Below are 71,730 nucleotides of genomic sequence, written 5' to 3'. Positions count from 1 at the left end.
TAAGCCTTATTTGTGTAGGTGTGAGAAATCGACAAGATCGGTACCAATTGTGCTATTTCCTTGTTACATCATTGAGTGATCATTGATCCATCTTCAACATCGGTCAAGGTACATTTGATATAGTTCTTCTATTTCTCCCACTCATATTTTCTCAAGTCTTGTGATGGATAGGCAAGGCATTTCATCTTCGGTCTACAACAACAACGACGAGTTTGATGCCACGAACAAATCCGCCGACGCCAAGATGCAAGCTCAAATGGAGGAGATCAAAGCCCTCATCAAGTCCTACAAGCGATCTTCCTCATCTCCGAGAAGACGCTCAAGAGCACATATCTCCGAGCTACCATCTCCAACAAAATCACATTGGCATAGACACCGTCACCAACAAAGACGTGAAGGTCAAGAGGTCAACACCAACAACCGCTCAACGACTTCACCATATCCCTTGGCATCTTCGCCTACGGACATACGACATCTTCGCCCACAAGCACCTCAAGAGAAGCTCCCCAAGCTCAAGTCTGTGACTTCCACGAGCTACTACGACCTCGACACCAACCATGATATTCCTTTCTATGGGACTCTAGAACCCGAGGAGCATCTCGAGTGGGAGCGTTTGGTGGACGACTACCTCAAGCTACATCAAGTTCCTCCCGAAGATCAAGTGAAGCGCGCCACAAGGAACTTCCATGACTACGTGTCCACATGGTGGCTTCACGCACCTTCGGAGACCTACAACATGAGTTTGCCCAAGACGAAGAGAGCTATGTGGCGAGATTTCGTGCATCCAACCTACACGGAACAACGTCTACGCCAATTAGAGAACACCATCCAAGGATCGAAGTCCATCAACGAGTACTTCAAGGAGATGAAGAAAGCCTTGCGACGAGCCAGCGTGGACGACCCCATTCCGATGAAGTTCCACTTCATGATGGGATTTCACAACGACATCTCCAAGACTCTGTTCCTCGAGAACTACAAGTCCCTCGACGACTACTACATTGGTTCTCTCAAGGCAGAACAAGAACTCATGAAGGTCAAGGCTTCTCGACCCCAAGCACACTTCTCTAAGACCAAGCTCCAAGACGGCGAACATGAGGCTAGTACCACCATGATGTCCAAGCCCGACGAGCTCCAATACGATGCTCCCAAGTTCGACTTCACTGCCATCCCTCTTTGTGGCATTGATGATGTCGAGTCTACTTTGACTCTATTCAAGATGGTGCAGCGACGACTACGACTATGGAGACCATCAAGGACCAAGCTTTGGAGGCGAGCGACATGGTGACGAGAAAGGATGATGCTTCCATCTTAGGAGGCGAGAGTGATGATGTGTCATCTTTGGCTTTCATCCACGGCGACGGCGATGAGATGGTTGAGTATTCCACCTCGACCACGACGACGTTTGATGACTTGAGTGACTTGTGCCACCATATTGAGAGTGAGAGTGACTTCACCACTATCCCCATATATGACGAGTTGCCCCAATTCCCATGTGAGGAGAGCCACAACAAGCCACAACCCCCACCACTTGAGTGGGATGAGTGACTCCACCATACGTGAGAATGAGTGCACCTACCTTGAGGGAGTGAGTGAACCATAATATAGAGAGAGTGTGATAGTTGATAGGGCATGTGAGGCCATTTGCATTTCTAACAACTTGACCTCTACCTCTATTGTGTCTTCTCATTTGGTGCTAGGTCCCATATATGATGACGCGCTGATTCGCGACGACTACGTCCTCCCTTTGGACAAGACGATGGTCATGGTGGAATATGATGCACCCCCCACATGGTTCCATCAAGATGATGATGACCACCATTTGGTCTTTGCCACCTCACGTACACCACATGAGTGGAATGACAACGGTAATATAGGTGACGGTGATGCTCTAGTCCCGCTAGTGGACATTCTTGACATTGCTTGCTTGCATGATGTTGATCAACCTATCACCATGCTTCATGCTAGTGCGACTTCCCCATGTGATGATTTACCCATTTATGATGAGTATGATGATTTCCATGTGGAGTCTATTAGTTGCGATGCCATGTTACATAGGATTTCTTGTGCTAATTCTCTTAGTCACATCATGTTTGACAATCCACTTGACTTGTCATATGCTATGCATGAGATAAATCATATGCCATATTTGCAATCTCATCTCAGTGACTATGCATATGCCATTAAAATAAACCCAATTTGCACATATGGCATAGATGTCAAGCCCATGGTTATTGGCATTTATTTTTCTTGTGATGATATTGATATGCTCCCTTTGCATCATTATCTCATATGCCATGCCATGACCACCTAGCTTCGGATATGCATTGCTTTGGATGTTTTCCATTTTCTCCTAATGATGTTTCCAACATTGCTCATGAGGAGACCCCATAGTTTCCTCATACATTTTAGGAGATTTTGATTCATCCCATTCATTGCATGATCCTCATACTTATTTGCACAATATGCTCCTCATGAATAAACATGCTATTGATGTGCCATATACTTGCATTCTCAATTTGTGTCCCCATCGTGTTATACACAACAATTATTCTTTCATGATGGATGACATGTTCTTATACCATGCATCAAATTTATTTGAGCGATGCTTATCTTGTTCTAACTCTCACGTGCACATACATATCATGATGGATGATGTGTACATTTACCACACACACAATCTCTTTCGTTTGTGTAGGTACCCATGAATTCTTGTCAATCTCGCAATCCCATGAGTTGAAAAAACAAGCTCTAGAGAGCAATGATGACTTGGGATCCCATGGATTGTCTTTCTCACCGCTCTCTTCGCACAAAGACTTCGCGCATTTCTTCTACATGGCCCTCACTTGGCTATGGGTTGTTGTCCATTATATATCCTTTGCCCATCTTGCCATGTTCACTTTGCATGATATGCTCATTCCTATGCTTTTGCCATGCATTTGTGACCCATGCTTTGCATTACACATAATGATTGATTCTCATACTTGTATGTGTATTTGCAAGCTTGGTGGAGATATTGCTAGTTATTGCCATGTTTTCTTTGTGTCCCATTCCTATGATGATACTATGATCTTGCTTTGTGTTCGTGCTTGCGATATGTCATGTGCATTGTCTATTCCTATTATTTGCTCACATGACATGATTACCATGATTTACTCTAGTGTGGTGCATTTTCGCTCCACTAGTTTGCACGACTTGATTACTATGATTGCTTGCCTTGTTGCACCACCGATGATTCATACTTGGTCATTTCATGCGGTTGATGACAACCATCTACATGCTTTGCACGACATAATTGTTATTGGTTCTTGTCATATATCTCCATGTGTTGCCTCTCTCATGTTAGACAGTTTGCCATGTATTGAGTGCAACAATGATTCTAATTTTGCTCATGAGATTGCCCCCATAGCATTCTCACATATATTTGGAGATTTTGACATATTTCTTGTGAAGCATGCTTGTCTTGCCTCTTTGCACCATATACCTAGTGCCATGAATATAGCCATTATTGCATCATATTATTCATGCACTTGTGCTACTAATGGTTATGTGCAAGAGCGGAGAACCATCATGATGGATGATGTGTTTATCTACCATGCGCATACGTTCTTTGTTTTGTTGTGTGCATGTGTAGAATACTTGGACTTCGTCTTGACTTCCACTTCCACTTCACGTGAGTTGACCGTTCGAGCTCTTGAGATCGAACCACCTACTACCACGACGATTCTACATCGCACTTGCTTGTGCTTCAGCATTGTGAAGAATGCACAAGGACACGCCTTCAAGGTGACATCTTTCTTGAGCATGGATATTGAGGATCATACTACTTGTGTTCCTTGCACCATGAGACTTATTATTCATCTTGGACCACTTGATTGCACACTTGTTAGAGATCTTGCTTTGACTTGTCATTTTCACCATTCCATGCATCATGATATATATGCCTTGTGTGTTGCATCCAATTCTTGGATTACTTGCTCCTCACATATGTTTGGTTGCAGCAATGTCATCACTTCACATATGCCATGATTCCTAATATATAAGCAGCTTCTCCAAGGTCCTTCATTGAAAAACTTTTATTCAAGTAGGCCTTTATGCTGTCCAAGAGTTCTATATCATTTCCCATCAAAAGTATGTCATCTACATATAATATGAGAAATGCTACAGAGCTCCCACTCACTTTCTTGTAAACGCAGGCTTCTCCATAAGTCTGTGTAAACCCAAACGCTTTGATCATCTCATCAAAGCGAATGTTCCAACTCCGAGATGCTTGCACCAGCCCATAAATCGAGCGTTGGAGCTTGCACACCTTGTTAGCATTCTTAGGATCGACAAAACCTTCCGGCTGCATCATATACAATTCTTCCTTAAGGAAACCATTAAGGAATGCCGTTTTGACGTCCATCTGCCATATTTCATAATCATAAAATGCGGCAATTGCTAACATGATTCGGACGGACTTCAGCTTCGCTACCGGTGAGAAAGTCTCATCGTAGTCAACCCCTTGAACTTGTCGATAACCCTTAGCGACAAGCCGAGCTTTATAGATGGTCACATTACCATCTGCGTCTGTCTTCTTCTTAAAGATCCATTTATTTTCTATGGCTCGCCGCTCAACGGGCAAGTCAGTCAAAGTCCATACTTCGTTTTCATACATGGATCCTATCTCGGATTTCATGGCTTCTAGCCATTTGTCGGAATCCGGGCCCGCCATCGCTTCTTCATAGTTCGAAGGTTCACCGTTGTCTAACAACATGATTTCCAAGACAGGGTTGCCGTACCACTCTGGTGCGGAACGTGTCCTTGTGGACCTTCGAATTTCAGCAGGAGCTTGATCAGAAGTATCTTGATCATCATCATTAACTTCCTCTCTAGTCGGTGCAGGCACCTCAGGAACATTTTCTTGAGTTGTGCCCTTTTCCGGTTCAAGAGGTAATACTTCATCAAGTTCTACTTTCCTCCCACTTACTTCTTTCGAGAGAAACTCTTTCTCTAGAAAGGATCCATTCTTGGCAACAAAGATCTTGCCTTCGGATCTGAGGTAGAAGGTATACCCAATAGTTTCTTTAGGGTATCCTATGAAGACGCATTTTTCCGACTTGGGTTTGAGCTTTTCAGGTTGAAGTTTCTTGACATAAGCATCGCATCCCCAAACTTTTAGAAACGATAGCTTAGGTTTCTTCCCAAACCATAATTCATACGGTGTCGTCTCAACGGATTACGACGGAGCCCTATTTAAAGTGAATGCGGCAGTCTCTAAAGCATAGCCCCAAAAAGATAGTGGTAAATTGGTAAGAGACATCATAGATCGCACCATATCTAATAGAGTGCGATTACGACGTTCGGACACACCATTACGCTGAGGTGTTCCAGGCGGCGTGAGTTGTGAAACTATTCCACATTTTCTTAAGTGTGTGCCAAATTCGTGACTCAAGTATTCTCCTCCACAATCTGATCGCAAAAATTTGATTTTCCTGTCACGTTGATTCTCAACCTCACTCTAAAATTCCTTGAACTTTACAAAGGTCTCAGACTTGTGTTTCATCAAGTAGACATACCCATATCTACTCAAGTCATCAGTGAGGGTGAGAACATAACGATAGCCACCGCGAGCCTCAACACTCATTGGACCGCACACATCTGTATGTATGATTTCCAATAAGTTGGTTGCTCGCTCCATTGTTCCTGAGAACGGAGTCTTGGTCATTTTACCCATGAGGCATGGTCCGCACGTGTCAAATGATTCATAATCAAGAGACTCTAAAAGTCCATCTGCATGGAGCTTCTTCATGCGTTTGACACCTCTGTGACCAAGGCAGCAGTGCCACAAGTATGTGGGACTATCATTATCAACTTTACATCTTTTGGCATTCACACTATGAATATGTGTAGCATTACGCTCGAGATTCATTAAGAATAAACCATTCACCATAGGAGCATGACCATAAAACATATCTCTCATATAAATAGAACAACCATTATTCTCGGATTTAAATGAGTAGCCATCTCGAATTAAACGAGATCCCGATACAATATTCATGCTCAAAGCTGGCACTAAATAACAATTATTAAGGTTTAAAACTAATCCCCAAGGTAAATGTAGAGGTAGCGTGCCGACGGCGATCACATTGACCTTGGAACCATTCCCGACGCACAACATCACCTCGTCCTTTGCCAATCTCCGCTTATTCCGCAGCCCCTGCTTTGAGTTACAAATGTGAGAAACTGCACCGGTATCAAATACCCAGGAGCTACTACGGATACTGGTAAGGTACACATCAATTACATGTATATCACATATACCTTTTGTTTTGCCGGCCTTCTTGTCCGCTAAGTATTTGGGGCAGTTCCGCTTCCAGTGACCACTTCCCTTGCAATAAAAGCACTCAGTCTCGGGCTTGGGTCCATTCTTTGGCTTCTTCCCGGCAGCTTGCTTGCCGGGCGCGACAACTCCCTTGCCGTCCTTCTTGAAGTTCTTTTTACCCTTGCCCTTTTTGAACTTAGTGGTTTTATTGACCATCAACACTTGATGTTCCTTCTTGACTTCTACCTCTGATGATTTCAGCATTGCAAATACCTCAGGAATGGTCTTTTGCATCCCCTGCATATTGAAGTTCATCACAAAGCTCTTGTAGCTTGGTGGAAGCGACTGGAGGATTCTGTCAATGACTGCGTCATCCGGGAGATTAACTCCCAGCTGAGTCAAGCGGTTATGCAACCCAGACATAGTGAGTATGTGCTCACTGACAGAACTGTTTTCCTCCATCTTACAGCTGAAGAACTTGTCGGAGACCTCATATCTCTCGATCCGTGCATGAGCTTGAAAAACCATTTTCAGCTCTTCGAACATCTCATATGCTTCATGTCTCTCAAAACGCTTTTGGAGTCCCGGCTCTAAGCTGTAAAGCATGCCGCACTGAACGAGGGAGTAGTCATCAACACGTGTCTGCCAAGCGTTCATAACGTCTTGGTTTTGTGGGACGGGAGCTTCACCTAGCGGTGCTTGTAGGACATAATCTTTCTTGGCAGCTATGAGGATGATCCTCAGGTTCCGGACCCAGTCCGTGTAGTTGCTGCCATCATCTTTCAGCTTGGTTTTCTCTAGGAGCGCGTTGAAGTTGAGGACTACGTTGGCCATTTGATCTACAAGACATATTGTAAATATTTTAGACTAAGTTCATGATAATTAAGTTCATCTAATCAAATTATTCAATGAACTCCCACTTAGATAGACATCCCTCCAGTCATCTAAGTATAACATGATCCGAGTTGACTAGGCCGTGTCCGATCATCACGTGAGACGGTTTAGTCAACATCGGTGAACATCTTCATGCTGATCGTATCTTCTATACGACTCATGCTCGACCTTTCGGTCTTCTGTGTTCCGAGGCCATGTCTGTACATGCTAGGTTCGTCAAGTCAACCTAAGTGTTTGCATGTGTAAATCTGTCTTACACCCGTTGTATGTGAACGTCTGAATCAAACACCCGATCATCACGTGGTGATTTGAAACAACGAACTGTCGCAACGGTGCACAGTTAGGGAAACACTTTCTTGAAATTATTATGAGGGATCATCTTATTTACTACCGTCGTTCTAAGTAAACAAGATGAAAAACATGATAAACATCACATGCAATCAAATAATAATAGTGACATGATATGGCCAATATCACATAGCTCCTTTGATCTCCATCTTGGGGCTCCATGATCATCTTGTCACCGGCATGACACCATGATCTCCATCATCATGATCTCCATCATTGTGTCTCCATGAAGTTGCTCGCCAACTATTACTTCTACTACTATGGCTAACGCATTTAGCAATAAAGTAAAGTAATTTACATGGCGTTTCTCAATGACACGCAGGTCATACAAAAATAAAGACAACTCCTATGGCTCCTGCCGGTTGTCATACTCATCGACATGCAAGTCGTGATTCCTATTACAATAGCATGAACATCTCATACATTACATATAGATCATTCATCATTCATCACAACTTTGGCCATATCATATCACAAAGCACTTGCTGCAAAAACAAGTTAGACGTCCTCTAATTGTTGTTGCAAGTTTTACGTGGCTGAAGTAGGGTTCTAGCAAGAACGTTTTCTTACCTACGTTAAAGCCACAACGTGATTTGTCAACTTCTATTTACCTTTCATAAGGACCCTTTTCATCGAATCCGCTCCAACTAAAGTGGGAGAGACAGACACCCGCCAGCCACCTTATGCAACTTGTGCATGTTAGTCGGTGGAACCGGTCTCACGTAAGCGTACGTGTAAGGTTGGTCCGGGCCGCTTCATCCCACAATACCGTTGAAGCAAGATAAGACTAGTAGCGGCAAGAAAGTTGACAACATCTACGCCCACAACAAATTGTGTTCTACTCACGCAAGAAGAACTACGCATAGACCTAGCTCTGATACCACTGTTGGGGAACGTTGCAGAAAACAAAAAATTTCCTACGGTTTCACCAAGATCCATCTAGGAGTTCATCTAGCAACGAGTGATTAGATGCATCTACGTACCTCGTAGATCGCGAGCGGAAGCGTTCAAAGAACGGGGATGATGGAGTCGTACTCGACGTGATTCGAATCACCGAAGATCCTAGCACCGAACAGACGGCACCTCCGCGTTCAACACACGTACGGAACAGCCACGTCTCCTCCTTCTTGATCCAGCAAGGGGAAAGGAGAGGTTGAGGGAGATGGCACCAGCAGCAGCACGACGGCGTGGTGTTGATGGAGCTACAGTACTCCGGCAGGGCTTCGCCAAGCACTATGGAGGAGGAGGAGGTGTTGGAGAGGGAGAAGGAGGCAACCAAAGGCGTGGATGAAAAAGCCCTCCTTCCCCCACTATATATAGGGGTGCCAGGGGGCGCCGGCCCTAGGAGATCCAATCTCCTAGGGGGGCGGCGGCCAAGGGAGGTTTCCCTCCCCCCAAGGCACCTAGGGGTGCCTTCCACTTGTGGGACTCTTCCCCTTTGGAAACCCTAGGCGCATGGGCCCCTTGGGGCTGGTGCCCTTGGCCCATGTAGGCCAAGGCGCACCCCCTACAGCCCATGTGGCCCCCCGGGGCAGGTGGACCCACCCGGTGGACCCCCGGGACCCTTCCGGTGGTCCCGGTACAATACCGATAACCCCGAAACTTGTCCCGGTGGCCGAAACAGCACTTCCTATATATAATTCTTTACCTCCGGACCATTCCGGAACTCCTCGTGACGTCCAGGATCTCATCCGGGACTCTGAACAACATTCGGGTTACTGCATATACATATCCCTACAACCCTAGCGTCACCGAACCTTAAGTGTGTAGACCCTACGGGTTCGGGAGATATGTAGACATGACCGAGACGACTCTCCGGTCAATAACCAACAGCGGGATCTGGATACCCATGTTGGCTCCCACATACTCCACGATGATCTCATCGGATGAACCACGATGTCGAGGATTCAAGCAACCCCTTATACAATTCCCTTTGTCAATCGATATGTTACTTGCCCGAGATTCGATCGTCGGTATCCCAATACCTCGTTCAATCTCGTTACCGGCAAGTCACTTTACTCGTACCGTAATGCATGATCCCGTGACCAGACACTTGGTCACTTTGAGCTCATTATGATGATGCATTACCGAGTGGGCCCAGTGATACCTCTCCGTCATACGGAGTGACAAATCCCAGTCTTGATCCATGTCAATCCAACAGACACTTTCGGAGATACCCGTAGTATACCTTTATAGTCACCCAGTTACGTTGTGACGTTTGGTACACCCAAAGCACTCCTACGGTATCCGGGAGTTACACGATCTCATGGTCTAAGGAAAGGATACTTGACATTGAAAAACTCTAGCAAACGAACTATACGATCTTGTGCTATGTTTAGGATTGGGTCTTGTCCATCACATCATTCTCCTAATGATGTGATCTCGTTATCAATGACATCCAATGTCCATAGTCAGGAAACCATGACTATCTGTTGATCAACGAGCTAGTCAACTAGAGGCTTACTAGGGACATGTTGGTTTCTGTTATTCACACATGTATTACGATTTCCGGATAACACAATTATAGCATGAATAAAGACAATTATCATGAACAAGGAAATATAATAATAATACTTTTATTATTGCCTCTAGGGCATATTTCCAAAAGCTTTGACTTGTCATTTTCACCATTCCATGCATCATGATATATATGCCTTGTGTGTTGCATCCAATTCTTGGATTACTTGCTCCTCACATATGTTTGGTTGCAGCAATGTCATCACTTCACATATGCCATGTCCCATTGATTGCTACATGCTTGCCTTGATTGCCTCACACATGATGAACAATTGCTCTTTCTATTGTGTTGAGTGCCACACGATATTCACTACACCTAATGCACATTATGCTTGGATTGTCTTGCAATTGACCCATGTGTTTAGACACTTCATTTTATTTGGTGTTGTGAATGATTCCTATGCCTACCATAGACCTTTCATTGAGCAATTTGTGAATGCTTGCTGTGAACTTGAGGTAGATGCTTCTTCTCTTATCACACATATTTGCATCACTACATCACATTTACATGCTTGTCCCCATGATATATTTGCTTGTGCTCAATTTATGTGCTTACATTATATGCCACTATCCTTTGTCAAACCATATGATTTGCATGACGACGACACTTGTTTGGTGAATCACCTCTTGAATGCTTGGTTTTGCACTAACACTAACCACATTTATTTTTCCAAGTGTTTGTTGTCCTTGCTCATTTTGAAGGAATCACTAGACGGTGCGACATTGGAGAGTGCCCACTTCAAGCTTGAAGATGATGACTACTTGGTGAACGTCCGCTTCTACACGGCGAAGCCATCTCTTTCCCATGGTGATTTGGTTTTCAATTTGAGGTCGGATCTTTCCCAAGGGAGGGGAGATGATGCGGATCATCCTACGGGCATCACCATGTCAAGAGTCCGTTTGGCAAGTGACACGTGCGACATCTACTTCACATACACAAAGGTGAATCATCTCCTTTACACGTGCTCACTTGACCCCTTCGAGGATGGTATACTACTTGACACCCCTCTCGTGTGCATGCATAGGTATTGTGGGAACTTCACAGATGACGAGGAGGAGTGCGAGCGCAAGTGTACAACTACACCAACCGCGAGGGAAGCATGGAAACAAAGACGCAAGAAGAAGAGCTGCCAAAGAAGCTCCAGCGAGCGAATGTCCGGACGACACCGGACGACCGACCCCTCCCAGCAAGCGGACGTCCGGCCCCCACCGGACGACCGACACATCTACACCCGAGCCAAATCAGCGGAAGACCATGACACCGGACGACCGCCAGCTACCGGACGTCCAGTGCCACCTCAACCGAGCCAAAGTGAGCGGAAGTCCGGCAACTACCGGACGTCCGGAAGCCCACGAACCACCGGACGTCCGGTACCTGTCTGCGTACAGAGATCGGGCCCGAGGCCCATGTATCCCTCTCCCGCTTACCCCTTCGTGGACCTAGACTATATATACTCCTCCACCTCCTCCTAGTTAGGGTTAGCGTTGTGTTAGATCATTTGTGAGACAGAGCTTCGCTCATCCATATCGGATCTACTCCTTGAGAGAGACCGCGGCCCCTCTTCGAAGAAGATCCACCTTGGATTCAAGACCCCTTTACGGGAAGATCCCCTTGTGGATTCAAGACCTCCTCACGGAGAAGACCGGTTACCATTTGTATCGTCCCTTGTTGACTTTGGATCTTGTATCTCCTTTCATGTTTCGAGGATCTAGCATATGTGTGACCATATCTTGTTGGTTTTAGTGTTCCTCTCGTGTTTCCCCTCGCGATTCCCCTCGTGTTCTTCGTCTTCTTCGCGGAATCCGCTCCTTTCGTGAAATATCAGCCATCTAGGGTTCCACCCTACATCACAACATGGACAACGACCAATAAGCGCTCGTGATGTAGGCGACCAAGCATTCGCCAAGATGGAGGACGGCCATGCTCTGTAGAATGTCCATGCGATGACGGTTGCCGGACCATTACGGGCAAAGTTGATGGTCGTCCGCTCGAGGACAGACAAGTGCTGACGGTCGAGGGTTCCGACCCCGTCATCGATGACAACGGTGATAACCAAGGACAACCAGTTAGACAACAACATTTTTTAAATATTGTCTCATCCCGAAGCAACGTACAGCATTTAGTTAGTTTTTTAAAAAAAAACTATAAATAATACCACAATCGATCTCTACATGTGTCCAATGTGCTTCCGTTTGCAAAGCTCTCCAATGTGATCGTAATCATACAAAATGTTACTGGTATGAAATGATATTTAACCCAATAGTAGCGCGGGGCAACAGACCCGCACTACAGCTAAGCCCAATACCTATAGCGCGTGTGTACGACCGCGCGCTGCTATTTAGTTGAGCCCAACAGCTGGCCCGTGTGTCCATAGTAGCAACACGGGTCATATAAACCCATAATACTGCTATCAGCCTAGTTATAGCGCGTGACATATACCCAACACTGCTACTGTGGCCTGCCTCGGGAGGTACTATGCGGCCCACTTAGTAGTAGTGCGGTACTACATAAGCCGCGCTGCTATTGTGTTGTACCTGTAGCTCGGTGTCCGTACCCGCACTACTATTAAGTAACAGCAGCGCGGGCCCCCTACCCCGCAGCACTATTAAGGCCTAGTTTGGCTGTGACAACCCAATAGTTAAGCTACAGTAAACCCTTGCTAATCATGCCAGGTCATCATAATTAAACTTTGCTAAACCTTGCTGTTTCAAACTGAGATCAAATTCAAATTCAAATTCAAATAACAAGTCAAATAATAATTTCATAAAACAGTGAATTAAAAAAAGACTATTCTCTAGACATATAATAATGGAAACGATCATGCCCCGGGGGTCTACTCTATATCATATCATGCGAGGCACTTCCAAAAGTAGTAATGAGTAGCACAACGGAACAATAGCAATGTATCTATGCAGTCTGAGCACAATATTTGGAAAATTTAACTGAAATGAAGAACACAAGATATTTTTCCTACCAGATCTACATGAGAAGTTTTTATTTTTTTAGCTGCTGCATGAGAACATGGTATTACATATAGTTCCCGTTTACCTAAGATAAACTTGCATGCTTTCTAACTGCCGGTACCGCTAAAGGAGTTGGAGTTACTTTAATGTCAACATTTCGGTCTCCTATATGTACTACTGAATCCTGCAATAAAACAAATCTAATTCTTTTTAGTATTACTAGTATTTTTTGAAAACATTTTAGTATTACTAGTATATTTCTGTAAAAGCTTGAACTGGCTGTAAATAATCTTTTTAGTAATACTAGTATCTTTCTGCAAAAGATTGAAATGAATGTATAAATGCAGGAGTACTCCCTCTGTAAACTTTTAAAGTAGTGATGTAGACGATCTTAATTATAGAAGTTTACAGGGGGTACATGATAAAAAAAGAGCCTAGGATCACAATGTGAATAGCAGGCAGAAACTAGTGTCCGGTTAAACTGCTAATGCTTTTGTTGTTTTCAGGACAATATTACGAGAAAATCATCAGTATTGCATCAGACATGTAACAGCCAGCATTTGGTAGATCTCAGCAAAGCAATATGCAGCCATGCAGAGGGTCATATTGCGCTAATCTACAACGGTAAAAGAGAAACGAGATGCATTTGATATGACATCTATATGCATGCTACTGAACAATATGCTACTTTGGGCATCAAAGAACCAAGTTTTTACATCTTTGTAGATATTGGTTACAACGAAGCACATAAAAGATAATCATTGCTTCAGAACATCAAGCTACTGCCAGACTTGAATGTAGAAGAACTAGCACATGCACTGTTCATTCTCAAAGTCCATAATTATTTTTTGCGCAGCTCACATTTCTAGGTATTTCATTGTGAAACACACACACACACACACACACTACATCCTTGTACACGTGTATATTATTTTTCAGAATTTCTTAAAATTGAAACATTTGAATTTTAAATTATTATTTCCAAAATTTCTGCCTTCAAAACACCCTACTTGCCATTCTATCACTATAGGCCTTACTTCTTTTTAGAGAGAAATAGGGCTTTTTTGGGAGGACAGTGGATCGGACCGTCTTCAATTCGAGAAGACAATCATGGAGAAGCTAGATTTCTACGCACAGAGATTTGGAGGTCGAATAAGGGGGGATGCATCACTAGCCAAGGTTTGTGTGATGATCCGGACACAAAGTATTTGAATATACAGTCAACCCATTGCATTAGCCTACACAATACTAGTACACACAGTTCACAAGTTGAAATATTACGGCCATAACATTACATCGTCATGCACGGATAATATTGAGTGATCTCAAAACATCCATGGGTTCCATGGAACTAGAGAAAGTTGGAGGCTGAGTCTTCTTCAATTCTGTCAGTTTGTGGTTGTGGAAGTGGTCTGACACCACCTTGTTTGATTATTATTATTATTTTGAAAAAGAGGTTGAAACCTCCGGCCTTTGCATTCAAGACTGCAGAGCTGTCTATATTAAATTATTCAACAGAGACTGGCAGAAATAAATACATGGATAAACCTGAAACCACCTTTCTGAAGATCTTCGTCGCTACACCTACAAGGTTAATGATGTGCTCTGACCTCGCATCAACACACACCATTTAATCCGGTGTCCTCGCCAAGCCGCCTCATGGCGAGCTGAGAGCGTCAACTAGCCTAACAGACCCTCAGTGCGCACCACATGCACACACATCTATCAGTTCATGGTTGTGGAAGTGGTGTGGTACCAACTTGTCTGATATGGATAACTTTCTCTATAAATTTAGTCAAGGTTGTGAACTTTGAATTTCATGATAATCAATGAGCACTATATTACAGAATGGAGGGAGTACTAAATAAACCACTTCGCTTAACATATGGACGTGTGTTTCTAAATCATATAAATGTGAGAAACTTCTACAGAATAGTGGAAATATATTAATCTACTATGTTGAAGAACAAATATCTCGTTTTGAAATATATTAATCTACTATTTTTAAGAACAAATACCTCGTTTTAAGGTTATCACACACTCTAGCTATTTTTTATTTTTATTTTTTGCAAGGGAAAAGGAGTTTTATTCCATATTGAGACAGTTACAGTAGAGAGGTAAACGATCCTCAATACATGGTGGTCCTACATGCATCCACACAACCGTGGTACACTCTATACGACTATAATTTGCCAAACGATCGGCAACTCTGTTTTGATCCTTATTCAACTTCTGAGGAATAAACTCCCTATGTCTCATCAACTCCTTAATTTCAGCCACAAGATGACCATAGGCAGAACGAAGAAGTCAGTTCCCTCATAGACATAACAACGCCTCACTTGTGTCATAATTTCGCACTCTAGCTATTGACTTGCACACATGTAAAATATGGATGGACAAAAACAAGTTATGTGTGGTGCGGAACTACTTTACCACGCTAACAAATCACCGATGACATCTAGAAGTGGTTCCATCACCGACGTGTCGCGTACTTCAGTGTGCACCTACCAATGCGTGTTCGTCTATCTGCTATTTAAAATTGGTCTAGTATATTTGTTTACAAAAAAAGAGAAATATATCTTCTAGTCTCCGTGTCATAATATATAATCACAACTTCGCAGAGCGTCCGATGGCTTTTGCTCCATTAGTTAGTAAAGTGTGATCAGCTAAACGAGTAGCGATTCTCCTTTGTAAGGGTTCTAGGTTTCACCTCAATTCTATGGAATCCCTTCTTAATTCTTATACATATAAACCTCTGTTTTTTCTCTTAATAAAAAGGAATCACTCCTGACATCATAAAAAGATGATATAGGAGCAACTATAATATCTGAAACAGAGTTGTTGTCTGACGCCAAAAGCGGAAGTGGAGGCTACATGAAACTAGGAACATGCAAGTTTTACAAACTTATGATGCCTTAATCTTGTAATTAACTAATTTAGACTTGTGTGACCAACCATCATATGCTCCTCATCGTTGTGTTGGGAGTAAACCACGCCTCCAGGTGATGATTGGCGCGCGCGTGCGGGTATGCGCTCCAGGTCTGGCTCGTAAGGCAGCGGCCGTTGGCGAGAGTGGAGGGCTGGTGCGTTGGTTCGTTAGCTAGCCCGCATGGCCAGGTCTCCCGTGTACGCACATGCACCGTAGTTAGCAGGTTAGTTGGTTAGTGCATGCATGCATCATGGATATGGACGCCGTGCATGTAGCTGGCTTAGTGAGTTTGTTAGCCAGACTAGTGCGTGCGTGCGTGGAGTTAGTGGCCAGTGTGGTGGCCGGATGCTGTGTGTGCAGCCGGGTATAAAAGGCTCCCTGATGTATTGATCGAGGGGAGCCGAGTGTAAGCCATGTAGCCATTGTAAAGAAGAAAAGATTGGGGCATTTGAGCGCCCGTGGCGGCGTTCGTCGCCAGCCAGAAAATCTTGTGTCCATTGTTCTTCTTCTTCCACCTTCATTCGAGTGAGAGGAGAGATAGCTAGAGGGTTGCGGTTTCAACAATTGGTATCATGAGCTTGGTGTCTTGGGCGTGCTTGCCGTGCCGGAGGCGTGGCAGCGATGGCGGCGCTCGCCGGAAGCTGCGCGACGGAGCTCCAGGCCGTGTGCCGGCCCATGGAGGTGGGCGGCGCTGTGGCTGTCATGGCGCGTGACGGAGGCGGTGGGCGGTGACGTCGTGCGTGCGGCGACCGCGGAGGCCGCCGAGGCGCTGCGTGGTGGCGCGGCGGCGCAGCACGGTGTGGCGGCATGGAGGCACTGCATGGCGACATGGAGGCCGCGGCGGTGCAGGGCAATAAGCCGCGGCGGCGAGCCGGGCGCGACCGGTGCATGTTATGGGTGTGCACTGGACGCGTCGGGCGTGTCGGGACCGCGGGCGCGCGTACGAGCGTGCGGTTGACGTTGGCAGGGGGCGTATGTCGCCGTTGCGCTCGAGTTCATGCTCGAGTTCGGCTACATCCTTCCGGCGTTTGTCGCTGGCGGATGCCATGGTGGACGCGGAGGCGGCGCGCGGTGAGCGTTTGGTGCAGTCGGGCGTGTCGGGTGCATGCGGGACGTGCGGGACACACTGGTGCGGTCGGGCGCGTTGGGTACGCGCGGGACGTGCGGGGCGCAGAGGGACGCCGGACGTGTGTCGCCGGCGGAGGAGCTCGGCGTATGTCGCCGGGGTAATGACGGAGCACGGTGCGACTGGCGTCGGTGCGCCAGATCGGGTCCGCGGGCTGAGTCACGAACCATGATGACGACAATGACGAGAGCTACAACAACTCCAACGATGGCGAGGTCGTGGTTTAGGAGGAGTGTGTTGGGAGTAAACCACGCCTCCAGGCGATGATTGGCGTGCGCACGTCGGTATGCGCTCCAAGTCTGGCTCGTAAGGCAGCGGCCATTGGCAAGAGTGGAGGGCTGATGCGTTGGTTCGTTAGCTAGCCCGCATGGCCGGGTCTCTTGTGTACGTGCATGCACTGTAGTTAGTTGGTTAGTGCTTGCATGCATCATGGATATGGATGCTGTGCATGTAGCTGGCTTAATGAGTTTGTTAGTTAGACTAGTTCGTGCGTACATGCAGTTAGTGGCCGGTGTGGTGGCCGGATGCTGTGTGTGCAGCCGGGTATAAAAGGCCTCCTGATGTATTGATCAAGGGGAGCCGAGTGTAAGCCATATAGCCATTGTAAAGAAGAAAAGATTGGGGCGTTTGAGCGCCCGTGGCGGCGTTCGTCGCCGGCCAGAAAATCGTGTGTTCATTGGATTTTTTTTCACCTCCGTTCCAGTGAGAGAAGAGTTTAGCTAGAGGGCTGCGGTTTCGACATGTTGTGCCGTTGAAGTGAATATCAAAATCACAAAGCCAAACTGATACTACTAAAGTAGATAACTTGCAAAGGATTATGCAATTTGTATAAAAAACAACAATCTAGACGCATCAGGAGGAACAGGGCTAATGGTTATTCCTCTTTGGGGTGACTAGGAGCCCTATCTGAGTAATTCATCAACTGATCCAGTGAAAATTCTGGACATGTCTCTCGGGAACCATCTGGACCTGTACGTATGTGTCCCTAAAATGACATTTCTTACTCTACCTCAGTTGGTCCATCATCGTCAGAAACATCATATAAGCATAAGTCTCAAGGAGCCACTTCATCTCAAAACCTTTTGGCTCCATATTTCATCGCATATCCCACTGTTTTGTCAAGAGCTTCTAATTTGTATTGCGATGCTTGTCGTTTTGGTGCTTAATGCCAGAAAGAGCTTGATAGCCATTGGCATATTGTCTTACATGCCTGTAATTGGTACATCACTATGTCTTTAGAGTACAGGCATCAGTCATGAAGTGGCTTCATCAGAACGGTATTGTCACAATGTAATGCACGAGCTCCCGATGCCTCCGAAGCCTACCATGCAGAAGTTATGGAAGTGCATCATATGGTGGTACGTACGAACTATTCATCTCTGAACTGCATGCTTGCAGCCTCCCTTCTCTTATATGCACTGGAAAGAGTTCGAAATTGACATGAAATTAATGTGGATGTACTATTTGATTCCTTGCAATTATTCAGAATCTGTAGTCAGGGTACTCCAGTTGTATGGGCATGGATATATTTTTCAATAAAGGGCGTTTTTTATTAACTCAAAATGTAGCATCAAGCGGATACAAAACATCATGAATACCATCCGACCTCTGCATAATTAGGATGCACACAACCAAACAACAAAAGCCTATCAAAAGGAAAAAGTAACAAAAATAACAAGTCGACAACAGTAGAGTCCTACAGACCGACACTATGCCTATGTCAAAAATAAAGGTAGATCGATTCGGAGGTTGTGATGCCACCCATGTTGGAAAAAAACTTCCATAGCCGCATGCTCCAACCGCGTACACACCGCTTTGAACAACGATTGGTACTCCGGTCGTTGTAGCGTAGACCACATACGAAACAAGTGCGTTCAACGAAAAATAATCTGTGGAGAAGAAGCAAGTGCGTACAATGAACATGGATATATAGTACTCCCTCTATTCTAGAATATAAGAACGTTTTTGACACTATGCTAGTGTTAAAAATATTCTTATATTTTGGGATGGAGTGAGTACTAGACGAATTTGTTTGAGGAGGGTGACATCAAGTCCCTGGAAGTTCAGAACAATTAATGGAGGCTTTCTATATCTCGGCGTTGAAAAAAAAAGAGGCTTTGTACGTGATTGCATTCACTCACATGTGCCGTGAGCAGTTGCGATAGACATGACCGCACCCGAAAAAAATCTGAACAAGAGCCAAACGAGCTAAACTTGCCATGTCCAGCACGAGCACGGAACCATGCATGGACGACAGGAGGTGGACCAGCAAATTAAGCCACGGCAGCCACCTGCATGACTGCCACAGATCTTCACTCTGCCATGCCTCCACTGCACAATCATGGCCTCTCCTCCTCGCTCCCCTGGCCAACCCAGTGGAGCGTGTAGTGAGGATGGCATCCCCGTCGTCGACTTGGCCGTCCTCCTCAACGGCGAAGCCGGGGAGCGGTCGCAGGCGATCCGGCACCTCGGCCGGGCGTGCCAAGATTGGGGCTTCTTCATGATACGTACGACCCAAACGCTAAACACGTATAGATCGATTCTCAAGTCTGGATAATAAATATAAGATCCATGATGGAGGTGATCAACCATGGGGTACCCAAGGCTCTCCGAGCGAGATGATGGACGCTTGCAAGGAGCTGTTCAGCCTACCGCCGGAGCAGAAGCAGGAGCACATGGACGCCGGCCCGATGGACCCCGTCTGCGTCGGTACAGGCTTCACTTCATCACCGGAGACCGTATGTACCTTTACTTCATCGGTCTTATCGCCGGTGTTCATGAAAACGGTAGAAGAAGGACGACATCGGTTTGGACGCTAGGCACCACCGTTGTAGGATAGGTTTAGGGACACTTTTTTTTGTTTTGAATGTTTAAAATGTAGTTAAATCCGTCATGTTTGTATGAAATCCATAATGTCCGTATGAAATCCGCCCGTGTTTGCATAAATTTCATCCGGTTTGCTGAAAAATAGTTTGAAATGTATGCGGTTAGTGTTAGATGGCTGCCTCCCGCATCCATGTCCGCGGATTGATTCTCCCTGTCCACGGACGGATGCGGAAGATTTTTTGTGGGTTACTGTTGGAGATGCCCTTACATGCTGTAATTGATACTGTACATCACTATGTCTATAGGGTATAGGGATTAATCATGAAGTGGCTTGGTGAAAATATTGCTTTGATATTATTATTTTTCGAAATGAAGGTAAAAAATTTGCCTCATTTGTTAAATAAGGGAGAGAAAAGTTTTTAAATTGTTACAAAGCCCTCAATGGAGAAAAAAAGGCATGCCAATTACTCGCACAATACAATAAGCCCTAGTGTTTTTCACCCGCGGTAACTCAAAGCTTAGCCTCGTCAACAATTGCATTTAGAAGGATTGTTGATGGTGTACATTTATGGCGGAAGACACAAGCGTCTCTCTCGTTCCATATTGCTTTGATATTGTGATGCCTAAGAGCATTTTCAGCCGCGCCCCCAACAAGGCCCTCCAGACGACTTTTCGGCCGCCGGCGTCGAAAAATCGGCCCAGTCGCGCCTCCAAAAGTCCATTTTTCGCCGGCTCGGGCCAAAATTGACGCCGGCGGACCAAACCCGAACCCGGCGCGCTGGGGGACGCTCGGGGGCGCCGGGCGAATTATTTTTGGCGCGAAACAGCCGCGGGCCCTCCTTGCCAGCGACTCGTCTCTCTTCTCGCCGCTTCGTCGTCCTCATCGCCTCGTTTCCCGCGGCGAATCAATGCCAAATCTGCCGCGCGTTGCCGCGCCGGTCAGCCTCCTCCATTGATGCCTCACGGGCGGCGCAGTGAAGACCGGACGACGCGCGTCCCCTCGCCCGCCAGCGCGCCGGTGACACGCACAGAGTCTCCACCGCCAACGCGCCATTTCTCCCCTTTTCCTCCCTCTCCTCTCGCCGTCTCCAGTTCAAAGCATGGCCGAGCGCTTCCCAAGCGACGGCGCGGCGGCGAACGGCTTCGGTCGCCGCCACCTTCACGAGGACGAAACTCGGTTCCTCTTTGAGGCCGAGTACCCGGTCCCGCCGGACATGCGGGTGCCCGGGTCGTGGAGGATCAGCGCCGGCGGGTTCCCGGTGCCACCGCCGCCCACCGGGGCGGCACGGCGTGCGGAGATCGCACGTATCCGCGCCTCTCTGCCGCGGGCGGCGAGGGAAGGTCCACGGTACGTCCCCGACAGCCCGCTCTAGGAGCCCTACTTCCGCCGCCGCCACGCCGAGCAGTTCGGGGCCACCAACGGTGTCGTGCCCTCCGGCAGGCTCAACTCCGAAGGCTGGCGCCAATGGTGGGGCGTGCCCGGCCGCACGCTGGAGGCCGTCCTCGAGTACATCGAGGGCGGCAACACGCCGAGGCTGGAGTACCCCGCTCCCCCGTCCATCTCTCACCGGCGTGGGAGCTCGTGGACGCCGAGGCGCATGGACCCAGGGAAGTCCTCCTCCTCGTCCGGCCGCTCGTCCGACTCCCTGCCTCCGCCTCGTCAAGCCGGAGCCCCAGGACACGCCTGTCAGCGCGCGCACCCGCAGCTCTGGCGTCCGCATCGACGACTCCACCCCCGCCTCTGGCCGCCCCGTCCTCGTCAGGCCGAAGCCGGAGCCCGGCCTCCCCGCGGAGTACAAGGAGATAGCCCGGCGTGGCTTCTCCGACGAGGACGCCCTACGGTGGACAGCGCCGGGCCCTGAAGGAGATAGCCGCCCACAAACGTGGGCGTGAGGACGAGCACGGCGTCGTGATCCTCGACAGCGACGACGACGAGGACGCCCCCGGACCGTCCAACCCGCCGCGCCAACCGGGGGAGGGTTGCAACAGGGATGGCGGCCGCGGAGGAGGTGACGACGACGGCGGCGGCGGCGGCGACTACACGTGGTTCTACAGCCTCCTCGGCATTTAGAACTGTAAGGGCGGCGGGCGGTGAGGAGCGGCGAGGAGCAGCCTAGTAGCATTTTTTTTTGTAAAATATTTTAAATATGTACGAACTCGTCGAAGTTTGGTTGAATTTGCGCTGTGTTTGTGTCGGAATTTAAATTTTCAAAAAAAAACGTGGGTGCCGCGACTGGGCGGGCATCACGTCCCCAGCACACGGTTTGCGCCGGTACGCCTCCAAGAGGCGATTTTTAACGCCTCCTGAGGGACCAACGACTGGAGAAGCTCTAAGCTCCCGATGCCTCTTAAGCCTACCATGCCAAAGTTATAGGAGTGCATCCTATCATACTACAAACTATTCATCTCTGAGCCGCTTGCTTGCAGCTATCTAGATCATCCGCCGGTCTCGCTTCTCTTATATATGGACTAAAAAGAGATTGAAACCGACATCAAATTAATTGGGATCCACCATTTGATTCCTTGCAATTACTTCAGTTGTTTTGAAACTCATCATAGATATATACTATCGTAGTACATGAATTTCTTTGGAGGGTGACATCAAGTTCCTGGAAGTCCAGAACAATCAATGGCGCAAATTACGTATGCTATATTGCTTTCCATCTCGGCGTGGAAAGAGGCTTTGTGCTCGTCTTCACTTGACATCACAAGTGCCGTCAACGGTAGCGATAACTGATAACCCGAAAAATATCTGGAGGAAGAGCCAAACGAGGTGAACTTGCCATGTCCCGCACGGAACCATGTACCACGACGTACAGACAGCAAACTGAGCCACGGCAACCACCTGCGTGACCTCCACAGATCTTCCCCGGCAACCACTTGCTATGCACACTCAAATCATGGACATGGCCTCTCCTCCGAGCGGAGCCTCCAGTGAGCAGGACGGCATCCCCGTCGTCGACCTGGCCGTCCTCCTCAACGGCGACGCCGGCGAACGGTCGCAGGCGATCCGGCACCTCGGCCGGGCGTGCCAACACTGGGGCTTCTTCATGGTACGATTGCACTATTATTACTTGTGTACGACCCAAACGCTAAACGCATGCATAGATCGATTCTCAAGTCTGGATAAAATGATAAATCCATGATGAAGGTGACCAACCATGGGGTGCCCGAGGCTCTCCAGAGCGCGATGATGGACGCGTGCAGGGAGCTGTTCGGCCTACCACCGGAGGAAAAGGCGGAGTTCATGGACGCCGGCCCCATGGACCCCGTGCGCGTCGGCACGGGCTTCAACTCCGCCGTCGACGGCGCCAGGTACTGGCGGGACTACGTCAAGATGTTCGCGCACCCCGAGCTCCACTGCCCCGCCAAGCCCGACGCCCTGCGGGGCGTGGCCGCGGAGTACGCGGCGCGCACCAGGGCCCTGCTGCTGGACCTCACGGCGGCCATCTCCGAGAGCCTGGGGCTCCACGCCGGCCGCGTCGCTGAGCGCCTCGACCTGGGGTCCTGCTTCCAGATCCTCGTCGGCAACCATTACCCGCCGTGCGCTGCCGGCCCGGGCGACGACGACGATGGGGCTGTCGGGCTGCCGGCTCACTCTGACCACGGCCTCCTCACTCTGCTCTGCCAGAACGGCGTCGATGGCCTCCAGGTCAAGCACGACGGCCGGTGGCTCCTCGCCAAGCCCATCCCCGGCGCATTCTTCGTCATCGCCGGCGATCAGCTGGAGGTGACTCTCTCCTCCTTATTGGATCTTATTATGAGAAGATGTCAAGAAAAATCTGAGTCTGCATGTTGGTTCATGCGTTGCTCTTACACGTCCATCCATCGGCGCATGCAGATTGTGAGCAATGGAAGGTATAAGGGCGTGCTCCACCGCGCATTGGTCGACCGCGAGCAGGCGAGGATGTCGTGCGTGAGCCTCATCGGGCCGTGCCTGGACGCCGTCGTCGAGCCAGTGCCGGAGCTGGCCGTGCCACCCCTGGGTCTCGGCCTCGAGTTCAGGGGGGTCAAGTACAGGGACTACATGGAACACCAGCAGAGCAACAAGCTCAACGACAAGGGAGCACTGGACCTCGTTCGGGTGCAGAAACGCCCAGCAATTCTTTATACCTAATTTATACTAGAGCATGATTCCTCAGGTTAAAATTCTCAAGTTGACCAAAAATTCCGTGTCCATATTTGTTTTATTTTAGCAACCGACCAGACCTCTGGCTTTTCATCATTAATAAGAATTGCGAGAATTGACAGTACTATCAAGAGCAGCGTACCCCTTGGCCTCTCTCGCAACTGCCGGGGAAACCCGGATTTCTTTGCCTCCCGTCGTCGGCACCGCCGTCGATCCGCCTCGTCTGGTGTTATCAGGGCCACGGAGGTGCGGTGGATCTCGACCCTTGCCGGCGGATGGTTTCCTTTTCTGCTTTTTAGTTTTTTAGGTCGATTTGGATTGGTGTCCTGCTTAGAAAGACGAGGCGGTGACGGCTACCTGAAGATGAAATATAATCCTCCTCATCTCGATCACGTCCTAACAGCATGTCTAGTGTTGTCAAAGGGCGTGTTGGGGTGTCTCCCTGATAGATCACGTGGTATTCTATCGGTGTTGGTCTTCAACAGATTTTCGTGAATCCAGTCTTCGTTCGTGTATCTTTACATTGGATCCTTTCAATCTATATTTCTCTTCATCGGTTGGCGGTTGATGTTCGGGTGGGAAATTTCTATTTGCCGCTCGTTGCGGCAAGTAGTCTAGGCAACGCACAGGGGCACATCGAGGAGTGTTCGAAAGGGCCGGCCTGTTCAAACAATTGAGCGATTCCGGTTTTGGGGAATCTTCTAGGTGGTTTTCAGCCGTTTTTTTCCTCATTTTGGGAACCTTCTAGAAGGTTCCTAAACTGGCTTTTCTATTTCCCCTTTTCCTTTTGTCTTTCTTTTTCTGTTTCTTTTTTTTTGCATTTTAATTTTTGCTTTTCTGTCTTCTTTTCTTTTCTTAGCACTTTCTTTTTTTATTTCTCATGTTTCGTTTATTTGAAAGCTTCAAATATTTATTTAGAATTTTATAACATGTTCTCATTCTCAAAATTTGCTCCTAAATTAAAAAAAACAGAAATATAACAAAATGTTCTCATTTCAAATTTTGTTCAGAATATCAAAAAATGTTCGTGTTTCAAAAACTCTTTTTATAAATTTAATAAAATATTTTTTTTCAAATTTTGTTTAGATTTTTTTAAACAAAATTGTGTTTTAAAAAATGTTCAGTAATTTCAGAAAAATGTTCTCGTTTTAAAATTTTGTTCAGAATTTCAGAAAATGTTCGTGTTTGAAGAAGTCTTTTTTTTAATTTCATCAAATGTCCTTTTGAAATTTTGTTCACAATTTTAAAAAAATGTCTGCGTTTCGAAAATTGTTCAGTAATTTAAAAAAAGTTCTCGTTTTCAAGTTTCTTTCAGAATTTCAAAAAATGGTCGTGTTTAAAAAACCTTTTTAGAAATTTCATAAAATGTTCTTGTTTTCAAATTTTGTTCACATTTTCAAAAAATGTTTATGTTTGGCAAAATGTTCAGTAATTTCAAACAATTGTTCTCCTTTTCAAAATGTGTTCGGAATTTCAAAAAATGTCCGTGTTTCAAAAAGTCATTTTTTAGAAATTTCATAAAAAGTTCTTGCTTTCAAAATTTCTTCACATTTTCAACAATTGTTTGTGTTTTGCAAAATGTTCAGTAATTTCAAAAAAACTTCCTCATTTTCAATTTTTGTTATGTTCATGTTTTCATAAAATGTTTAGGAATTTCAAAAAATGTTCTCTTTCTAAAAATCTGTTCAGAATTTTATTCATAAGATGTTCATGTTTCAGAAAATGTACAGGAATGTCAAAATATGTTCGTCTTTTCAAAATTTGTTACAATTTCAGAAAAATGTTTGTGTTGCAAAAAAAAATGTTTAGCAACTTTAGAAAATGTTTTTATTTTCGAAAATATTCACAATGTCAGAAAATATTTATTTTGTTTAAAAATTGTTCACGTTTTACAAAAATGTTAGGTTTCGCAAAAAAAAATCGTGTTTTGAAAAGTTTGTTATCAAATTTTGAAAATGTTTGTTTTTTCAAATATATTTAATTTTATAAAAAAGATAACCAAGTTCGAAATTTCAAAAAAAAGTTACTTTTTTCACCGCCGATAGTTTAAATTACCGAGGTGGCATTTCATAAAATGTTCTTATTTTCAAATTACTCGCAATTTAAAAAATGTTCCTATTTTGCAAAATGTTCAGTAATTTCAAAAAAATGTTCTTGTTTTCAAAAAAATTCTTCAGAATTTCAAAGAATGTTCGTATTTCAAAAAGTCTTTTTTAGAAATCTCATAAAATGTTCATGTTTTCAAATTTTGTTCACAATTTGAAAAAATGTTCGTGTTTTAAAACATGTTCAATAATTTTAAAAAACATACTCGTTTTCAATTTTTGTTATGTACATGTTTTCAGAAAATGTTTAGGAATTTCAATTTTGTTGTAGATCCAGTCTTCGTTCGTCTGTTTCTTTGTGTCTTCGGATTGGGTTCTTTTGATTTACGCTTCCATTCATCAGTGGAATGTGCTGTTCTAAGCGTTGGTCCTTTGGGGCTTAGCATAACGATTTCTTCTACAATAAGGTTTGTCTCGGCTACGGTGACAAAGGGACGCGGCGCCTCTTCGATTCGCTCTAGTGCTTATAGTTGTCGTTAGGTGTGATGTTTGATGAACAGCAAAAAAAAAAAGACTAATTTGGATTAAGTTTTGAAATACGCATGAGTTGTTTTGTTCTCCCGAAACCCCCGAACGAACCTCAAGATTTCCCCGTCCCCCTCACGTGCGGCCACAGGATGCCCGCACCCGACGGCTGCGACAGCCGCCACGGCGGCGTCCAAGTCCCCTCCTTCCTCCCCATCCATCTCCCCCCACACGCCCCAACCCCGCAGCCCAGCAGCCCCTCCTCCCCGCCCCGGCCCGTCCCGCCGCTCTCCTTCCGCCACCTCTCGCCCTGCGCGCGCTGGTCCGCCTGGGTCACCGCGGCCCTCTCCGACCCCGGGTTCGCTCCCGCCCTCCGCTCCGCCGCCATCTCCGACGCCGTCGCCGCCTCCACGGCCGCCGTCATCCCCGACCGCCACGCCCTCTCCGCGCTCCTCTCCCTCTGGCATCCGGGCTCCCACACCTTCCGCCTCGCCGCCGGGCCCGCCACCTTCTCGCTCGAGGACACGCTCCTCCTCGCCGGCCTGCCCCCCTCCGGCGCCCCCTTGGACCGGCCCCTCACTCCCGCCGAGGAGGACCTCCGCATCCGTCTGGTGGTGGAGAAGGAGAAGATCAGGGAGCTCCACCCGTGCGCCCGTAAAGCCCGGCGGGTGTCCGCGGAGCTCTGGCTCGAGTGGTTCGACAGCAGAATCCGGCCCGGGGAGGACGACGAGCTGCGCCACCTCGGGTTCCTCGCCTACTGGCTGGCCTTCTTTGTCACCCCACGCCTACGGCGCAAGGGCTGGGAGCTACCGGAGTGCCTCTTTGCACTCGCCGCCCGGCTTTGTCTTGGCGAGCGCATTGCCCTCGGCCCGGCGTTGGTGGCTAATCTCTATGCGGAGATGGACAGGATTGTTACTTCCGGGGTGGCGGGTGGCCGCGAGGACGTTTGGGCGCCGCTCTGGCTGCTGCAGGCGTGGATGTGGGAGCGCTACGACCGCCTGCGGCCGCCAGAGCTGAGAGCACCAGAGTTCCCTGTCTCGAAAGTCCGCGTGCTCTTTTGGGCTCGGAGGAGGAGGAAGACCACACATGAGGAGTCTTTACGGGTTTTGCAGAAAGAGGATAATTGCTTCGAGTGGAGGCCTTACCTGCACAACTCTCTCAACTGGACTGAACCTGAGTGGTTCAGCAAGGAAACCGTCTTGGTGAGCTCTAGAGGTAAGCATAAGCCCGAGTGGTTGGAGGATTACCTTGCAATTATAAGGCAAGCGGCGTTGACTGGATTGTGCGGTGATGGCATGTATAACTCGACAATGTACAATCCCCACATTGTCGCAAGGCAGCTCGGTTATGATCAGGACGTTCCTTTTCCTATTGTCCATGGGTTTGACTCCAAGGGAATCGAGGTGTGGATACCTGGTATCTGCAGACGCGGGGTGGCCAGCAAGGAATATCTTGCATGGTTGAATGGGCACTTTGTGGGGCACCAGGATGCTGAGCAATATGGTAGGTCAGAAATTGCACACCAGGAAAACAGTGCTAGTTCATCTCCACCGAATTCACCTAACAGAAATGTTGCAGATACGGCAGGTGATAAATGTAGAGAAAGTACCATGCCAGATAGCAGAAAATGCAGCGTAGAAGATCTGCTACCTCAGGAGAACGAAACGGAGGTGGTTGTCCTAGACCTTAGTTCAAGTGATACAGACTGCAGTGCAACTGCGGTGAAAGGAAAAATTGAGAAGAAGAAAAGGTTAGATAAACTCTCTGGAAATGGTGACTGGAATAAGAGAAACAAGGTGTTTGGTGGCCATGAAGGTCTCCAGGCATGTGATGATGGGCTTGAAGGCCGGAAGTACTGTGGCCTCCAAAAAGATCCAAATTCTCACATTAATAAACGTGTTGCACAGCTTGAGAGTGACGATGAATGTGTTGTTCTTGAATCACATGGTGAGAAATGTGAAGTAATAAACCTCGATGATGATCAGGAAGAGAGTTTCCTTGATCCTGAAGATCATGATAGGCAACTTGTCCTGGAGCTAGAAGAGTTTGTGCGCTCTGGGCTTTTCTCACAATGGGAGGAAAGCTCTGATGAAGATGAAGTGGGTGGAAGAAAGCAAGAATCACTGAAGAATAGCAACAATGACCCTTATGCTGAAGCAGCCATGAGAGAGTACCCTGTGTTCTTTGAGCTCATTCCCCAGAGACCACATTACAGAGGGTTGGTGAACAACGATGACGCTCTACGAGATCTGGCCTGCAGTGGGATGTGGTTATTATTGGTTGGCTTGGCAAGGGAGGTGCTCAAGACATCATGTGACACTGATGCTCTGGAAGTTGCATATTTGCTGAAAAAAGCTCGGGAATTGGAACAAAATGGGTTCAATGTGAAGCACTTCATTGCCCGTCTGAAGGAGCCACAGACCCGACTTAGAAGGCTTCAGAATTCCAGGGCAAGGCTTGAGTATGCCCGGACTAAAGCACAAGAATCGGAAGGTGTTAAATCACTTTCAAACCATTTGAGTAAGCTGAAACACAATATACTAACAATGGAGAGGCATTTGGATGGAAATAAGCAAGATCATAGTGCATCTGTGCATAATGAATTGAGTGAAGGAATCAATCTAGCCAGCTTGGAGAAGGAAGTAGAAGCTGCAGAAAAATACTGTCAGGCAATGAAGGATGAAGTGGCTGCTATGAGACTGAGATACACAGATATTTGACAGTTGGCCTGTAAATCATACTCACTAGATTCACTAGACGTGCCTGGTAGTAGGCACGTCGAACTTGAGCAGATTTCAGGTTACTGTGTTCAGGTTACAGTGGAACTTTGAAAGATGGCGCATTGCAAGCAGAAACCCTGTAACATGACTTGGCTGAATTATGTTTCTTGTTTCGTGCACCAAGGGACCATTGTGTTAGTGGACCTTGAACTTTATTCCTGATGTGGAGCTCTGTTTTGCATGGATCAAGTAGGCTTATCCATGGAATATATACATGTTACTTTTATAGAACAGTACTGCAATGTGCAATTTGCTTTCATAATTTTCTAATCATGTGTCAAATGCTTAATTGGTCAGACCTCACCCGAGCTTGTGTCATATAAGCAAGGAGAGTGGTTTAACACGTAATTATCAGATTGCCAGCAGGTAATTACTAATAAGATTTGCAGATTAAGAAAAATTGGTAGAGAATAGGAAGTCACATTCTTTATGTTAGGTGAGCATAACTTTACAGTGGGTGCTCTTCCATTCTGCAGCGGATTCATCGAACTGAAGATATAAAGCTTCATGCTCTACTTCGAGGATGCAAAGGCAAGTGTGTTACTTATACGGAAATATTTACAGTTTCTTTGCTGCAAAAATCTCTTCAATAGGAAGGAGAGTAAGTCAAAAACACATACATATAAGTCTAGGTATTTATGACTAGTTATAAACACGTCAACCCAGGTATCCTAATGTGGGGCTATAACTATACTGCAAGCGACCCAGGCTGTCCGCCCCAATGAGGCAGTAATGGCTGGCGGCCATTGCTAAGACTAGGATTCATTTCCCTTGCCGATTAAGGGCATGTTTGGCAAAAAAGGAGATTAAAGTTGTATAAATATCAAGAAAATACAGAAATTGAGTGTCATGTCCAGTTGAATCCCAGCAAAAAATGTTGGCATTGTATACTGTTGCTTTGCGTGGGTGCTCCAAAAGAATTTTGAAGAAAAATGTCTTGGAGAGAGGGGACCCGAGTTTTAGGACATCGAGTTAAACACAACTTATAGAGTAGATTAAATTAATCACATTTTCACTGCTAGCGAGACTAAATCAGTTAGGGTATCTATGTTTAGCTGTAACCCCTTCACACAGGGTGACTGAATCATCGAATTAAGGGTAAGAAAGAATTATATAATGATTTGTCCTCTGTTTCTCCTGTACCTATGGGGAGACACTTCCCTGCGACCATGTTTTGCTGCCATAGGCAAACAAGAAACTGGAGGCCCTCCTGCAGAAATGTAGGGAAAGACTGCGTACAATAGACCCAAAGTGGTCGGACCCTTCCCCGGACCCTGCGCAAGCGGGGGGCGGCGTGTACTGGGGACTGAGTTGGATTTCACCACGGTCAAGGGGTGGTATGAACCATTTTCAGATTGCTCACTTTCCGTTCTGCATAATGTCAGATTGTTGTGGTCATGATCAAGTTTGACCAAAATATCTGTCTCATACCTTTCAGATCAATATATAGTTTATAATTCTCTAGCTTAATTTCAGACTGAAGGTGAGGGTGAGGAACAATGCCCAAATTATGAGCAATCCACCCTTCTTTTTAATGCCAGTAATATGTTATGAACCCTGATCATGCTTAATATGAATTTCTGTGTAAGGAGAGTCACTGGAGAATATAGTGTCAGCAATCAAACATTTTGGCTCCTTTTCATTTTAGTATGCCCTGTCTTTGATTACTTTATGTATCTCTTACGCAAGGAGTATAACATATTATCGTGTGATAACGATCAATTTATGACTGAAGTGTAAGGTTTTCAGATCTTTGCATCTTACTGAAGAATATGCTGGCTGCAATCAAAACATTGTGTCTGGCAGAACAAGTAACCATCAAAACTTTGAAATGCGAAGGAAATCAACCTGGGGATACTTTACCTGCAAAATAGATCAAAGGATATTAGAGGAGTAGAAGCCAATTATGCTTTGAAGCTTGCGGACAACCCTCCAAAGAGATTTAAGTTGGATGAATACGAAGTAGCAATGCTGGGTAAAAAGCGAGCCAGGCAAACTGTGGTAATTAATGATGAGGACGCAAAGCAAGCTGGCATAATGACTACATCAACACCCCAGGAGAGTCTCGTGGTGCTGGTGAAGGAGATGCAGAAACACAAAACCAGCTGGTCATCAGGGACCAGCGGCAATTTGAAATGATGGGTTCAGAATGAAGTGCCGGCCCGAGTGACCAAAATGATGAATACAATGGTGTTGTCAAACAGATGATGGTCTGACCAGTCTCTTATCAGAGAGCAGATGTAACAGGACTGAGCACTGCAGATCAGAAACGAGCCAACAGGAGGTCTCTTTGTTTCCAAGAGACAAGCTTCAGTAACTAATACACAGTATCATGACACATCTATTGAACCACTTCTACAGGAAGTGACAAGTGATAAGTTCTGGCACAATCCAGGTTAATTCTCATACATTATCCATGTTTCTTTTGGATCTCTTTAGTTTTAAGTAACACCATAGCAGTAACACAATGCTTAATCTGGAAAATTATATAATCTATGATGAGAAAACGAATCGTGTTTGATGTGCTTGCTTAATCTGAAAAATTATACAGCTCGCTGCTTTGTGCTCTGTATTCAAAGTTGTTATAGTTTGCTCAAAGTAGAGTTTAGTCTGTTTCGTCTTGATACTCTGGCACTAACTTATTTGATTGCATGTCTTGTACCTGATGATTGTGTCTTCACTATTTCATTATCGATGGAAAGACCACTGTTTGCGCTTGTGCCCTTAATTTGACAAAGCGCATTTTATGTTCATCTAAGCAGAAGAGTCTGAACTTCAGTTTGTTCCTGGAAGCTTTGAATCTGTGAGTACATTAGAGTTTTTGAGCTTTTGCTTTTTGAGGAATGCAGAGCTCAGCTATACAGTTCCTATGAGGAGTCTCTTGTGGCTGTATCAAGGGATGCACATGTAATGGTGTGCGTTGGAACCGTGGATAGGCATGATTGCATGAAAGACATACACTTTTTTATGGATGGCATGCTCTGTAGTAAACATAATAAGAAATGGCGCGCTCTCGTTCCCCGATCCAATTGCCTGACCAAATTATGGTTGATGTGTTCAGGATGGTATGATGTTGTTCTACCAGCACATGGATATAACTAGATTTTTAAAGGATAGGTCGCAATTTTGTCATTCCCTCGGCCTGGTTCAGGTAGCTCTACTGTATTCCTCGTTTAGTTGTGTATTAAGTGTGCAGATTTTTTTACTCTCAGGAAAGTATTCTGAGACCAAAGTGGTCGGACCCTTCCCCGGACCCTGCGCAAGCAGTAGCTACGTGCACCGGGCTGCTCCCTAGAGTATTCTGAGAGCTGCACTTATGTACCCATTTCTTTGCTTTTTAGCTGCACACTCAAGTAATACTAATAGGAAGACTGTCGGTTCAAATGAAGATGCCGAGTCAGAGTGTGGATGGCTTGTTGGTAGAGTCCGTTACCATATGCCTAATGCTACGCGTGATCCCATTGGAGCAGTTATCCGTTTTATGTTGGGAATTCATCCGATTCTAGCTGGCAATCTGATGTTCACGATATCTTTGCTATTTGATTGTTAGCTGGCTTGCACTGATAAAACCACGTTTTGGATGCATTTGAACTAGCGTTTGATGAACTTGGTTTTATTGGAACCTTGCTGCTAGTTCTTTGCAAATGGATTTATTATTGTGAATTCTCATTTTCTAAGATTATGTCACTCTGAAAGTTAATACTGTCGCTGATGTTGTTTGCTCATTAAGACTTCACTCTGCTCCTACCATGCTTGCATATAGTGTTAACACTAAATGAGATTTTCTGTATTTTTTGTATCAATGGTTACGTTTTGCAAACAACACAGTTTTTATTTTTTCCAATCACAGTTAAATTGAACAGTTGGACATGCATGCAATGTTTGCTCTGCAACTCATTGTAGCTTCCTAATTTCTTGATGCTGATAAAGTGACAACTATAGCAGCCTATTGCATTATTGGATGAATTTAAGCTACATTCCAACTAAACATCTCTTATCTTAACAGGCTTTGTCGTAATCATGGGCATATTTATTTTTGTAGGTTTTAGCTGTTAGGCTGATAGGTTCAACTCATATTCTATGCTAACATTGCTTGATTTTAGGAAATCTATACTTGATTGTTCATCTATTGTTTTATACTGTACATTTGTTAACTGAATCCTGTACTTTCAGTCGTCTTATTATTCTTTTTATGGCGTCTTTGCAGCAGCGAGACTAATGTTCTGGGGAAACTGCAACCTCAAAGCACCTGGTATCTAACTGGTCTTGGTTCTCTTGCAACAACACAAAGGGAGTATGTAGCGTTGCATGCATTCCCCCATCTTAATGTGCAGGTGATACTTAGGTAAATGCTATCTGGGTTTCTTGGTTATTATTTTGCTTTTTTTATCAATGCCTTTGCTTAGATGCAAGATGCAATTCTTCAGCCAAGTCCAACGGATGAGATGGCAACACAGCGGAGGAGGCAACATCAAAGACGGAGGATCCTTCCTTCCCCGCGATGACGACGAAGGGGCGATGAGGAAGCAACAACGATAACTTTCCTTAGACGAAGAAGCAGCCTGAAACAACCTGAAACACTTTTGGCTAACTCAGCGTGCTCAGTCAACATCATTACAATGAAACCACCTTTAGTTCTTCCCAAAACTGCCGAGGGCCACATTGATCCAGTTTTTGTATAAGTTCAAGGTGTAAATGATCCGGTCTTAGAGTTCAGGGGATATTGATCCATCAGAAGGGTTTTAGGGAGAAAACTATACTTTCTTGATTTTTTTTGAGGAACTCTCTATAATCTATCTATATCTACATCTATACTACTACTATTTAAAAAGAACGTAAGGTTCACATTTCACCTTTCTTCCCACCACCCATTTGTACAACCTTTCATGTATATGATAACCAATCACCTTAATTTACTTACATTCTGAACCAATTTCACTTTAATTTACTTACCAAACTTCTAATCAAAATATAAGGTAATTCACGGTCAGAATTTGATGGACATTTATTTACACAATCGCATTATTATTGATAGGTAAATCACAAGCTAACATATTACAATATTTATATCACGTTGCAACGCATGGGCATTGTTCTAGTATAATTAAAAAGAGCGTAAGGTTCCATGTTTCATTTTTCTTTCAAGCACCCCTTCGTCCAACCTTCTTGTATGATAACCAGTCACCTTAATTTACTTACCTTTTGAACTAGTTCCACTTCAATCTAAACTTCTCATCAAAATATAAGGCAAATCACAAACAGAATTTGATAAATATTTATTTATACAATCACATTAATAGGGACATTAATAGGGACAGGTAAATCACAAGGAGTTTTGAGCTGACAGTGATGGTGGCCAATGGCATTTTTGAGTAAGCGCCTAAAGAAGCGATGACATTTTTGAGCAATTGACGTTCTGAGTGGCAAAACTGAGTAATGAGACACAAGAAGTGACATAAATGATAAAAAACCGTTTTTTGTGCGGGGTTTTTGAAAGGTTTTTTGCTTTGTTTTTTGGGTGGTTTATGTGCTCCTCTCATTGATTTTCTCTGGTTTGTTTCTTCATCGGTTTTCTTTCCTTTTTCAGCACGTGTCTACTTTTTTCAATGCTTATTGTACGTTTTTCATATATACGTGGAACATTTGTTGATACAGGTTGATTTTTTTTTTGAATGATACAAGACATTATTGAAACTAGGCGGACATTGAGGTTCCAAACTTGTAGGGGTTTTCCTCTCGTCCGTGCGGCTGGAACCCTAGCCGCCGCCAGGGAGGCCGATCTTCCAACGCCGTTCTCCAGTGGCTCCCCTCCGTCGGCGACCCCGGTCGTCGGTGGTGAGGGGGGTCGCCGGATCCACGCGCGTGGATTACTTTTTACTCCCTCGTAGTCTAGGTTTTTAGGTTGTTCATTGTTGCTTCGGCGGCAACGATGACAACGCTGAATAAAGATTCTTTGGATCCTTCCCCGACGAGGCCATCAGTCCTATGGTTGGGGATGGATTTGGAAACCAGTCTGTTCAAGCAAGGATGGCGTGGCGGCGTCGGCATCCTCGTGGTGGACCTGTGTCCTCGGGCTCCGCCGTTGCGACAGCGTTTGCTTCAGCGTCGGCGCGGAGCTTGGGAGGTAGTCAAGGAGCGGATGCAGATTGTGGTCTGCATCGACGACATCTGGAAGACGGAGCATGTGCTGGGCTCGTGGTTCGTGGATGGCAGGTATGGTTTCCTCCTTCGGCGTTTTAGTCGTGATAGGGTGCCAGATCTGGAGTTCGATGGCGTGTCCGGGATGTTGCCCTGGTCTGATTCGTTCAACGGCAAGGGCTTCACTTTTGGTGAGCCACCTTGGAGGTCCGCAAAGCTGCATATCAGCGATGGAGCCGCGTCGAGCTCGGGTGAGGAGATGATTCGTCATTCTTTTCTTCGGTGGTTGCTGTGGTGGTGCCGGAGGCAGGTGACGGGAGTTGGTGTCAAGCTCAGAGATGTTCTACTATCTTTTCAGTTTTGTCATGTCAGTCTTTACGTGACTTGTACTTTATTCGTTTTGATACGAATGAGACACATATTACCATGCAAAAAAAAAACTAGATGGACATTGTTTTCTGCATTATATAAACATGTTTTTAAATATCACAAAAACTCCCTCTGTAAACTAATGTAATATTACATGCAAAAAACCTAATGTAAGACGTTTTTGCAGTCAAAATACCTCTTATATTAGTGTACAGAGGTTGTATATATTTTTTTTGAAACGCGTGAACACTTTTAAAAAATTATGTACATTTTCTGAATTGTGCAAACATTTTATAAAATGTCACAAACATTTTTTTGGAAATGCATGCATATTTTTCATGTATTACAATCACATTAATATTTTTCAAAGTTGCGCGGACATTTTTTAGCGCTGCATAAACATTAAACAAAATCACGAATATTGTTTTGAAACGCATGAAATTGTTTTATGTACATTCATTTTTTAATGCTTATTAAAATCTGCACGAACTTTTTTTAACACTGCATAAACATCCTTTAAACATCGCATAATCATTTTCTAAATATAAATATAGAAATAACTTTTTTTTTCATGCACGTGTACATGTGGTGTGCCTTTTCTGAGAACAACAACCTGTAGCGTGTTTATACCAGGAAAGAAAATACAGACGTGCGCTAGTAATGCCCGCTGGCCTGTTCAAGGCAAGTCGGAGTGGGCCGGCCCAATAGGTGAGCGGCGCGGCGCACGAATAAAGAAAAAACATATCCCTGCCCGGAACAGAACCCTCTAAGGGCATCTCCAGCCGCGCCCTCAGAAAGGCCTTCTTAGGCGATTTTTTCGTACCAGCGTTAAATAAACAACCCAGTCGTGTCCTCAGGTGCCCGATTTTGGCCGGCCTGAGCCGAAAACAGCGCTGGCGGACCCAGACTAAACCCGTCGCGCTGGGGGCGCCCTGGGGCGCCGGGGCAAACTGTTTTGGCGTGAAACAGCCGCGGGCCCGCCGCGTCAGCGACACGGCGCCTCGTCTTCCGCCAACGGCCGCGGGAATCAATGCCAAGGCTGCCGCTGGTCAGCCTTATCATTGATTCCTCACGGGCGGCGCGTCACGGGACGGCGCGCCGACGCCTCCCCTCCCTCGCACGCGTACACACGGGTGCGGCGCGACTATATAGCCGATGGCCTGCACTCGCCTGTGCCCACACCAGCCCCGCCTCTCGCCGCCGCCCAGCTCCTCCCTCTCCCTACCTCTCCCGAGCGCCGCCGCCCAGCCCCTTCCTCTATCTCTCTACCTCTCCCGAGCCCGTCGCCATGGCGGAACGCTTCCCTGGAGACGAGGCGGCGGCCAACGGCTTCGGCCGCCGTTCGCTCCGCGAACAGGAGTCCTGGCTCCTGTTCCAGGCGAACATTCCGGCGCCGCCGGACATGCGCGCCGGGCCGACGGGGTGGAGGCTCAGCGCCGGGGGAGTGCCCATTCCCCCGTTGCCCGACGCCGTGGCGAAGCCGAAGTACTTCGCCGAGGAAGTCGAGGTCGTGCGCGCCTCCCTCACCGACGCCCAACTCTCCCTCCCCCAGTACGCCGCCGACGACCACGCGGTTTGGGCGGCGTATTTCGAGCGCCGCCAGCAGCAGCGCTTGGCGTCCATCAACGGTGCGTCGGTGATTGGCGGCCGGAAGAACAGCGAGGGGCGCCACCTGTCGTGGGGCGTCCCCGGCCGCACACTCGAGGGCGTGCTGACGTACCTCGAGGGCGGCAACGACCCGCCGTTGGCGTACCCGGCAAGGGCGGCCGCCCCGGCGCAGCACCGACGCGCCGGGCCATGGGCGCCAAGGAGGTTCGGGTCCTCCTCCTCTTCTTCCTCCTTCCGATCTTCATCGCACTCCTCCGACACTCCGGCCCTGCTCGGCGTCAAGGCCGAGCCCGCGGCGGAGACGCCGCTCGGCCGGCGCACTCGCAGCGCCGACATCGTCATCAACGAGGGCGGCCGGCGCGCCTACTCGTCGGCTCCTCCTCCGCGCTTCGTCAAGCCAAAGACGGAGCCGGGGCTCGCGCCGGTGAAGACGGAGCCGGGGCTCGCGCCGGTGAAGAAGGAGCCGGCCGCGTCGGTGACGACGGAGCTCGACGACGACGACGCGGCCCTGGAATGGGCACGCAGGGACTCCATAGCGATGGAGAAGGAGCGCCTGGAGAAGGCGAAGGAGCGCCAGTGCCCACCCTGCTTCGCTTCGCGGAGCGTCGACGCGGCTGCGACGAAGGCGAAGTCGTCGTCATCTGCGACAGCGACGACGACGATGCGCAGCGCACTAGTCCGCCATGGTGACGCCGGGCAGGGGTCCAGCAGGGGCGCCCGCGTCAAGGAGGAGAAGGCCGACGACGACGATGGCGGCGACGGCGGCGACTTCAGTCAGTTTTTCTTTTAGATTAGTTTATGTATATATGCTATGTAATGAAAATCCGCGAACTTCGCCAAAATGTGCCGAAATTTATCGTGTTTAGCCGAAATTTATTGTGTTTGACCAAATTTTATCGTGTTCAAGCCAAACTTCACCGAACTTCTTTTATTTTAAAACGTGCCTATGGGCGGCCCTGGGGCCGGCGTCTGGGGACTAACTCGTCCTCAGGCTCAATTTTTGTGCCGGCTTATTTTCAGGCGGCGATTTTAGGCGCCTCTGGAGGGCCAACGGCTGGAGATGGCCTAACCCCTGCCCCGCCGCGTCGAAACGAACGCCGGCGCGCGTCCACGACGGCGCGATCCGAATCATGGACAAGGTACGCAAGATGACCCGTTCGACCCCCCTCCCATACCGTGGATGCGTCTCTCTCTCTCTCTGTACGTTCGGGAGCTGACGCGAGTTTGGTTGGTTTTGTGACGCAGCCGGAGAAGGCGGCTCCGGACGATAAGGTTTGTCGAGGGTTGCTTTGGACTCAACCCCATTTTAATTTTCTTTCAGACCAGCGACTCAGCGAAAAAAAAAATCTTCCCTTTTTTTCTCTCTGGTGGTGCGAGCAGCAACTCGACGGGAAGGAGCTGGAACCGAAGTTGAAGAAGGGCCAGAAGTTGAAGAAGGATCAGAAGGTATGTGCGCTGGAACTTGGTGACTCAAAGACTAGGATGTTGGCCCGAAATTGGTAATTGGCAACCAGTTTTCCTGATTCTTGGCCGGCGTCAGAAACTAGCTGAATCATATACTGGATCAAACAGCTCGGTGTATGTGAATGTGTGGGGAAAGATCACTTATGAGCCAGGTTGCTCTACTTGCAGGCAAGAGATAAGGAATAGAAAAAGCTTAAGGCACTCTCTTTCATTTCGCTTTCCGCTGAACTGCTCCTCTCAGTGGGCTGATGTATGGAACGACTTTGGGGTTTCATTCGAGTAATGGAACCGGGGAGGAGCCTCCCTGTTCTTCTAAAAAAAGAAGCTTAAGGCAAAGCAAAAGGAGGCGGCTAGGCTCCAGGTTGGAAGCATTTGTTACTGAATTTGTTATTTAGCGAGTCCCGAAGGTTTTGTGCTGATTTGGTTTTCTGCAGGCTCAAGCTGCTTCGGATGGACCGAAGAAAACCGAGAAGAAACAAAGGAAGAAAGCCGTGGACGATGAAAACCCTGAGGATTTCGTTGATCCGGACACCCCTATTGGGCAGAAGAAATCAATGGCCACTCTAATGGCCAAGCCGTATAGCCCAAGCGTAGTTGAGAAATGGTAAGATGCTACTTTCCATTCTCAAACTTAGAATTCGTTCCATCAGTTACGCCTTGCTGAATTGCATGCCTTGATTTTTTGCAGTGTAGGTGGTATGCCTGGTGGGAGTCTTCGGGATATTTTGGGGCAGATCCTGCTAGCACAAAACCACCCTTTGTCATAGTAAGTGACTCACATTCGTGAGGATTGGGCGATGTGTGGTGTGAGCTGATTTAAGAAACTGCATCTTGTGATAGTATTTTTCTATAGATAACGGATCACATACAAACGGATTTCCTTCAGCGATAGCGCTAAGCTGTATAATTTCCAGGTTCTGCCACCTTCGAATGTGACTGGAGCGCTTCATATAGGCCATGCACTTACGGCTGCTATAGAGGTATTCATCATCAATGCCTGCACAGACAGACAGACCTATGTGGCAATGGTTGTAATTTCTTCTCCTTTCAATAATGCAGGATGCTATGATACGTTGGCGGAGGATGTCTGGTTATAATGCTCTTTGGGTCCCTGGGGTGGACCACGCTGGCATTGCTACACAGGTCTGCATCTTGGAACTGATCCACTATCAGCTAAAATTGTCTTATACACTGCTTTATATAATTCGTGGCATTTCCTGTGCTTCAACTTCTGAAACAAACACCACCAGTGTTCGTTGTTGACCATAGCCGTTAAAACAAAGCTGTCAATAGGGGTGTTGGTCCCCTATTAATACACACAATGTTTGTAATGTGAGCAGATATCTAATAACCTGTTCTGTCTAGCAGGTTGTAGTGGAGAAGAAGCTGATGCGTGAAAGGAAGTTGACAAGGCATGACATAGGGCGTGACAAATTCATATCTGAAGTAAGCATCGGGTTTTCCTTTAACAAATTGTTATGTTTGCGATTGCCCTATGTTCTTTACTATTTGGATGATATAAAAGCTTTAATGACACTGTTATACCATGGAATATCAACAATGTAGATTCAGTCAGTGTTCTGTATATTTTTAAAAATTCACAATCAGCAGTGTCATGTGTGATGCGGCATGGATCGTAGTGAGCTTATTTCTTTGCCCACTTGGTGTATCCTCTTATCATCTTCTGTACAAGTCCTGGAATGGAAAGATCAGTATGGTGGTACCATATTGAATCAATTACGTAGTCTTGGAGCCTCCCTTGATTGGTCCCGCGAGGTAAACTTCTTATTTTCTTTAGTTATGAAAAATAATGAAAACAATGTATTATCTATAGTTCTAACTCCTAATAATGTCAACTTCGTTTGTCAGTGCTTTACAATGGATGAGAAAAGATCAAAAGCTGTAACTGAAGCTTTTGTCAGGTTGTATAAAGATGACCTTATTTATAGGTCAGTATCCTCACCTTCCCCTGTTCCAGGTGTTAAGCATTTGTCTTTTGCCTGTTAAGTAATGCTATGGAGCTTTACTTCTAAAAATTTATATTCTTCATCATGTCTTTCAATTGCCAGCCTATTTTTTTCTAATGGATGTTTTGATCTTTTGCAGGGATTATCGCCTTGTAAATTGGGATTGCGCGCTTCTAACTGCGATTTCTGACATAGAGGTTGGTTAAGCCTTTTATTCTCTACAATATACAGTTTGGTATTGCACGTCTGACTAATATCAATTCATTTGTTTGAATATGCTGTTTTATCTGGTTGATCATTTAGGTCTTAAAGAAGAAACTATGCTAAAGGTCCCTGGTTACAGCACACCAGTACAATTTGGTGTCTTGATTTCCTTTGCGTATCCTCTTGAAGGAGGATTGGGTGAGATTATTGTTGCAACAACAAGAATTGAAACTATGCTGGGTGATACAGCAATAACTGTTCAACCAGAGGATAAAAGATATAAGCATCTGCATGGAAGATATGCAATTCACCCCTTCAATGGCAGAAAACTAAAAATAATCTGCGATGCTGTGTTGGTGGATCCCACTTTTGGCACTGGGGCTGTCAAGGTGTGATATAATGCCGACTGACTTATATTTTTATCTCATTTTACCTAGTTGAAACTTGTGCATGCACTGGCCCCTCTTAACTTGTGCATGCACTGACATAACCTAGAGTTCATCAATATCTTCACAGACGATGGGAAAATAAACAGCAATGGAGGCACACAATTTGAAGGAATGCCAAGATTTGCTGCTCAGGTTGCTGTCATAGAAGCATTGAAGGCAAAGGTAGTACTGGATTCATATCATTCACATCAAAATATAGGTGATCTTGTCTTCAAAGAAAGGGTTGTTAGCGGTACTGCACTTGTTTAGTAGAAATTTGTGGCATGTCTACAAATCCTCTATTCTTAAATAGTTGTAACCCACTACCTAATTTCCCTACACATGCAACCCTTCCACATCAACAAACAATGCATGTATGCCAGTCATCAACCTGCCAGCTCACTACCTACTTGTCTTATGCATGCGGTCCTTCCGCTTCAACAAAATAATGCATGTTTACCACAGCATCAGACTACCGTCACATTATAATTAATCCTCACCGTTATGATGTCATCAGTCTAGCTATTTTCAAAAGTGTCACAGAGGCAACGCGCAGATTACCCTCTAGTTTTCACGAGTATAAGAGGGGACAAATAGTGAAATATCTTTAACTTTATAGTAATATTTCATTTTCCTTTTTTTTCTTGCATTTAATAGAAAGAGTACTCATAGTACTAGTGTTATCCATAAGAATTCATAAATTACATTATAAATGAAATGTGCACTTCTACTTTGGCTTGGCTGTCCTTTAAAACTTTGAGTGGTCTTAGTTTCTGTCTCTAGCTGATTTTCTTGAACCTCAAGCCTGTCCAAGATCATGCTTTTGTGGTTGGGTATCCATAGTTAGTCATGCCATTTCTTGGAAATGTCTTGTATGGATGTGGAATCCAGGGATAAATATATTAACTTTACTTAGTCGTTTTTCAATTTAGTTTCTTTGTTATCATTTACAGTTTGTTTTCATTTGGATTTTGCTAAGTAATTCAGGACTAACAATGTTTTATTCTGCTTGACAAGAGCTTGTACAAGGACACGAAAAAGAACGAAATGAGTTTGGGCATTTGTTCAAGAAGTAATGATGTGGTGGAACCCATGATGAAACCTCAATGGTTTGTTAATTGCAATACCATGGCAAAGGCAGGTCTTAATGCTGTAAGATCCAAAAAAATCGAGATTATTCCGCAGCAATATGAACAAGACTGGTACAGGTATATGTCGATCCTTTTTGCCTAGACGAGAAACATGCCACCTCTCGAAGATGCCATGCCAAAACAAATATGATCAATCTATTATCGTTGTCCTTGCAGATGGCTTGAAAATATACGTGATTGGTGTGTCTCAAGGCAACTCTGGTGGGGCCATCGTGTACCTGCATGGTATGTGACACTTGAAGAAGATCAAGTGACCGATCTGGGTTCCAACAATGAACGTTGGATAGATGCAAGAAATGAAAGTGATGCGAACCTTGAGACAAAGCAAAAGTATCCGGGGAAGAAATTCCAGTTAAATCAAGATCCTGATGTGTTGGATACGTGGTTTTCATCTGGTCTATTCCCATTAACAGTACTTGGTTGGCCAGATGACACCGCTGATCTTAGGGCTTTCTACCCTGGCTCAGTACTCGAAACTGGACTTGATATTCTCTTTTTCTGGGTAGCCCGTATGGTTATGATGGGAATGCAACTAGGTGGCGATGTGCCGTTTGAAAAGGTAATGGCACAAATGGGCACACCCTACCCCTAAAACAGTAATCCATAAGTCCAATGGTCCAATATTTATATCTCTTTTGCCAATAGCTGTCTCTGCACTCCCCCTTGACACAGTGAAACTGTGCTTAGGGTAAAAGTATAACTAAGAGTCCAAAACTGTCATTCTACCTTTAATCTTGGCAGTATGTGTAGATATATTTTTACAAACTAGAAGCTCCACATGGGGCTACTTTGTATGTGTAATTTCTTCTCAAAATAACACACTGTTCATTCCCCAGATATTTGTTGATGAATTGACGAACTTGATCATTTTGAGATATTCTCTGCCCCGCCATTTGTCTCTACAAGCCGCTCTAATTTTGTCCCGAATGAACTCTGTTGCTCTACTGAGTTGATCCTGTAATGTAATACTAAATGCATAAACTTGCAGACTTACCTTTCATTTCTGTCTGCAAGATATTTTTCGGTTTGCATTTGAAAATTACTTATTGAACCAACCATATTGATCTACAGCCTATTTGAACTATACTAGTCAAGTGAGGCAATCTAGTTGAATGTATGCTTCAATTGTATATTGAGTAATGATCACACCTTCTTTTTCAGGTTTATTTGCATCCTATGATCCGTGATGCACATGGTCGGAAAATGTCCAAATCGCTTGGGAATGTCATTGGTCCCCTGATGTGATAAATGGTATAACACTTGAAGAACTCCTCAAACGTTTGGAAGAAGGAAATCTGGATCCAAATGAACTGGAAATTGCAAGAGAAGGGAAGAAGAAAGATTTTCCTGATGGAATTCCTGAATGTGGCACTGATGCCCTCCGCTTTGCACTGATTTCTTACACTTCTCAGGTTGTAGTCACACCCATTTGATTTTATGTTGTATTGTGCTTCCAGTTCACATCTTTTAACATAATTTTTGTTTTGTTTTACAGTCTGATAAGATCAATCTGGATATCAAGAGAGTGGTGGGGTACAGACAATGGTGCAATAAATTGTGGAATGCCATTCGTTTTGCAATGGGCAAGCTTGGTGGACAGTGCACTCCGCCGGCAACTGTTGCTGTGTCTCAGATGCCACCAATCTGTAAATGGATACTCTCAGTACTTAACAAGGCTATTGGGAAGACTGTCAGCTCATTAGAAGCATATAAATTCGCAGATGCAACATCTGCTATATACTCATGGTGGCAGTAACAACTATGTGATGTATTCATAGAGGCCATAAAACCGTACTTTTTCAATGACTCTCAAGAGTTCGAATCAACCAGAGCTGCCTGTAGAGATGCATTATGGATTTGCCTGGACACCGGCCTGCGCCTGCTTCACCCATTCATGCCCTATGTAACAGAAGAGTTATGGCAGCGTCTTCCTCAGCCCAAAGATTCTTGCAAGAAAGGTTCCATCATGTTATCAGAATACCCATCTGTTGTTAAGGTAAACACTCATGATGATTGTAAGTAAATCCAGAGAACTTCACCTTTAGATACCTATATTTACCAGTGGGAAGACACTATTCTTTATGACAAGAATGGGCATATGATAATCTTGAAAACGAAATCGATATGGTCCTGGACACTGTGAACAAACTAAGATCCCTGAGGCCACCAACGAATACAAATGAAAGGTTGATCAACTTTCTGGACTTCCCTGTTTCTGTATTATGCAGGCCAACTGCTTGATTGCCTCTTGTTCAGTACATCTGGCTTGTCGAAACATAATATCCTATTGCCTCTTCTTTCATGTACAGGCGACCTGCTTTTGCACTTTGTCGAAGCCAAGAGATTGCTGCCATTGTTCAATGCTATCAATCTTTAGCCGTCACTCTTTCTTCTATCTCGTCCCTTAAGGTTTTCACTTTACACTTTCATGTGATTATTCTTTTTATACTAGGGAAGTGCCTGTTTTTTCTGCCATGCCATCTGAAATTAGTTTGTACTTTGTTCTTTGTAATTTATGCTGAAACCATAAGTGGAGCTATCCTGTAGTGGACTTTAACCACTGATGTGATATTGAAAATTCTGCAGCTCCTGGCAGAGAGTGATCAAACTCCACCTGATTGCACAACTACTGTCGTGAACAAAGATCTGAGCGTGTACCTCCAGCTTCAAGGAGCTCTAAATGCGGAAGCTGAGCGTGAAAAGCTAAAGAAAAAGAGAGACGAAATTCAGAAGTAAGTCTATATTGTTTCTCCCAGCTGGTTTGAACAGTGAAGATATATGGCTAGGTTTCTTTTTTGTACTTGATTGTATCAGTAAGTAGCATGGTTTGCTGTGGATGTGTGCAGGCTACGGCATGCCTTGTCACAGAAGATGGATGCTTCGGGCTACAGAGAGAAGGCTCCTCAGGGCGTCCAAGAGGAGGACATGAGAAAACTGTCCGCCTTGTTGGAGCATCTGGAGGTCATCGGTGAAGCTGAAAAGAAGCTAGACACGAAAACTGTCGATGCTTGATGAGCATCTCTGTTGTGATTTGTGATGCGGCGTTTTTGTTTATACGTTGATGTCGCAATTGTCACTGGCAATGCTCAGATTTGTAGAAAGTCGAGTGGAAGGTTGGGGCTTCATTGCAGTTCCATCACATTTTACAGCGCGAAGAATATTACTTAAAACTCATAGATTTGCATGTGTATATGCAACGGATCAATTATGAGCATTTTTCTTTTTAAATATGCATTGCCTCTTATAACCACTGGCAGACATGCACTGTTTCCCTTTGCGAATATCTTGTGTGCTTTGTTATTTGTACCGTTCACGAACATGGATGAATTTAAATTATTTGTGTATGGTATGTATGTTTGTACTCCAACTTGTGTGTGGAATAGCAAAGTTAAAAAGGAAGCAAAAATAAGAAACTATTGTGAACACAGGTGCATGTCATAGAAGGTGTTTTTGCTTGGTGCTCGTAGATTATGAAGAACGTGTGCTTATCCATCAGTGTAGTGAGTTTTTGCACAAAAAGTCCATTGGCGTGGTGACCGCCATAGCCTTACCTTGCTTCCACCCAGAGACTGTACCTCCCGCCTTGAGAGAGTAAAGTTCTATCTCCAGAACCATACATTCCACCGGGCCAAAAACCTTGGCGCGAAGTTCATGGAAAGCTAGCGTTCAATACAAGGTTCCCACCTTCACGCATGATATTATGGAAAGTAATTCATGTCTCAGGCCAAAGCTTGGTCAGCAAGAGTTATCCACATACATGGTATTCATTTACAAAAGTTAATACGTACTCCCTCCATCCGAAAATACTTATCATCAAAATGGATAAAAAGAGATGTATCTAAAACTAATATATGTCTAGATACATTCCTTTTATTCATTTTAATGACAAGTATTTCCGGACGAAGGGAGTAGCGTAATCGGAGAAAACATTTAACACATTCAAACCTATCCAAAGAAAGCATTTAATGCATTAAAACCCAGATCCTCTATATAAACGCATACCACCAAGGCTCATGAGTAAACATTGCAACAACACCACCCAGATCCAGATCAGAAAGAAGCTCCAGCATCTCCTCATGGCAACCCTCGGCAAGAGTACTAGCGTTGTGTGCCTCATAGCCCTAGTGCTCATGGCCACCATTCTCTCCTCACGTGCCATCGACCATGGTTCGTTTTTTTTCATCAATGATATTATTTCTAATATGAAAATCCACTTTTACATAGTGTACATTTTGGGGTCATGAGACATGTGGATATTAGTAACACCGCATACACTATTTCTAGATCTGTCAAGTACTTGATGTAATTTTGGCAATTAACCTACACTAGTGCATCTGATTCTCAGGATGCGACATCGGTCCATTTCCCGGGGATAAGTGTCCCGAGCTATGTGAAAAAGCATGCGGTAAGCCCGGCGCTTGCTCATCAGACGGTCCCGTGTCTTACTGTTGCTGCGAACCAGTACGTCAAGATGGATCCATGAGGCCTCAGGAGGTTGCTGAAATGATACAAACATAGTGTCACGGATGACCAGAACCATGTCGAATAAATGTGCTAGCTCTTGATGTTGATGTAGTTAAACAAATAATGAATTTTCTTGTCAATCTGTTGTTGTGTTTGTCTTTTCTCTTAAGTAGTATATGGGTTAGTCTAGGGTGGCCTAGTTATTGTACATCTAAGTGACTCAATCAAAGATAAAAACAGACAAAAAGAAAAAAAAATACTCTCGCAAATCTCCGCGCAAAATCGACTGAGATGTGCAATACTTAGAGCACATCTAGAGGCCCAGCGGTGCGGGACCTATAAGCGGCCATGGACCAGCCCTTCTAGCAGCCCGTCTTGAAAGACTATGTCTGAGAAGTCACCGAGGATCGAGAGAAGTGCACAGTCATTCATGCGCGGCCCTCGTCAAGTTTGTCTGCCTTGGGATGCCGAGGCTGACAACGACTGGGCAGTCGAGGCCGCACGTGGTCACGTCAGAGCTTCACACGAAGGGGGGCATCGGATTTCGGCACCGGTCACTAGTGGTGTCCACCGCCGGATGACAAGTGATTATTTATTGTTTTTGAGAGGCCGTCAATGCATGTGAAGGGCGAGCCGTCGGCACCACATTGCAGGATTGACCGGACTCCGGCCAACAAATACTAGAATTCCTTCGTTTGACGAGAAATATTTTTATTATTTCTAGTCTATACTCCTTCCGTTCTTTTATATAAGGTCCATTGTTTACGGTACGGCTCAAGGCACATAACTATAGACAATTTAGGACAAAATTACCCCTAGCTAATTCATTGATTAGCCGAAAGTAAATCATTCAGGCTATGAAAGGAAGAGATACACATAATTGGGAGAGATGCCTTTTTCTTTTTTCTCTACAACACTAGTAGAAAAGGGGGCTTTCGTTCGGGCCTGGCCAGCCCATTAATCCCGGTTCTTCCATGAACCGAGACCAATGGATGCATTCGTCCCGGTTCGTGAGCCCAGGGGGCCGGCCGGGGCCTCGTGGGCATTGGTCCCGATTCGTATGGACCCATTTGTCCCGATTCTAGACACGAACCGGGACCAATGGGCCTCGCTCCTGGCCCACAACCATTGGTCCCGGTTCTTGGCTTGAACCGGGACAGAAGGCCGGGCTTTAGTCCCGGTTTCAGTCATGAACCGGGACAAATGAGTTGCCTATATATACCCCGTCGCCGCAGCAGAGCACTCCATAGTGCTCTGTTTTTTCTGGCCGGCGAGGAGAGGGCATTTGGGTGCTCTAGCTCACCTCCTATACACACGAGGTGTTCGATGAAATGCCCAAGCCACGCTAGTTAAGCTTTCTCCTCTCGAAGCTCGACTCCAAGCTCCATTTTCTCCGAGATTTGTCTAGGTTTAGCGGTCCATCACGTCCCGTCCCCGTCTCACCGCCGTCGATCGCCCGCGCCGATCTCGTCGCCTGCACCACCGTGGTGAGCCTCTTATCTTCTTCTGAAAGAAAAAAAATTCTTACTTTAGATAGATACTTGTCTAATTTTCTTATTTTCATTATTGCTTGTTATTATATAGTGCGATGGTTTTGACATCCGCCCCCGCCGGCCCTCGTCTTGGCTATGATTCGGATGTGGTATATATATATAATATTATATTTTATCATTATTTGGTTCATTTATTGTTTATGACAATTATGCCCATCAAGTTGACATAGATTTTATTTATATAGGAGGTAGTTGAACCGGAAATTCCAACCGACCCTATTGTCGAGAGGTTAAATTTAGTTGAAGAAGAAAACAATTACTTGAAGGAAAAAATAAAAAAAATTGAGGAGGAGAAGATGATATTGGAGTTGCATGTTGCGGATGTCGTCGATGATCACAAGATCAAGATGGATGCAATGCGGTTGAAGATTAGAAAATATGCCATTCATACCGAGGCTTGGTATCATTATGCCTTTGGATTAATTTTTACCTTGGTTGTGATTATGATCGCATTTGTTGTTGCATTGAAAGGTTTTACATAGTTTCAATGTATGGTTTAACTAGATGCTCTGGAGAGGTATATGTTGTTCAATGAGAACTATGTATGTACTTTGTTTTTAATGTGATGATGAACTTCTATTAATTTGGTCACTTATCTATCCATGTGAACATGTAATGGTTTTTGACACACATAATTATATATAATGCACGCAGATGAACCGACAATGGATGTAGTTTTTCCCATAACCCTCTCAACTTTTTATCACATGTTATGTGGGTGAAAAAATGATACCATGCCAACTTTCAACCTTTTCAGAGTTCATTTGAAATGCTTTTGAATTTCAGGGTCTTATAGCTAAAAAAATCAGTAAATGCATAAAAAATAACAAATGAAGTCAGAAAGGGTTGAAAATTGATGATGTGGCTCTGAATGTTGCATTTTGAACACACAAAAAGTCTAGAGTTCAAATAAGTTTAAAAAAATGAAATCCCTTTCTAACAGATGAGTTTCCGTATGAAACCCTAATACTTCGAAAAAGATTGTCCATTTTGTACACGAAGTACATCTAGTTTTTGCCGCAACCCTCTCAACTTTTTAGCACATGCTATGTGGGTGAAATGATGATACCATGCCAATTTTCAACCTTTTCAGAGTTCATTTGAAATGCTTTTGAATTTTAGGGTCTTATAGCTAAAAAAATCAGTAAATGCATGAAAAATAACAAATGAAGTCAGAAAGGGTTGAAAATTGATGATGTGGCTTTGAATGTTGCATTTTGAACACACAAAAAGTCTGGAGTTCAAATAAGTTTTAAAAAATGAAATCCCTTTGTAACAGATGAGTTTCCGTATGAAACCCTCATACTTCGAAAAAGATTATCCATTTTGTACACGAAGTGCATCTAGTTCTTGCCGTAACCCTCTCAACTTTTTAGCACATGCTATGTGGGTGAAATGATGATACCATGCCAACTTTCAACCTTTTCAGAGTTCATTTGAAATGCTTTTGAATTTCAGGGTCTTATAGCTCAAAAAAAATCAGTAAATGCATGAAAAATAACAAATGAAGTCGGAAAGGGTTGAAAATTGATGATGTGGCTTTGAATGGTGCATTTGGAACACACAAAAAGTCTGGAGTTCAAATAAGTTAAAAAAAATGAAATCCCTGTGTAACAGATGAGTTTCCGTATGAAACCCTCATACTTCGAAAGAGATTGTTCATTTTGTACACGAAGTGCATATAGTTTTTGACGTAACCCTCTCAACTTTTTAGCACATGCCATGTGGGTGAAATGATGATACCATGCCAACTTTCAACCTTTTCAGAGTTCATTTGAAATGCTTTTGAATTTCAGGGTCTTATAGCTAAAAAATCAGTAAATGCATGAAAAATAACAAATGAAGTCAGTAAGGGTTGAAAATTGATGATGTGGCTTTGAATGGTGCATTTTGAACACACAAAAAGTCTGGAGTTCAAATAAGTTTAAAAAAATGAAATCCCTTTGTAACAGATGAGTTTCCGTATGAAACCCTGATACTTCGAAAGAGATTGTCCATTTTGTACACGAAGTGCATCTAGTTTTTGCCGTAACCCTCTCAACTTTTAGCACATGCTATGTGGGTGAAATGATGATACCATGCCAATTTTCAACCTTTTCAGAGTTCATTTGAAATGCTTTTGAATTTCAGGGTCTTATAGCTCAAAAAAATCAGTAAATGCATGAAAAATAACAAATGAAGTCAGAAAGGGTTGAAAATTGATGATGTGGCTTTGAATGATGCATTTTGAACACACAAAAAGTCTGGAGTTCAAATAAGTTTTAAAAAATAAAATCCCTTTATAAAAGATGAGTTTCCGTATGAAACCCTGATACTTCAAAAAAGATTGTCCATTTTGTACACGAAGTGCATCTAGTTCTTGCCGTAACCCTCTCAACTTTTTAGCACATGCTATGTGGGTGAAATGATGATACCATGCCAACTTTAAACCTTTTCAGAGTTCATTTGAAATGCTTTTGAATTTCAGGGTCTTATAGCTCAAAAAAATCAGTAAATGCATGAAAAATAACAAATGAAGTCAGAAAAGGTTGGTGCCACTCTCAATCCCTCTCAACTAGCGAGGTGGGACTAAACTTTTGGCCGCGACGCGGGCAACAAGAGGCCTTTGGTCCCGGTTGGTGCCACCAACCGGGACTAAAGGGATGCATTGGTACCGGTTCGTGGCACCAACCGGAACCAATGCCCCCCCTTTAGTCCCGGTTGGTGCCACCAACCGAGACCAAAGGCCTCTGCTTCCCGCCCTTTGGACTGCTGAAAAGAGACCTTTGGTCCCGGTTGGTGGCACCAACCGAGACTAAAGGGGGCATTGGTCCCGGTTGGTGCCACCATCCGGGACTAGAGCTCTGGGTATATAACCAACACTTGTGAAAATTTTCATCTTCATCTCGTAGTTGCCCCCGACGACCCCTCGATGACATCGACGCCGCCAGGCTGCCCCGACGCCGCCTACCGCCCCCGCCGTTAGCGTCGCCGTCGCCCGCGCCCTCGCCGCACGCCGCCCCTACCCCGACGCGCGCCGCCCCTGTCCCGACGCCGTCGCCGCGCCACTCCCCGCGCCCCTACTCGCCCCGACGCCGCGCACTCCTGCTCCGACGCGTCCCTCTGTGAGCACCGCGCCCCTGCCGGCTCCGCCGCCGCCGTGCTTTCTTAGTTATACATGCTATTTTTTTTCATGTTTTTACATGTTTTTAGATTTTCATATATGTATGTATGTATGTTTTAGATATATATATTTTTTATGTATGTTCATATATGTATGTATGTATTTTTTACATGTTTTTTGTATGTATGTATGTATTTTTTTCAATTATAATATGCATGATGTTTTAAAAATACATATATGCAAAATTTAGATTTTTAGAAAAGTTTTATCTATATATGTTCTCTGATTTAGTACATTTTAGGTTAGTTTCATTTTTAGAAAAGTCTTATATATTTAGAAAGAAGGAAGAGAAGGAAGAAGGAAGAAAAAGAAAAAGTTTTATATATGCAAAAGTTACATTTTTAGAAAAGTTTTATATATCTAGCTAGGAAAGGAAGAAGAAAAAGAATGAGAGGAAAAAGAAAAATAAGAAGAGGAAAAAAGGAGAAGAAGAGGAGAGGAAGAAGAGGAGAAATAAATAAGAAGAGGAAAAAAGAAGAAAAAGAAGAGGAGAAGAAGAAAGGAATAGAGGAGAAGAAGAAGGATAACTTTGACATGAGGGGCGGTCGATATATATACCCCCTCTCGACCATGATAACTTATACCACGGGAGCACCCCCCGGCCCTCTCGCTCGACCAAAACTCTCGAGGACACCCAAACCCTAGAAAAAAACGATATCGGTCTCCTACCCCCTCCCGCCGCGCCCCTACCCACAAACTCTCTAGAGGCCACCCAAATTTACCAAGTTAAAAGAGCGTTGTCGTCGAGGCCACCCCAAACCCTAGAGAAGCGTCGAGGCCAGGCCACTAATATGATTCCTTATTGTTCTTAGCTAGCTAGTTCAATGTTTGCCACTAATATATCCATCTATCATGTTTGAATAATAATTGCCATGTTGTAAATATTTGCAGAAACTATGGATCCGCACCCCCGAGACGAAGCACAAGAAGCGGTGTTGGGGGAGATAATCGCACACGGAAGTGATGCCGTCTTGTCATTTCTCAACGACACATGCACCGATGGTCTGGAAAGACATGATGAAGAAGCAGGCTATGATGATGATCAAACAATGGAGGAGGAAGGACACCGTGATGACGGCTCCGGTGACCGAATGGAGGGGGAAGGACACCGTGATGACGGCTCCGGTGACCGAACGGAGTCCGGCCAAGTATATATATTAATTAATTAAGCATGTGCTGACTATAGTTAATTGATGCATTAATTGTTTTTGGTATGTACACATATTAACTCTATTCTTTTTCTTCTTTTCTAGCCCTCCGGATCGAGCAACACTTCGGTAACGAGACAAGGCCCGAAGAGAAAGTTGCGCTCAGATGAAAGGTACACGATCATCGAAATTGATCGCGCTGGCCAACCGATTGAACCCCTCCGGGCCAAGCAAAAATTTAATGCTCAGTGCGGGGTTCTAGTTAGGGACATGATCCCGATCAGCATCGAGCAATGGTTGAAGCCTAAGGACAAAGACTCTCAGGTGTCTTATGTCAGCGATAGGCAGAAAGCTGATCTTTGGACCGCGCTGCAAGAAAATTTCACCTTCTCGCCAGAGGAGGATCCGGAGAATCCAGTTAAAAAGCCAATGATCAAGGCTTATGCTCTTAAAAGATGGCTGAGCTATTCAGGAGGTGGAAGAATGAGCTGAAATCATCGTTTGTCGACCAAAACAAGACTCCAGAATTCATCGGCCGATTTGAGAAGATCAAAGATCGGTGGCCCGCATTTTTCACCAAAAAGAAATCTGAGAGAGCAGCGAAGATGTCAACAACAAACAAGAAAAATGCTACAAAGAAGAAGCATCACCATCGCACGGGGTCAGGTGGCTACCTGAAAGCCCGGCCGTTGTGGGACAAGGCTGAGAATGACCTCATTGATAAAGGGATCGAACCAGAGACGCGATGCTGGCCAGACCGTTGCAGGACTTGGTTCTTCGGGGTTGGGGGAAAATTGGACCCTGTAACAGGGAAGTGCGTTTGGACCAACGAGTAGCTGAACACACCCATCGAGAAGCTTCAGGAGTATATCGAAAAGGCGCAGCAAGGGACGTTCATTCCGGACAGAGAGAACGACGAGCTCACAGAGGCCCTCGGGAATCCTGAGCACCCCGGACGGACACGAGGCACGCCAGGCTCCCTTTCGTGGAAGGCTAGATTTCCCGACGCAGGCGGTTACAAACACCGGGAGAGGAAGAAGAAAAAGGAGTTGACCCAACTACACGCGCTGCACGCAAGGGTACAAGCGCTAGAGGAACGAGACGAGGCTCGCAGCATGCGACCTGCCGAAGCTGCTACACCCGAAGCTACCCCGCCATCTTAGCGGAGAAGCAACGTGGCTTCCACGGAGCTGCTTCAGGAGCCTGTCTTCACGGCTCCTGCTAGCTTCCCCGTGGATGCTATCACGGAGTCTCAGAATTGCCACCTTATGACGCAGTGGATGGAATTGAAAGTCAAGGCGGCTGTTGGCTCTGTTGCACCTCCTGAACCTAGCGCAACTTTTCACTACCAGCCAATTCCAGAAGGATATGCTAGGGTGATGGTGGATGAAATCACAGAAGGATTTGAGGACCTCCAGTTTGACCACCCTACGAGTGACGGGGAGACTCGGCTGGGTTCTTGTCTGAAGACTCCATGCCTATGGCGGAAGGAGCTCATCAACCTTCCGAACTGGACGCCTCCGCCTCCGCCTCCTCCTCCGGCGAGTCAGGGCACTCCGCCTCCTCCACCGCCTCCTCCTCCGGCGAGTGATCAGGGCACCCAGCCTCCTTCTCTGACATGTGGCGGCACTCCGCCTCCTTCTCCGCCTACGCCGGCACTCCCGAGCAGCCACCAGCCTCCTCCTTCTTCGGCGCGTGACGGCACTCCGCCTGCGCCGGCGCGCCCGAGAAGCCACCAGCCTCCTCCTTCTCCGCCTCGCCAACAAGGGCGGAAGACACCCGCCGCCACCCCGGCTGCTCCGGTGCATCGTAGTCCTTCTCCTCCGCCTCATAAGCAAGCACGAAAGAAGACAGCCGCAGCCGCTCCGTCTGCTCCGGCGTCTAGCAGTACAGCCAGAGGCGGGAGGCAATACAGATTCGGTTCACCTCTCAAGCCTCTAGAGAAGTTACCATACGAGAGGACAGTGGAAGAAAACGCGAAGATCATGGAAAAAGAAGTGAAGGATTTCTTTGAAGGGGTGAAAGCAAAGAGACATCCACCTCCGGAGGAGAAGGTAGACCGGGTGAAAGCAAAGCGCACTATCGATGCCCCGAGGAAACCACCAAAGTCTCTGCTGAAAAACAACTATGAGCGCATTACTGCAAAGGTATATATCGAAGCGGAGCGGTCGGGAAATACTATCAGTGATCGAAGGTTAGCAGAACGACGAGTTGGGAGAAAATTGCCCCGCTCGGCGAACAAGCGGACCAATCATGCCCCCCGCTCAAAGTGTCTAGAAATATCGTCGCTAATGATCCGGGGATGGTGCCTGGTTATAGCAATCTTGAAGATTACCTGCCCGACGATGTGCACTATGATTTCTTGGAGGTGGAAGAACACCAATACCATTACGGGAAGCCTCTTGCCAAAGATGAAAAATCTCTAACAATGATGATGCGAAGATTCCATGATTGGTACATGAAAACCTGCAGAGAGTCTGGGGGGACGAATACTTTGTATCTGAGAGTTAAAGAGGAGCACGACCTCGTTAGAATTGATTTGTTGACTGTTCCATTTGAGGAGTTCTTCCAGTGGTTCAATCAAAATGCCCTTGATAAATTAACGATCACTTGCTACTGTCTGTAAGTACTACTTCTGTCATTAAGTCTCTATATATAGCTCAGCTCTTTCATTGCATGTATATATGATTATCCTCACTATATTATGCAGATTGAAGATCGTCGAGTGCAGAAAAGCAGAAATGTATGATATTGGGTTCATTAACACAAATCTCATATATCAATTTGAGGTTGAAAAGAACACCGATGATGCTGAGGCCAACTTGCTCAAATCATTGATAATAAATCAAAACAAAGATAAAATACTCTTTCCTTACAACTTCGAGTGAGTGTTACTGTCTTGTGCATATTCGGTTTCCCTTATTACTTGAGCGAGGTTATAGTAATGTAATTGATGAGTTATGCATGCGTGCGCAGCTTCCACTATATTCTCCTGGAGATTAAGCTTGAGCAGGGACTAGTAACCGTCTTAGACTCGAGACGAAAATATCCCGAGACCTATGCGGACATGACTAAAATGCTCAAGAAGTAAGTTCAATCGATCATTATCGCACCATATCGGCAACTTTTTGTTCATTTCCTGATATCAAGTAATTGTTTTCTTTGTCTCGCAGGGTTTGGAAAGTATTCACCGCACAAGCTCCGGGACTGCCGGGGGAGCTACGATGGACATACCCGAAAGTAAGTAGTACTAGCTAGCTAGTTCCGCGCATCTCGATCCCGTTGATTCTAGCTAGTTTCATCAATGCCATTTATAATACTTCATTATCATTTTGATTGACCTCTATTTTTCGTGAAGTGCTTGTGGCAGGAACAAGGGAATGATTACTGTGGATACTACATGTGCGAGTTCATCTACAACGCGACTTGCAAAGATAAGCGGGGCTACTCTAAAAGACAATTTGATGTGCGTAAGCAATAATATTCACAATTTCATTTTATTACACCATCATTTCTGTTGAGTTTCATTCACATATATGTATTAACCCCCTTCTTCAAATTAGACGTGGGAGATGCGAAATGAACTCCTACCAGAAGATCGCATGAAAGCAATTCAAGAGGAATTAGCGAGATTCTTTCTTGACCACGTCATCAATAAAGCCGGAGAATACCATGTAGACTTGATTTCAGATGCTAGGGGATTGTAACAGATCTTACATATTGTATATGTATGTAGCCAGTAGCGTCAGATAGATAATACGAAAACTTGTTGTTCGACCAATCTCTCGGAGAAGGAGAGTCGATCACTTCTCTCGGTATGCATGACGAACTTCTATACTTAGTGGTTTCCTTCATTTTCTTACTAGCTAGCGTTTCGAGGGCCTCTCTATACGTATAGTACGTAGCGTCGACCAAGCACGAAGATAAGAGAGGACACTTCTCTCTATTAATTAATTAGCTACCTAACACAATATATGAAACACCTTAATTAACCATACAAAACCCCCAAATCCACCCCCCTTTCAGAAAAAAAAACAAAAACCTTAGCCCCTGAACAGCTGATGCGTGGATGCCTATTGGCCCCGGTTGGTGCCACCAACCGGGACTAAAGGCCCTCCTGCCTGGGCTCGCCACAACGGCCACGTGGAGGCCCATCTGTCCCGGTTCGTATAAGAACCGGGACTAAAGGCCAAGGGCATTAGTAACGACCCTTTAGTCCCGGTTCCGCAACCGGGACAGATGGGCCTTATGAACCGGGACAAATGGCTCTTTTTCTACTAGTGGAAGGAGAGATACATGCAATCAGGAAGAGATACTTTCCTTTTTTCCGAGGGTTAAAAATAGAATTATGTGAAACTGAAAGAAATATACCTTACATTATAAAATTTTATCAAAAAATAAATACACATTATATAAAGCAACGGAGGAGTATTACATACAATGTAATGAGTTATGATCGAAATAACTTCTGCGGGGGAATGAATTAATGTTGTGTTTTGCAGTTCCCAATTTGATAGTATCGTGTGTTTCTCGGTTGGATCTAATGAACTTGTATTCCTCATCTGATAAAGTCTGTTTCTGTTGGGCGCATTTGCATATGGTTCACGAGCCTGACCCGTGTGTGATACATGTAACAAAAATATACTCCTCCGTTCCTTAATATATAAGGTTTATCTTTTTAGGCACAGTGACCAAGACACAGAACTGAGGAGCATTTTGGACGAAAATACCCTAAACAATTAGTTAGTTTACAGATTAATTAGTGGCAACTAAATAACAACGACCTAATAAAAGGCAATTAAATCTCGCTACACCAGAATAAAATCAATCCGTGTGATAGGAGAGAGGGAGAAATGTGAGTGCATGCAATTAGAGAGAGAGAGAGATTCTTTTTAACTACCTTTCTATTGGGACTACGTAGTACTTTTTATCTAAGGCAGGTAATGGATGGTGGAAGGGCACACCTTATATAAAGAAATGGAAGGAGTATTTGTTAAACAACATGTCTATCTCTATCTCTTTCTCTATTTCTACTACTTACAAAAGCGCCAGTTGTGTGAATCCTACAAATTCTTCCCACTCATAGATAAAAACCGACTCACCAGATCCAGCGAATGATGTATCACATCAAAACACCATTGTTAGAAATTAAATAGTTTCATTATGAATTGAATGCCTAAATTAGAAAACAAATAAATTAGGAATTGAATGCCTCGATTAGGAAACACCATTATTAGAAATAAAAAATCAATTATGAATTGAATGCCTTAATTAGGAAACAAATAACCTAGAAGAACCTTGTCCTGCAAGAATCTTATCGAAATCCGTGAGCACTACAGGGTCTGGGGCTGCACGAAGCAGGACTCCCTGGTCGAACTCGCCTTGGCCATCATCTACCCCTACACGAAAAGATGAAGCAGGATGCCCAGAGAACAAGTCACGTATTCTGGCACAAGGCCTGGACGCGGCAACTAGATGAACCTCACCTCAGATTTGCGGCCAAGAGCGTGTACACATACTACGAGATGCATATGCGGATCGTTGACATTAGGAAGTGCCTCGTTACCCAAATCGACGTGTCCGGATCGAGCCACAAGCAGAGCAAGCGTCACAAGAAGTAGATGATGATCAGATGATCGTTTTTGCTAGTTAATCATGCATGTAATATATACTTTATTTTATTGGTGTGTGTGAAAATGTCATGTGTGTAGTAGCCACCTATGTAATTATGCAGGTAATAGTTTACTTTGGTGTGTGCAAATGCCATGGTTGTAATAGCCACCTATGTAAGTGGATGTTTAATTTGGTTATGCAAGCATGTCCTTATAAGCGTGTGTGTGGTGAAGAATAACTATTCCTCACCCAGGGTGACGAATAGCGTGACCCATATATATATATATATATATATATATATATATTAGTAGAGTGCCCGTGCGTTGCCATGGGCTCTTGAAAAAGTTTGCAGGAGTTACATGTTAAATTCCACACGTACAAACAATATAACAGAAACATAATTATTTAATAACTGAAGTTTATTTTTGCAATGTAAATTGATAACATAAGAAAAATTAAAGACATGTCCATATAACAAACTGAGCGATGTTTCAACTAAACATCTATTACAAAACTATTAATATCTAGATAATGCGCTTAAGAAATTCTTTCACAATATCCGATAAGTTTCCTTTAGCTTTATCCCCACGATGTTTTAGCAAGTATAACAAAAACTGCTTCCTCAATTTATACCCATCCCGCACAAACGCATACATGTAGTTAATATGAAAATTTCATGCCGAAGGTCTTAAAACATGTAACGGACAATACTCACCGCGCAAATCGGCTTGACCAAATTTTCACCGTTCCACCAGAGCATAAAATGAAAAACAAAATAGCCAGACAAATTCTTGTAAAACTTTAAATTAACAATGTAAAGAATATAGTAATAACAAAAGTAAATGTTTTTGTTATGAATTCATTATCCATCTATACTCGTTGGAATACCGGACAGAAATAAGCGTTGCCATTTAGATAGATCATAATTCAAACCAGACAGCTTTATTTCGAGTGCTTCTTTGAAATCCCTTGCAAAACTTTTTAATTTCAGTGCATGCCTCAATTTTTTCTCCTCTAACGATTGTGATGTTTGAATAGGATCCATAATATATAGATGACGTGTCTCTTTATCGATGACGTACAAAATGTATAGGCCGATGGATGCATAGGGAAGATAAATCTACAAGTGGAAGTATTAGAAACAACAATAAACCATGATAACAATGGACAAAATACTTTAATTACCTTGTTGCACGATGAGATGTCGTTGTCCATCCCAGGCCAGCTATCAAATAATGTTGCCAACCTCTGGATAGTTTCCTTCTCGCAAAACTTCTGACCTCGTGTTGACTCTAGCATCATGGACTAAGTACAAAAAAAAATTGTTTCAACATGTTGATAGTAATGACACATAGAATGAAGAGTTAAGATAATTTACACAAAATCGTAGATCCACGTAGTGCACAGGAGGGTCTGTGAACAATACTCCCTCGTCACATGCCAGCATACGCACGGCTGTGTTGAAGCAGTCATTGTCCATGGTCTGCTCCATATTAAGTATGCACTGAAGTTTCTTAAGACTTAAGCCCATTGGATCGGGTGTCGAGCTCCAGACCCATACCTTCCTATAAATTGGATGATAAGAAGAATAATATTATAAATCCGCACATTAAATATTGATACATGATACTTACTCCAAACACCCGACATCATCAATAGACATGATGTAGTTGCAGAGGCCGACAAGTAATTCACGTTGGTCCGTGGGTATGATAGTGATTGGGGCAAGACATTTATCTTTGACTACGTCAGATGGATTCTCCAGGATCTCGATATCAGAATTAGCTAAAATTTCTTCATCGTGAGGCCCGTGCGTTGCTACGGGCAAAATCCGAATAACCATGAGTTGTCACCGAATAATAGAAATAAGAACAGATTGATCAAATTATTCTTTTTATTTAGAAATACACGTTAAGCATGGTGGCATCCAGTTTTCATCATACAACGGCAAATACGAACTCTCTTCCACTCAGCGTGTAGGTGGGACAACCTGCAGGTGCCCACTTCCTGCCACATATGTCCACTTATTTAAGTGGGATTAAGTGGGCTGTCCACATACTGTATGTGGTATTATGTGGGCTGCCACATACCCACATAATTCATGAAACATGAAAATACAAAACTTGAGATGTAAGACAACTTAACACAAAGGCACGTAAGTCTAGATTGAAGTAAAGAACATGTCCACATATGATACAACACAAACTACAATCTTCAGCAGTACAAGACTGGAGGTTAACACAGACGGCAAACATTTCCTCAGATTATAAACTATACATGAGCGAGCAGGCTAGTACACATGAATCAGCAAGATTGTTTGTTCATATCTTCAGGATTTTTAAATGCCAATCTGTCCATTTCTTCAGGCTTACTTGCTTCTTCAACTCAGCTGACTAAAAGCTAACAAAAAAAGAACATGAATAAGCACTCTGAGTCAGAATTCGAAACTTGGCAAATTTTAGAAGTACAATACGGAGTATGAGCTGAGTTAAATAAAAGTACATTACAAAGATGCCATTTTTTTACACAATTAGAGAACACAAGGATGCATTCAGTAAATCATAGGAGAAAAGAACTTAAGGAAATTTCGGTAACACTTGTAAACTTGTTTTGTTATCTTCTGCACATCATTCAGGTCCTACTGGAAGGTGTGCGTGATACTTCTATGCAAAAGAAACAACACTGTGTAGTACATGATCCGGATTTGAGAAGGTTAAATGACTGAATTATTTTTTGATTCAGGCCAAAAAATAATACACTACGTAGTACATGTACGCACAACAGAATAGATGATTCAAGCCAAAAAAGCATAAGAAATTTACCATTGTGTCTAATCAAGCTATATATACATACCTTGATCTTCTTCCTCTGGCATGCATAAAATTGGATACATAAATAAGAAAGCCCTCCTGACAAATCTGATCAGTCGAGTCTTTCAGTTACTCTTTGCAGACTCTGCACAAATATGCACTCTGCTCTATCAGTACAACCAATAAGTCGTTGTAAACCTGTGGCCGGTGCCCTTGTTATAAATGCATTCTGTTTCCATCTTCCATCGGCCCAGCATGCTAATGCATAGCTCAAAAGATGAAACCCTGGAGAGGGATATGATGCCAAAGCACCGTCATCGTCCGATCACACAAATCTAGAGTTTCCTCCGAAGCGGCATAAATTGCGGCTGAGAATACCTCGGCGATGCCCATAGGAAGGAAACGACACTCGAAAGCTTCGCCATCACCGGCTCTGGAAACTCCGGAGACAAGCTTTCGCCCAGATCAACCTCTCGAGCTCCGCACAACATGCACCAGCAAGTCCAAGGTCGAGCCACCATGGCCAAATCCGTCCGGATCTAACCACCTGCTCACCAGGGCACCGCGCTGGCCACCCCGCTACCTCACCACGCACCGCCGAAGCACACGCACACACGCAGCCGCCCACACATCCACCTATCCAGGACGCCGCCGAGGAGCACACCAGCCGGAACCGCGCAACACAGATACACCCAGCCCCTCCCCCCTTCTTGATTAGCCCACCAACGAGCCCTCGTGGACAGATGTGGTCCAATCAAGCCCTCCCTCCAACTCCTCGGTAGGCTGCTGCCCAGCCATCCCTCTACCGCCGGACTACCACGCCAGCGCTCCCCATGTTGTTGTTGAACTTGTAACCATACGATTTGTATTGCCTGACAGATGAATATTTACCAGATAAACACGTAAAGAAGATAAGCCGCTCTTCATTCCTATAAGCCCTTAGCAGACCATCAGATCCTTCTTTTTGCACATGCACGCCATATTATTGCAGAGATGGTGGGGGAAGCAAAGAAGTTATGCCTCTCTGTACATGCATTGCGAGGAACCCCCAACAAGTATTGAACTCTTGATATGAATCCTTGTCGGGAGGGGCAAGCAAGGATGATAAATCATCTAGAGTAACATGAAAAGGTTAAGTGATGTTGCTGCACCTCAAGTGTTCTTAGGAATCCTCGTGGTTCCTCTTGATTATGCATCTTCATGAACAAAAAAAAATCTTGAGCTCTTCGTTCCTATAAAATTTCAGTAACAAGATAAATTTTAACACAAGAAAACTGAGTATCTTGACAAAAAATACTCAAAAGTCAAATTTCACTAAAACGAGATATTTTATTAGCTCTAGAAAAATTGAGTGCAAGGGTAAATTTTAGTATCCTGAGAAAAGTTTTAGTATGAATATGAAACAAAATTAGTCCTAAATAAAGAAAGTTAATGACAAGGTACATCACGTAATAATCCACACTGAAGGTATACAACAAGAAACATGCATTTTATGTCATGATTCAGCAGTAATAAAGAAGTGAAAACTACCCATGTTTATCACCATTTGTAACACTATTTAGTTTATGCAGGAAAAGAATGTACCTTTGCAATCTTATTTTCGTCTATCCTAAACATGATAATATATCACAAGCCATCAAGGCTGGACATCTTTGGTTGCCGGCCCGAATCTCTAGGAAAAATCTGAATGTGGTCAATGCAATCCGAACCTCCGGCGAACCAAAGGAGTAAGAATGTAGTGATTCACATAGCATCCCACCAGCCCAGCGCACAAAATTATGAACATATTTTGGCACCATACCGAGTCCTGATTTTTGGCATTTAACTGCAATCAAGACCAACTAAGAAAATCAGCATCCTAAATGATTTTTAGTAAAAATGGAGTAGCATTTCACCACAACAGTGTAGACATTTGAGGACCCTCGCCCCCACCCAAGATCAAAATCTAATGCCAACTCCAGTAAATCTGACAAATAAAACCCAACCCAACTCCTACTAATAAATTCCCCGCACATGCACAGATCTTAAACCCCAAATCCGCACAAACTTGACCGAGAGGGTGCGTAGGGATTCAGTAAGAGAGGGGGTGGGGGGGGCTCATGGATGAAACTGGAGAAATTTCTGTGCTTGAAGATGCAAACTCCAGCGAGCACCAAACCATGAAGGCCGTGTCCAACGCGTCACTCCACCAGACCGCTGCTTCCGTCGATGGGCTGTCCACCATCTCGTACGTCTTGAGCACAAACAACACTGGCCCGCCGCCTCCTCCAGCTCCAATGCACCACCACGACGCCTTCGACCTGCAGCAATAAGGGCAAGTACAATAGTCTAGATAGTATCTATCTGTAGCGGCTCTCCATATCATCTCTAGATATCGATATAGACAACTTGTACAATGGGCTGTCTTTCTAGCTGTCTATAACATTCGAAATTAGAAGAACTTCACAAAGTAGTTACTTATTATTCCAATATGCAGAATCAACAAGCAAGTAACTTGCAGAGACTCCTGCGACCATGCACAATGCTAGGTTCATTTCACGCGGTGGCTACAAAGAGGAAAATTTGCAAAATCAATCAAGACATGAAAATCTGAATAGAAACGGAGCAAAGAATGGATCGATCCCAATTCCTAGCAGGCAAATGCATCGCAAGCTGAGGTGACGTGATTTCGCCCATCCTTTGAATAAATTGCTAGCCAGTTTGAGACGCTGGGCATGGATCCAAGATAAATGTAGCGGATTTGATAGCGAACTCTGACCTCATCATGCTCGGATTGTTGCTGCCCAAGCACCGCCGCCGCCGCTTGTCACAGCCTTTGCCCTCGAGGATTGCCGGCGCCGGTGACATCCAGAAGCTCCTCATCGACGACCACGTCAGGCTCGAACCGCCTTTCCTCAGCCACCGACAGACGCGGCCCATGTCACCTTACCACTGACGAAAAAGGCCCACAAATAGCCAGCTGACACAAAGCAGACGACCAGGTCAATTGATGCCTGAATCGCTCCTGAGCGATTTTTCCCCAGGGAGCTTAGTGATATAGGATATATGTATGGAGAGATTTTAAACAAAGTGACATTAGTATACCTCTTCTGATTCTTCTTCTTGGAGGAGTAATTATCTGTCATCATAACTTTCACTATCACTAACCATCTCAGGCAATTCTGCACAAAGAAAAACAAGATCAATTCATTTGATTTTTTTGACAAAACCATCAAAACAAAATGATAATGATGCATTTGTCTGAGTTGTCTGCCGGCTACAAAGGAAAGCATCGGTGCAAAGCACCGATTGGGCTAATGAAAGCTGAAAATGTTCATACAACAACTAATAAGCACTTAAATATCATTTGCTGATTCAATACACCATATATGCATGGTTATGCAAATCAAAATTGAAAGATGAACTGTTGAAAACGTGAAAAAACATGCATGGTGGTGCTGTAAGAGTGAATACTTATTTATGAGATAAATCGACACACTGTTCAAATTTCTGTCATAATCACACACACATGACAAACCACTTGCTAATTAGAGGGCTACCCCTAGAAACAGTGGCACAGGAATGTGTATCGATTCAAGATAGTGCATTATATCTCTAAATACTTCAAGTTGTCTACCAAACAGACGCAACGGGGCTAACCCCCCCACCCACCACCACCACCACCACCACCATCCCCACCCAAGCCGCCACCTAGACCATCCCTCTATACACCCCTCCCCCTTTCTATGGCGCGGGCAAACCTCGCTAGCGATGCGACGACATGTGGCAGACCTGGCTGACAACATACATTAGAAAACATACTGCTCATCGACAATATCTGTAGTCCGGAAAACTATGGAACAGTGCAATATTCAGCTGTAAGCTAGCTTATCATCTCTCAACAGTACCTACCAGGAATATTATTTCCATCCGGGTCGAGAGAGTTTTCCTTTTATAACAAACCCTGGTGCTTGTGGATCAGCTTTCACAACAACTCTCTAGATTCTGGAGCCTCATCATCTTTCGCCCTCGTTGCTAACCTCATCCCTATCTAAGATCACTTACAGTGAGGACTGTTCCACTGCCACCATAGACGGCCCTCCCATGCATCCGCCAGAAATGTTTGGCAAGTTAATGCAACCATTAGAGAATGAAATCAATTAGAAATAAGAAGTACAGAACATTGCAATCTATTCACTCGGTACGTGAGCGTAACTGAAGACTGATAAATTGGAAGGCAAGGAATCCGTTTGCCTTTCGTCATCAAAGTTACGAGGAAACGAAAAATCTGTACCATGTCACATGCCACATGGAAATCTTTCAACCGTCAGTACAGGAAGACCCTGATACAGAGCCACCGAGATTCAAAATAGTTCTGTCAGTTCCTCTGTACGCCGTAACCACCTGCAGCATACACGGTTGTTCTATACTCGATGTACTGGACTACTGGCGAACACCAACACCACTGAAACTCTTTGGCGCGGATTCCAACTGACGAATGACCGGCTCATCTGGACACAGAGGCAAAACGTTGTGTCCCAATATACATAGTTATATATTGTGGGCTCAGTTGTCCATCTCATTTATGTTGAAATGTCTAATGTAACATTACTTTTTAGCATGATAATTATAAAACGGCATTGCATTACATATAAACTACCAATGAGATGTACCAGAACAATTGTCGCGAACCATAACAGAGAACTGTTACTACATACTCATATTCCGCGAGCATAATTTTCTTTATCTCTTCATACATCATCCCACATTCCCACTACAAACACACCAGAATTGATCTGAGCAAGGGTAAACCATTGAGCATTGTAGCAGGCCAACAACATGGTTTAAACTATCTCGATAATAGTATTCATAGGTAGACAGAGGTTTGCAAATATACTCACAAACTTCGATGGAACTACCTTCAGGATTCCAACAATTATAGTTGATGTATTTTTTTTGTGGGGAGTTGCTCTCAAAATTGTTCTGTATGAAGCGCTAGTTCAATTCTGAACAACAGCTAATTACAAATTAAAGACTTGCTCCATTAACTCACTTGACAAAGTTGGGTAGTTTATTTACACAAAAGCTCTGTTCACTACATAATTATCACGCAGGTTGAAGTGGGTTATTTGCCTGTGATTTAATAATAAGCATATAAAAGCATCATGTGATCTTATCAGTTTTGAGAAGCAAACCTTGGCACCGTGGCACCGCCAACTCTTCATCTAACATTGTATAAACTCTCTCCATGTATGACGAGTAAAATAGACCGAGTTGAAAGATGAGAAATCACCTGCAGTTGCATAATAAGAACAGATGTGTCAGTAATTAAAGCGCCTCCGTGGTAATGGGATGAACAAGGTAGAGGCTGAGCCGTTCGTGCTGCTGCACCCTGCCACTACTTTGGATGAATATAGTAGCAGCGGGCAGTGAGTCCATCGCCACTCTCAGACCAGCTACGGCATGCTCTTGCACCGCCGCCGTCACGTCGATCGTAAGCACCCGGTGTCGACCGTTCGAAGAGAGAGGACCAGAGATGGCACAACCTAGCTCGCTTGATCTGTCACGCTGCTGCAGCCGCTGCCGAGCACCCTTGCATCTCGTCCTCCACGGCAGCCAACATAATCCCCCCTTGATATTCTTGGGTTTACTCTTCGTTTTGCTGCTCGTGATGATACACATGTGCCTGCTTGTCTTATTCCTCTTCGTGGTCTTCCAGAATCCTGATCCAGCAGAACATAGCAATCATCTTCTTCTTCTTTGGCTATCGTCCCTTGAACAGCAGCCAGCAGATCTTCTTCGATCATCATCAAGAACACACCACGTTGCCTTCCTACCAAGAAGAAAAATATGTACGAGAACTTTGCAGCAAGAAAAATATGAACGAGAACTTTGCAGCAAGAACACACCACGTTGCCTTCCTTCTCTGCATCCTTCATCATCTCCTTCTTCCGAGAAGACAAGCACCCATCCTGGAGATCTCCGCCGCAGAGGAATTTGCGCAGCCACCGCGCGTCACCCGCTGCCTGATGTACGTCCTCCTCGCTGAATAGCCGGCCGACGCAGAAGCAGAGGAAGCATTAAGGCCCGAGGCCGAAGTAGGCCATGAAGCCCGTCGCAGTGTTGGAGAGGACCGGCGGCGGCGGCGCACGAAACCCTAGTGCGTACGAGGGCTTCAGGGAGAGGAGCGGCTCACGCTCGAAGAAGAGGTCGGTTCGGTGGAGCAGTAGGGGCGGTGGCAGAGCGGGATATGGGGCGGCGGTGGCAGAGCGGGATATGGGGGGAGGAGGGAAAGAGAGAAAGGCCCCAGCAGGAGGGATGGATCGAGAGGAGCGTGCGTCGAGCGGATCGAGAGGAGCGTAGGTTTTTTTCGCTGGTTAATTTTCGCCGATTTGTTTTTGGTGGTTTATTTTCGATCGTGTCAGATAATTGCGACGGGAGGTTGGGAGTGTGCCGCACTCGATCGCGGGGTTTTCTTCGATTTTTCGCGGCTGAGCGGGAGGTGGGAGGAAGTACCAAAGAAGTACAAAAAAAAAGACCATAATAGGTGGGACGAAAATAAAATTCGGAACGCAGACTACCAACTGAAATATTAGGAGTAGAGATATATAGGACAATACTATTCTAATCCCAGGATTAGAATAGTTATTTGGATCACGTCACGCCTATATAGGGCGCGGAGGAGTTGTTCCTGAACTCGAACACATACTTCAGAAGAAAAAAGCCACCCAACCACGTTGCACCAAAACCGATCCCCGACCAATCCCCCACCTCCCGACCCCGGCTAACCCCCGTCCCCGCCTACTAGACAAGCGCACCGCGCCGCCGCCCCAAACATCCGCCGCCATAGGCCTCACGCGCCACCGCCGATCGAGGATCCCGCGCGCACCACCGGTCATGGATCCTGCGTGCCGCCACCAGGCTCTGGATCGCCCTCGTTGTTCCCAGCACCACCGTGCGCTGCCGGATCCCCGGAATCCCGCGCGCCGCCGAGACCCAACATTCCCGCTCGTCGCCGCCGCCGGGGCCAATCCTGCCACCATGCGTCGGCTCGCGGCCTGCCAGATCTCCAAGATGCCGCTGCTACTCCCCCACCGGTTCTGCCGCCCTGCTCCTCATGATCCACCGGCCCCTTCACCAACGCCCTTGCTCCCCGAAGCCGTCGGCGAGGGGAGTTACGCCGTCGGCAGGGCCTCTAGCAGAACGCACCATGCTCCTTAACTCTCGCCTCTGCACCTCCTTCCTTGGCATCCCCGCAGGTGACCTTCTCTGGCGCCTGTGATCGACCTTCCTGGTGTCTCTTGCTTGAACCTGTGCACCACTGCTCCCGAACCAGCTCTACTTGTTCAAGGTACAGGTAACTCTGATCTTTGTTTCTCCAATATTGTTGTTATGGATGCTTCTCTGCTGTTCATCTTAGTATGCTAAAAAAGAATCATGAATGATTGGGTCTGTTATGAGTATTGATTTGATAATTCATTTCATATGTTGTTAAAAAAAGAATTAACCGTGATGTGAGGAATTGAGATGTATGTGATAATGCATGTGTTCATGCACTGGTGTGTGCGTGTGTCCGAGGATCTTTCTGAACTTCTTTACCTCAACAAACAGATGACCATTCAGAATCCTAATGTGTAGTTGTTCTTGTGTGTGTGTTTTGTCCTTCATATCATTTTCTTCAGGGGCAGTGGAAAGCACCCTCACCATGATCCAATCTACAACACTGCCCCCGAGTCCTCCCAACGCAGCCCCGAGCCATTCAACTATGCTGTCCTGGTCCGTTCGCCTCGACCCTAAGCCGTTCAACGACGGAGCCGCCGACTGTTCATGAACATAGCACCCCGGATCTTGCTGCCCACCATCCAGTTCAACTTCTGCTGAATTTGATAAAGGGAGACTCCTTGTCAGAGCAATTCCCTCTTAACATTTTTCCGTTCGAAGTTCTAATTTGTTAGCTACTTCAGGTTCAGCTAGCCTGTGCATGTGGCTACCAAGGTGGCATGCATTCAGCCGCGACTTTGTTTTGGTTTCCACATGTCGCCAGTTGCTATTTATGTGAAAAAGATTTATGTATACTGGGACCTCCATGTACTGAACATATTAAAAGGTATCTCGTGTATATTCATCCCCATGTATGTTTCTTGTTGTATTTCAAGCCGCCACTAACCATCGGCATTTTTTTTCCAGATGCTCCACGTCTTATAAGTGTCCACTCTACAGAAAAAAGAACATTATTATATGAAATACCAACAAACAGTATGTGCTCATGCAGTTTTTTCTCTCCACTAGCCTCGGACTTCTACAGGCAAAGCACATGCATGATTTTCTCCCTAATTCTTTGGCCATGCTCCATTTTTTCTGTAGATGCAGCAAGCACTGCTCTCTGAGGTAGCAGGCAGAGAAAAGAAGGTCATTTCAGAAATTCAGGGACAAAACAAGAAACATATGAAATCCAGAGAAAAGGCATATGGAGTTGTTGTGCAGTGTGTTTACCTGCTGCTACACCAAGGTGTCCCCAACCATGACACCTTCTGTTCGTGTTATCACCACAAAACTGAGTACAGAAGACTCAAGCTGCTAGTCGCCATCCACCTCCTCAAAGCACCTCACTGCTTTCTTGAGAAACATGCATGAACCCTATGCTATCGCCCCGGTTCTACTCAAACTGATGTGCACCGTGTTACTGCAGCCTCTAGCTCATACTCATTTATTTCATTTCGTAGCTTCGATTTGTAACTTGTTAAGTTTATTGTGCGGAGGCTCCACAAAGATGCCCAAAAAAGTGTGTTATGGACCTTGTAACTCCTTCCCCTTTTCTGTTCATGCATGTACTTCACGTGATTTGATGGAAGGAAGTTAGTGTAAACCCGAGTTTACATACACCTAAATAAGTAAAGTAATGAAGTTCGAAGATAATTGTTTAGAGAGTTCAATCATTGGATGTTGGGAAGAATGCATCTTACTGATGAACAAATGCATTTAGAAAAAAACATTCATAAAAAAGAAGTTCGCGAGCCCCTGGTCGTAGGCACCCCTGGTCATCCTCCCCAGCTCAGGCAAGTGAGCGCGAGCAGCGAGCAGAGGAAAAGTTCTGCCTAGCGCCCCTGGAGTTCCAACACATCATGATGCATTTTTTTGATGTGCTATCGGATGCATAATTATCACTATATGCGTTTGTATTTCCCGACAGGTTTCTACATGTATTTCGTGGTGATGGATAGATATCCTTTCTTTGTTTATATAGAAGTTCAAAATGAATAAAAATGGCGGTTCGATGTTTATTGAAAGCCACTTTGGTAAAATCTACTAGGTCTGAGATTCCCATGTGCATAAATGCTGGTAGGAAAGGTGCCCATGAACAATGTGAAAAATGTTTAATCAGATGAATCAGTGTTTTTGATTGATTTATGTTATGGCGTGTGCTTTGAAGTTCATGTTCTCAAGATCGTGAAATTAAAAAAGCTATACATGAGAAAAGCTAAGTAATAGCTTTCTTTGCGTAGTGCTTCAAACATATTATTTGCTCATCGTGTTAATGGGGTCATGGCCCGGGAAGTTCAAACCTGTTGTTTGTGGAAAAAAAATGCCGGTTTCAAACATATGATACACCAGGATATGGTTGGTTTTTTGAATTCATTCTGCAGATAAAATGATCATTGGAGACATTGACATATTTGTCTTGTTATTTCTCACTAAGTTCATTTTTTAGGTGTTGCAAAATGTGCAGCAGAAGTTCAAGTTAAACTAACAGGGTGATTTAGCATTTATGTAAGAATAAAAATTTTCATAGAAAAAGATTAAAGAAATATAACAAGGAAGTCCAAATTAAAAAGATGCAGAAGTTTGATGATTATAGAAAACTCAGATTTCCCTCATTATTAAAGAATTAAAACATGAAGTTCAAAAATAAAATAACAAAAAGTTCAACTTTTAAAAATAAAGCGCTTCAAAGTTTCGTAGAAAAAATATTAAGAAACAAGACCAGGAGGTCCAAATTAAAAAGATGCGGAAGTTCGATGATTATAAAAAACCCAGATTTCCCTCGTTATTAAAGACTGGAAACAAGAAGTTCAAAAATAAAAAACAAAGAAGTTTAACTTTTAAAAATACAACGCTTCAAAATTTCATAAAAAAGATTAAGAAATAGTACGAGGATGTCCATATTAAAAAGATGGAGAAGTTCGATGATTATAGAAAACTCAGCTTTTCCTCGTTATTAAATAATGGAAACAAGAAGTTTAAAAATAAAAAAAAGTTCAACTTTTAAAAATAGAGCGCTTCAAAATT

General features: G+C 44.9%; 2 protein-coding genes, 2 long non-coding RNA genes and 1 pseudogene across 15 annotated transcripts; 4 read left to right on the top strand and 1 right to left on the bottom strand.

Annotated features, from left to right (window-relative positions):
- The first annotated feature begins 22,666 nt into the window (after window positions 1-22,666).
- On the top strand, window positions 22,667-24,161 carry LOC125507840 (2-oxoglutarate-dependent dioxygenase 19). Its single transcript, XM_048672361.2, has 3 exons — window positions 22,667-22,958; window positions 23,057-23,635; window positions 23,747-24,161. The coding sequence occupies exons 1-3, from the start codon at window positions 22,791-22,793 to the stop codon at window positions 24,020-24,022; spliced, it is 1,023 nt and encodes a 340-aa protein (XP_048528318.2). The 5' UTR covers window positions 22,667-22,790; the 3' UTR covers window positions 24,023-24,161.
- A 1,899-nt stretch (window positions 24,162-26,060) lies between these two features.
- LOC125507839 (uncharacterized) lies at window positions 26,061-34,192 on the top strand. Of its 10 annotated transcripts, XM_087525475.1 has the most exons (6): window positions 26,061-29,573; window positions 29,682-29,750; window positions 29,861-29,915; window positions 31,134-31,779; window positions 33,592-33,729; window positions 33,812-34,192. In XM_087525475.1, the coding sequence occupies exon 1, from the start codon at window positions 26,682-26,684 to the stop codon at window positions 29,322-29,324; it is 2,643 nt and encodes an 880-aa protein (XP_087381601.1). In that variant the 5' UTR covers window positions 26,061-26,681; the 3' UTR covers window positions 29,325-29,573; window positions 29,682-29,750; window positions 29,861-29,915; window positions 31,134-31,779; window positions 33,592-33,729; window positions 33,812-34,192. The 10 variants fall into 10 exon arrangements, with proteins under 10 accessions (XP_087381601.1, XP_048528312.2, XP_087381600.1 ...); XM_048672355.2 differs by having other exon boundaries at window positions 29,861-31,779; XM_087525474.1 differs by having other exon boundaries at window positions 26,061-29,750.
- Window positions 34,193-39,397: 5,205 nt separating this feature from the next.
- Window positions 39,398-46,148, top strand: LOC125507838 (valine--tRNA ligase, mitochondrial 1-like; annotated as a pseudogene). The gene is made up of 18 exons (XR_015603968.1): window positions 39,398-39,567; window positions 39,657-39,729; window positions 39,878-39,943; window positions 40,023-40,106; window positions 40,332-40,415; window positions 40,662-40,739; window positions 40,833-40,912; window positions 41,070-41,126; window positions 41,220-41,523; window positions 41,572-41,745; window positions 42,580-42,770; window positions 42,870-43,272; window positions 43,875-44,125; window positions 44,209-44,705; window positions 44,798-44,899; window positions 45,023-45,122; window positions 45,300-45,445; window positions 45,560-46,148. The product of XR_015603968.1 is annotated as a valine--tRNA ligase, mitochondrial 1-like (transcript).
- Window positions 46,149-46,737: 589 nt separating this feature from the next.
- Window positions 46,738-47,317, top strand: LOC147967995 (uncharacterized). The gene is made up of 2 exons (XR_015603216.1): window positions 46,738-46,880; window positions 47,059-47,317. It is a non-coding gene; the product is annotated as an uncharacterized LOC147967995 (long non-coding RNA).
- A 13,350-nt stretch (window positions 47,318-60,667) lies between these two features.
- Window positions 60,668-67,763, bottom strand: LOC125507837 (uncharacterized). 2 transcript variants are annotated; one of them, XR_015603967.1, is made up of 6 exons: window positions 67,353-67,763; window positions 65,356-67,276; window positions 64,549-64,625; window positions 64,223-64,423; window positions 61,508-63,764; window positions 60,668-61,054 (listed from the first exon to the last, which is right to left on the bottom strand). It is a non-coding gene; the product is annotated as an uncharacterized LOC125507837 (long non-coding RNA). The 2 variants fall into 2 exon arrangements; XR_015603966.1 differs by having other exon boundaries at window positions 65,356-67,763.
- Between the last annotated feature and the right edge of the window lie 3,967 nt (window positions 67,764-71,730).

This window comes from Triticum urartu, chromosome 5A (genome assembly GCF_056163025.1).
Source record: "Triticum urartu cultivar PI428250 chromosome 5A, HENAU_Tu73, whole genome shotgun sequence".
NCBI classification, from domain to species: Eukaryota; Viridiplantae; Streptophyta; class Magnoliopsida; order Poales; family Poaceae; genus Triticum; species Triticum urartu.
This window is presented reverse-complemented; position numbering and strand designations above follow the sequence as displayed.

Excerpts from the sequence above, each read along its gene's own strand:
- LOC125507840 (XM_048672361.2), top strand. The coding sequence starts at position 22,791 with ATGCACACTCAAATCATGGACATGGCCTCTCCTCCGAGCGGAGCCTCC. Across the intron at positions 22,959-23,056 it reads AACACTGGGGCTTCTTCATG|GTGACCAACCATGGGGTGCC; the intron begins GTACGATTGCAC and ends TCCATGATGAAG. Across the intron at positions 23,636-23,746 it reads TCGCCGGCGATCAGCTGGAG|ATTGTGAGCAATGGAAGGTA; the intron begins GTGACTCTCTCC and ends CGGCGCATGCAG.
- LOC125507839 (XM_087525475.1), top strand. The coding sequence starts at position 26,682 with ATGAGTTGTTTTGTTCTCCCGAAACCCCCGAACGAACCTCAAGATTTC.